Consider the following 68,274-nt stretch of genomic DNA (forward strand, 5'->3'; position numbering starts at 1 on the left):
CAGAATCTGAAGCAGGCTCCAGGCTCTGAGCTACCTGTCAGCACGGAGCCAGACACAGAGCTCAAACCTGCGAGCAGTGAGTTCATGACCGGAGCTGAAGTCAGACTCACTACTGACTGAGCCACCCATGCGCCCCCTAGCTTTTTTTTTTTTTTTTTTGAGAGAGAGAAGGAGAGTGTGCATGAGCAGAGGAGGGCCAGAGAGAAAGGGAGAGAGAGAATCCCAAGCAGGTTCTGTGCTGTCAGGACAGAGCCCGACGTAGGGCCTCCTCTCGCACACCATGAGATCATGACCTGAGCCGAAATCGAGTCAGACGCTTAACCTACTAAGCCACCTGGGCGCCCCTCCCTCCCAGCCTTAAGCAACCACTCTGCTTTCTGTCTCTATAGATTTCCCTATTTGGGTATTTCATACAAATAGAATCTTTTTGTTTTAGCGTTTGTTTGTTTTTGAGAGGGTACAGGCAGGGGAGAAGCAGAGAGAGGACAGAGGATGGGCACTAATAGCAGTGTGCCTGACCCCACGAACATCAGGACCTGAGCCGAAGTCGGACACTTACCCAACTGCACCACCCAGGCGCCCCTCATATGAATAGAATCTTATAATCTGTGTAGACAACTCTTTTGACATGGCTAGATGTTTACAAAATACTGAGCTAGAAAAGTAAACTATAGGCAATTGTGCTCTTTTTGTTAAAACTTTATGCCTATAATACAAATTGACAAAAATCTGAAAGTTTACCTATCAAAAAGCTAACGTTAGTTATCCTTGGGTGGGAAGAATGTTATGTATTTACTCACTTATTACTTATTTTCTGATTTTTCTCTAATGAGCATGTATTTTTTATATCCATGTTATTTACATAGATGGGTGTCACATACATGAGTTTTAGAAGTTTCCAAGTATGGTGCTTTCCAAAAATGGGAATGGTCCAGCCTTGGGGTGAGCAGCCTCATGGGGTAGACTGTTCTGCATCCCTGTACAAAATCTGCCGACCGGCTTCAGTAATAGTTGGTGGAAGGGCTTCGAGCATCTTCCAGGGAGGCGCCTTCTCTGCCTCTCTGAATGGGAGGGATCTTTGAGTGGGTGATCACTTTTCTTCCCCGCCTCCTGCAGCGCTAAGGGCTATGACCTGGAGCTGAGCCTGGCGCTGGGGACCTACTACCCACCCCCTCGCCTCCGGCAGCTGCTCCCCATCCTTCTTCAGGGGACAAGTATCTTCACTGCCCCAAAGGAGATTGCTGAGATCAAGTAAGAGCCACTTTTCTGCCCCCTCCCCCCCATGCTGCTTTCTGTGTCTCTTCCCTTTGCCTCTTCTCCCCCTCTGCCTTCTATGCCCCTTTCCTTCATTCCTGTTCAAGGTGAATCCTTCACGTGAGGGCCTCGCTCATTGCAGTGGGGGGAAATGAGCACTTATCTTATAATTTCACGTAGTGATGAGTGCTAGGGAGATTCAACGAAAGCTAAACTTTCGGGTAAGGGGGTGGGGTGTGCTGCCTTGCAGAGGGCAGTTAGTGCTGGCCTCTTTGAGGTGGCATTTGAGTGGACAGTGACCTATGAATGAGGTGAGGGTGTAAGTCATAGGAGTTCTGTTGGGGGGGAGAATGTTCCAGACCCTAGGATCCATGGTACAAATGCCACATCAGATCTGAGGTGGGGGCAGGGGCATCAGAAGAAGCGAGTCCGAGCAGGGATTCCACTCTCCGAGGTCTCTGACCCCCACCCACTTCTCTGCCCTTCGGGTCTTCCCTGGTTCCTGGTGCTTTCATAGTCCCAGGGCTGCGAACGGGAGAGGGTGGGTGCTCCTGGGTGCAGAGTTGCCTGACTCGTGCTGCTCCTTCCTTCCCCCGCCCACCCACCCACCCCTCACTGCCAAGGGCCCAGCTGGAGACAGCCCTGCAGTGGAGAAATTACGAGGTGAAGCTCCGGCTGCTGCTGCACCTGGAGGAGCTGCAGATGGAGCATGACATCCGGCACTACGACCTGGAGTCGGTGCCCATGACCTGGGACCCCGTAGACCAGAACCCCAGGCTGCTCACCCTGGAGGTCAGGGCTCAGATCTGGCGCGGGGAGGGGGGGATGGGCTCTAGTCAGCCAGCCCATAGGCCATTCCTGTCCCCAGAGGGCTCAGCAAGGAGCAGAGTGGGCCTCCTGTGCCCAAAATAGGTGTCAGCAGGTGATGGGCAGGACCTGGTTTTTAGTCTAGACATTGCTACCACTGGCTGTGTGACCTTAGGCAAGTCCCTTGCTCTCTCTGGGCCTTTGCTGCCTTATCTGAAAAGCACCGAGCTGGGCTAGATCCCTTTCCAGATGTCAGACACTGAGTGTTGTACACACAAGCCCCGAGTTCCTGCACACGGGTGCTGAGGAGGGCAGCTGGTGAGAGAGGCGGTGGGCGGGATGATCAGGGAACGATTCCTACAAGGACTGAGTTTTGAACAAAGGATTCAAGGACAGAGCGGGAACCGAGCTGGCCAAGAGGGTACACGGATGGGCTGGGATCGTGCCCCAGCAGGACTGCTGAGCTCAGCATCTCCCTGTAGCTTAGCCAGATTGTCTCCTTGCTCCTCCCCTGACTTCTGCCCTGTCCAGTGGGAGAGGAAGGAAGCAAAGCTCCCTGGGTCTTGGGGTAGAAGGACAACGCCTCAGTCCTTGTCCGTCAGAGGAGGTCTGGATACCTAGGGGTCCTCCAGTAGCCATCCCTGGACTGGAAGCTTGCTTATGTCCACACCCCATAGGTTCCTGGAGTGACCGAGAGCCGCCCCTCAGTGCTACGGGGTGACCACCTATTTGCACTTTTGTCCTCTGAGACACATCAGGAGGACCCTGTCACCTACAAGGGCTTTGTACACAAGGTGGAATTGGACCGGGTCAAGCTGAGCTTTTCCATGAGGTGGGTGTTGGGGGAACCGTGAACTGCTAGAAGGCTCTACAGATGTTTATTGGGTCAGAGGAAGCAGTGTGTTTCTCCCTGAGATCAGGGGGACCCTGAGATGCCTCAGTAACTTCTGGAGGGATTGCATGGCTATCCTGAAAAGAGGGAGTGGAGTCAGGGTAGATGCAGAGAGGCCTGGCTCCCTAACTGGAACTCTCCCCCCTTCCTCCCTTCCTAAAGCCTCCTGAGCCGCTTTGTGGATGGGCTGACCTTCAAAGTGAACTTCACTTTCAACCGCCAGCCTCTGCGGGTGCAACACCGTGCCCTGGAGCTGACGGGGCGCTGGCTGCTGTGGCCCATGCTCTTTCCTGTGGCCTCCCGTGGGGTCCCACTGCTGCCCTCAGACGTAAAGCTCAAGTGAGCCCAAGCAGGGGTGCTCGGGGGGCCGCTCGGAGTGTGGGGCATGGAGGCTGGAGTCAGGGAGGCCTCCAGGACACCAGGCGACGCCCTGTTTCTGGTCCCTCTGCCAGGCTGTATGACCGCAGTCTGGAGTCGAACCCTGAGCAGCTGCAGGCCATGAGGAACATCGTTATGGGCACTACCCGTCCAGCCCCCTACATCATCTTTGGGCCTCCAGGCACTGGCAAGACTGTCACCCTGGTGGAAGCCATTAAGCAGGTGGGGCCTGAGCATAGACCCGGGGCCTATGCTGACTCCCGCAGGGACCAGTGGCTCCCAAATTCTGGGTGCCTGCAGCTCCCTGATCGCTCCTGGGCTGGCGTCAATGGTCTGTGTAGCATTTGAATATCCTGGTGGAGTGTGGGGTCCTGCATGACTCTTGGAGTCGTCAACTGTGTTTCAGCCAGCGTAGACTCCGAATGTTTACTATACCAGGTTTCCAGCAGTCAAGTGCTTCCTCAGACTAGCAGAGGGAGGGTTGGGGTCAAAACTCGTCTTTTGTGTCCCTGCTTCCCTCAGGTCCAGGAGACCAATGCCACCCTGTGCCAACCTGAGTCACAATTGAGTCTCTCCCCCGTCCCTTCCCCCTGGAGCCAGAGAAGCTGCTCCCCACACTGTGCTTGTCCCCACCCCAGGTGGTGAAGCACCTGCCCAAGGCCCACATCCTGGCCTGCGCTCCGTCCAACTCGGGAGCTGACCTTCTCTGCCAGCGGCTCCGGGTCCACCTGCCCAGCTCCATCTACCGCCTCCTGGCCCCCAGCAGGGACATTCGCATGGTGCCCGAGGACATCAAGGTACCCGGAGAAGTGTGGAGGGCCAAGGGAGGGCAGGTGCGGGGCCGTTCCTGGCCAGGACACTAGACCTGGATTCTGATACTCGCTGCGGGAGCTTGGGTGGGTCAGAACCCGTTTGGCCGCCTGTTTCCCTGTGTGGGAAGTGAGAGAGGGAAAGAAAATTGCCTGGCGGACCCAGAGTGAGGGTGAGGATGGGCGGAGCCAGCTGATTTCCTCCTGTACCTTCACACCCCACAGCCCTGCTGTAACTGGGATGCAAAGAAGGGGGATTATGTGTTTCCCGCCAAGAAGAAGCTGCAGGAATATCGTGTCTTAATTACCACCCTTATCACGGCCAGCAGGTGGGAAGTGTGTGCCTCTTAATCATGTGTGTAAGGAGGTAGCAGACTAGGGAGATGGGGAAGAGTGGTTCCTGGCAGTGGGGTGAGGGGCCGGCTCGGGTGGGCATTCCGGGTTTGCTACTCTGGTGCCCGGATACAACCCCTGCTTGGCCTGACGCCTCCCAGGTTGGTCTCCGCTCAGTTTCCCATTGATCACTTCACACACATCTTCATCGATGAGGCCGGCCACTCCATGGAGCCCGAGAGTCTGGTGGCCATAGCAGGTGAGGGGGTGAGGGCGGGCCACGTGCGTGCCGCCCCGCATGGGGGGTGGGGAGGTCCCACTGCTCACCTTTCTCCCCACGGCACCCTGCCTCTCAGGGCTGATGGAAGTCAAGGAAACAGACAATCCAGGAGGGCAGCTGGTGCTGGCAGGAGACCCTAGGCAGCTGGGGCCTGTGCTGCGCTCCCCGCTGACCCAGAAGCATGGCCTGGGGTACTCCCTGCTCGAGCGGCTGCTGACCTACAACGCCCTGTACAAGAAGGGCTCCAATGGCTATAACCCCCAGTTCATAACCAAGCTGCTGCGCAACTACAGGTACTCCCGCACCCTCACCTCGCCTGCAGTGTGTGCCTTCACCCACTCTGTGCAGCCCCCGCTGGAGGCTCCGTCCTGAGTCCTGTTGCTCAGAGGCTGTGTGATCTGGAAGGTCGGTGATCTCCATTCCAGCCCGGTCACTGCTACTCATTGTGCAAGTGGCTTCACTCTAGAGCAGTTTTGCTTCTCTGTGTGTCGGGGGATTGTCTGTGGTTCCCAGACACTGGGATGTGTCTGGTGTGGGTCCCAGAATGAAGGGTCCAGGGAGTCCAGGGGGAAATGAGAAAAATAGGGACCATGTAGTTTTTCATGAACCTAATGTCAAGTCAAATCAAAAAGTATACTTGCTTCACTCAATCAATTTATTTGCCTAAAAGGCTTAGATGAATTCCTAAGCTCTCAGTAGTTCCTTAGGTAAGCCTACTGAGAGTTCAGTCAATCTACTGTGTTAGACTTAACACGTTATCTCATCAAGTAATAGCAGGAGTAGATGATGATTGTTTTTGTACTGTCCTTCCTTGGCAAAACTGAAACCTGAGAATGGTTTCCCCATTTCTTGTTTTTTTTTTTCTTTTTCTTTTAAATCTGCCTGGCCTGCGGGCCAGATCTGCTCAGGAAGCACACTGGGTTCTGCGCACGTCTGGTGCGGTGAACAGTGCCTAGCAGCACGCTGTAGATGAGTGAGTCCGCCGTCCACTGGGCGGTTGGCAAGAGCATATGTGGACCCAGAGCAGGTGGAGCTGGGGACCCCGGGGGCGGGGCAGAAGTAACCTGGCCCCTGGTCCTGCTCTTCCTTCCTCCTCCTGCCTCCCAGGTCTCACCCCACCATACTGGACATTCCCAACCGACTCTATTACGACGGGGAACTGCAGGCCTGTGCCGACGTTGTGGACCGAGAGCGCTTCTGCCGCTGGGAGGGTCTCCCGCGACAGGTGAGGCTGAACCCGGCGGGGTCAGGCTGCCACCCCTGTACCCCAGCTGCCCTCCTACCAAAGGTGCAAGGCAGGAGGAGGCTCTGTGAAGAAGCCACAGGCTTTGTCACCATGGCCTGGGATCCCACACCCCCTGGGCGGGGCTGGGGCGGGAGGGAAGGGAGGCCTGGCTGAAGGTTTCCCCTGACCCCATATCCAGGGCTTCCCCATCATCTTTCACGGCGTAATGGGCAAGGACGAGCGTGAGGGTAATAGCCCATCCTTCTTCAACCCCGAAGAGGCTGCCACAGTGACCTCCTACCTGAAGCTGCTCCTGGCCCCCTCCTCGAAGAAGGGCAAAGCCCGTCTGAGCCCCCGAAGCGTGGGCGTCATCTCTCCCTACCGGAAGCAGGTCAGGCCCTCAGTTCCCCCTGAGGGTGGGACCCCCCCCAGAAGGTACCCCCTTCATAGCCAGGACCTCAGGTCTCTGCTAGCCCCATGACACAAGCTCAGAGGTCAGCTGTCCCTCCCTCTCTGCCCCCCAGCTCCCCAGCCTTCTGCCTGGCTCCCTCTTGCACTGGGGGAATGGCATGAGAGAAGGGCACCCGTCCCCATCTTGCAGGTGGAAAAAATCCGTTACTGCATCACCAAACTGGACAAGGAGCTCCGGGGACTGGATGACATCAAAGACCTGAAGGTGACCCCACTGTCTCACATTTGCTCCCTGCCTTCGATTCCCTCCTCCTCCGCACTTCCCCCACTTCCAGGGATCTCCTCCGGCGCTGCCCCGCCCTGCCTTCACCCAGCGGGGCTGTCCCCAGGCCTCACTTCTCCCAACGGGGCTGTCCCCAGGCCTCACTTCTCCCTGCAGATCATGACTTGTCGGGCTGGGGCTGGGGTGGGACCAGGAAACGCCACACCGGATTCTTGATGCTTGTGATCTCAGGCTAGTTGGAGGCTGGTTGGAGGCCGGTGCCCTAAGGATAAAGTCCAAACTCCCTGCCTGACCTGTCATGTGATAGTGTCACCGCTCACCATTCCCACCCTCTGAGTCAGTCAGTGCTTTGACCTGGGTGCTGGTTCTCCACACTGGCTGCAGATAAGAATCACCTGGAAAGCTTTTAGCACCACCCAGCCAGTGAGCACTGCTGTCTGGGGGCAGAGCCAGGCCATCAGTGTTTTTTATGGCTCCTCAGGTGATCTGATGTGCAGCCAGGGTTGAAAACCAGCGCTCTAAGATTTAAAGGCTTCTCCCTTGGAAATTCTAATCTGGGAAGTCTGGGCTGCATATCTCTAACAGGTATTTAGACTGTCTTTAGGGAAGTTTGAGAACCACTGTTCGGAGTTACTGCATCCTTGCAGCCGCGTTTTCTGTGCTTAGAAGAACACTCTCTAGTTCGCACCCCCTTAACTGGATCCACCCTTCAGGTTTCAGCTTCCCTGGGCAACCTCCTCCCGTTCTCTTTCCTGCCTGTCAGGACGCTCACTCCCTCCACTGTGACAAATGCCCGGTGACCTCCCTGCACCACCTTGCAGCTCTGGGCAGGGCGTGTGCCTCTGCTTCCCCTGAGCGTCCCCGCTGCAGGCCCTGTCTCTCGCCCTCTAGGTGGGCTCCGTGGAAGAGTTCCAAGGCCAAGAACGCAGCGTCATCCTCATCTCCACCGTGCGGAGCAGCCAGAGCTTTGTACAGCTGGATCTGGACTTTAACCTGGGTTTCCTTAAGAACCCCAAGGTCTGAGAACTGGTGGGTGGAAGGAATTCTTCCTTCCTTAAGGCCCTTCCCTCCCATAACTGCCACTCCTTCCTTCCAGAGGTTCAACGTGGCTGTGACCCGGGCCAAGGCTTTGCTCATCGTGGTGGGCAACCCGCTCCTCCTGGGCCATGACCCTGACTGGAAAGTGTGAGCATTCCCACCCCGTAATCCCTCTTGGTGGCCACAGCCCCCCCAGCCTGGGGCAGGTGTAGCTCTGTTACGCACCTCCTTGTGGCTCAGTGAATTCACAGGTCTGTTCTTCCTCACAAGTCCCCACTTAAGTTACCCAGCAGAGGATAAGCAGCTCGCCCAAAGGCACAGGCCGATGTGGTAGGACCAAGGCTTAGCCTCCGGCCTCTGCTGGCGCCACAGGCCTGTGCGGCTCGATGTGTGTGAATGTCCCTGTACCCTACAGATTCCTGGAGTTCTGTAAAGAAAACGGGGGGTATACCGGGTGCCCCTTCCCTGCCAAACTGGATCTGCAGCAGGGACAGAACTTACTCCAAGGTCTGAGCAAGCTCAGGCCCTCCACCTCAGGTATGGCTGGGCCAGGCAGGGGACAGCGCCAGGGTGCGAGGTAAAGAGGACCGGCTCACCCCTTTTCTTTCCAGGGACCCAGAGTCACGACTATCCCCCCCAGGAGCGGGAGGGAGAAGACGGCCTGTCCCTGCAAGTAGAGCCAGAGTGGAGGAATGAGCTCTGAAGACACAGCAGACAGCCTTCACACACCAGCCAAGCCTTAACCGCCCACCTGACCCTGAACCCAGCTTGAACCAGATCCCGGCCGGTCTGCCCCTCCAAAGGACAGGAAGGCTGGGGGAGAGAGTTTACAACCCAAGCCATTCCACCCCCTCCCCTGCTGGGGAGAATGACACATCAAGCTGCTAACAATTGGGGGAAGGGGGAGGAAGAAAAACTGAAAACAAAATCTTGTTCTATGCAAAAGCCTCCTTGTCTCCTCAGCCTGGCCCCCTCTGGCCTTGTGGCCTTCCTGAGCTCTCCCAAGCAGACCCCAGAGGGGAGGGTGGGACCGTGGGACCGTCACACCCTACCCAGGGCCACACTCCTCCCAGCCAGAGAGGAACCCAGCCCCCAGGTCTAGGGGAGGAAACCCAGTGGGAGGTGGCAAGGAAGCCACCCACAGGCTTCTAAGTTTAGCCCCTGCTCCAGACCACTCCCCTCACCCGCCTTGAGGCCCAGAGCCAAGGCATGACCTCATCCCTTGCTCTGAGACTCCGCCCTGCCTGCCCGGGAGTCCTGCCTTTGCAGACAGGGGCCCAGCCTGGCAAGCAACTTAGGAGAGATGGGACTCTAGGCTCACAGCCAAGGCAGGGACCAGGAGAGGAAGACAGGAAGCTGCCACACGCACGTTGGAGCCTGTGGCCTTTATTCGCGTCCCCCACCAAGTAGAGCCCAGGCCCCAGTCCAAAGCAAAACCGCCAGGGGCCTGGGGCTCGGGGTTACACCCTCCAAGTCCCCTACCCCAGACACTCCTGTGAGCCAGAAGTGCATAAAGTGCTGGTGTGTGATGATCTTCTGGGGAAGGCTGAAGGGGTCAGGAGCCCTGCCCCTGGGCCAAGGCAGTGGGAGGAGGGACTCCCACTCTGGAAGGGCAGGGAGTTGCCCTAAGTTCTCAGAGTACAGGGAGGGAGAGTGGGCCCACCACCACCACCTGGGGGGCTGGGGGAGGGCTGGCAAAATTCGGAAATTCAGATGCAGTCCTGGGCTGGAGGGAATGGAAAAGGGAGCCTTCTGGAGGAGGGGGCCAGGAGGTGGGCAGCTTTCTGCAACCCTCTGAAGGGAGTGGGGGAGCGGCGGAGGCCTTGCTGGTCTCAGAGAATGGGACAACCCCTCCGGCGCTTATTCTTGCGCACCTGGAGGCCAGCCCGAGTGGCCATCTCAAATACCTCCCTCACCCCCTCCTTGGTCTTGGCCGAGCACTCGAGGTACCCAAAGGCGCTGATGCGGTTTGCCATGTCCCGGCCCTCCTCAGATCGCACGGGCTCCTGGGAAGACAGAAGGCAAGAGGTCAAAGGAAGCTGGTGGCTAAGTGTACCCCTCCCCACTTCAGCCATAAGTGTGGGGAGTAGAACAAATAGATCTTCCAGCCCTGGCCACCCGGGGCAGTTTCTGGGCCAGGACCCAAGACTCTTAGTGTTTACATCAAATGTCTCCATCGACCCTGTATTCCACGGTGCACCCTTCTCTTGCCTGAACATCTAGCACTGCCAAACCAACCTCCCGCCTCTTCTCACTTTTCCAGAATATGCTCTGTGGCTGCCAAACAGTTTTTCTAACACAGAGATGGGACCGCATCTGTCCCCCAGTTTAAAACTTTGCCATAACTATCCCTGCAGGACAGTCTATATTCTTCACCCTGGCAACTTTCTTTCACAAACTGTAGTCCTCTGGCTAGAGAGCCACCTAGCAGGGAAGCCCACTCCCTCACTCTCTGAGCCATCCGGCCATCCGTGCCCTCCCACGTCGGAGTCAGCCCACACCTCCCTGGGTGTGCTCTGAGGGTACCACCCCATGCTCCAAGCAAAAGATCTATTATAAGAAACTGCTTCTGGGGACAGGGATGATATTTTTAATAGCCCCAACCCCAACAGAATGGAAGCAAGTAAGTTAAAATGCCAAGTGACCCTGGACAAGTCACTTCATTCTCTTGACAATTTCATCAGGTGTAGCGTAGAGGAAGGGCCCTTCTGGTTCTTCCTCACCAGGGAGTGGGAGGCGGGCCTCACACCACCTTGCTGGGAAGTCAGCTGGAGAGGACCCTGAGAGGGTCATCTTCCCCAGGGGGCTTGGGCCTGGCAGCCCCACCCACCTGCTTCATCTTGGCCAGCTCTCTTCTGGTGTGCTCATCTTGCCTCAGGTCCTTCTTATTCCCCACTAGGATGATGGGCACGTTGGGGCAGAAGTGCTTCACCTCTGGGGTCCACTTCTCAGGAATGTTCTCTGCATAAACAGGTCCCAACAGGTGTTGGTGCCTCCACTTAGGCTAGAAAGCTCCCCCCAGAGTCCCCTTCTCTCCCCACAGCAGTGTTAGAAGCCCTTCAGCACGACAGTCCCTTTCACAGCTCAGAGCCCCTCTGCCCCCACAGTACACCCTTGGAGCCCTCCCTGGGGCCAGAGTCACCACAGTGCGGGAGGCTGACGGGGCCCTGCCCCACACCCCCAGCCTCAGTCTCTGAAGGTGGCTGACACGAGCCAAAGGGAGAGCAACCTCTGGTTGGTTGATCCCAAGGGGTTCTCAGTGCCTTTCCTCCACAGCCCTCACCCCCACCTCACCCAGGCTGTCGGGGCTGTCGATGGAGAAGCACATGAGGATGACGTCAGTGTCCGGGTAGGAGAGAGGCCGCAGGCGATCGTAGTCTTCCTGCCCAGCTGTGTCCCACAGAGCCAGCTCCACCTGATGCATGGGGCCAATGAGTGGCTGGCCTGAGGGCCCCGGTTACATCCCTCCCCTGCCACCCAGAGATCCTCTCCTGAAACCATGGGTCCTTTCGGTTCACCCAACATTTAGTGAGCACTTGCTATATGCCAGGGTCAGTGCTACTCCCTGTCAGTGTAAACAAGGTGAGTTCTTAGAAGTCCTGGGACATGGGTGCTTGATCTCTCTGTAGTTCATGAGCTCCACTGTGAGCACCACTATTTGATTTAACCTTTGAAGAAGGGGGCCTTACCATTATCCCCATTATCTTGCTGTCAGAGGAGCTTAAGCTCAGAGGCAAAAGGCCTGGGCCCAGGTTATAGAGGCAGGTGTAGACAAGAAGGACATGTATCTAGATTTCCTAAAATTACGGTTTCACTTCCAACTTGAACTGTCTCCTGCAGGGAGCATGGAGCAGGGACACCGGTAGTGAGGAAGGACATTCAAGGTTCTAAGTGAGAGACTGGGGTGCCAGGGGGAGGGAGGGAAGATGGGGAAGGTTCCCGGCCTTCACCTGCTTGCCGTCCACCTCTATGTCTGCAATGTAGTTCTCAAAGACGGTGGGGACGTAGACTTCCGGGAACTGGTCCTTGCTGAAGACGATGAGGAGGCAGGTCTTCCCACAGGCCCCATCCCCCACAATCACCAGCTTCTTTCTGATTGCAGCCATGGCTGGGGCTGGCAGGGAGGAGACAGTGAGGATGTGGGGAAAAGGCAGTATGTCCAAAACCACTTTGCTGGGCCCCCCAAGACCTCCTGGAAACCAAGGCTTCCAGCAAAGAGAGGGAAGTGGGTAGGGGTAGGGGCTTGCTCAGGCACGTTCTTGGCAAGAACCAATCATTCGGTCAACTGAGCTTGAAATTCCTAATCTGAGGGTCAGGAACAGGTGTCCCTAGATGGATCAGAATACAGGGGTGGGAGGTAGAAGAACCATCCACCTGCGAGCCAGAAAACAGGAGTTCTGATCTAATTCGCCAACAGTAGGGCCCTAGACACTGAAGAGGGGGGAACGGGGATGTGTGGAAGAGCCAGTTTTATCTGCTATACATATTAGAGCTTCAAGTCAGACTTTATTTGTTACCAAAATTCTGATACTTCTAAAGTTGAATAATCGCTAGGGTCCAATCAAGAACACATTGTGCCTCACTCAGGACAAGTCATGCGTGCCCAGTCACAAATGAGGAGTCCTTCTACAAGCCCACAGGCTAGCAGAACCAGCTACTACCAGGTAGCAGGAGGTAAGGGAAACTATGCTGAACATTTCCACAAAAATCGTCTCCCCTCAGTCACCAGAAGCCTGCAAGGTAGATGGTGCACTTCCCATTTTGCCAAACTAGGACACTGAGGTTCAGCGAGGTTATAACACGTTCAGAGGTGGGGCAGGGATGGCACTCAGAGCAGGGCTGTGTGACTCTAGACTCTGCTAAAGCCTTTTCTACATATCACTCCAGAGATGGAGAAGAGAGCAGAGGGAGGGAAACCCAGAGGGCAGTAGCAACGGCAGCGGCCCTCCGGCTTCCCCGGCCCACCCTATCCCAGTCCCTGAAGCCAGCCCCGAGTCACACAAAGAAGGCTCAGTCCCGGCAGTGCCCACAGCCCACATTCGGGCAGCCTGCCTTCTTCCTCCCCTCCTCCTGCGCCTGGCAGCAACACTGGGTCACTCAGCCCCAGGCAGGGGACAATGACCACACTGTAGGGAGCCACACATCCACCACATCGGAGTGACTGAGAATAATCCACTAGGGAATCACCTCCACCCACCCCCTGGAACAGCCAGCCCCTTCCTCCCCTCTCTCCAGCTCACCCCAAGGTCCTGCCCACCCCTCCCTGTGACTCAGGGCAAGGAGTCAGCTTCCCGAGGTTTCCATACATCCCCGGCCCCGAACACACATGAGCCAGCATCTGCACAGTTCATCACACCTACCCAGCCTCCCTGCCCCTGAGCTGAGCCTCACTTCCTCCCTCCCTGGGGAGAGGAGCTGACCTCCAAGCCCAGCTGAGGTTCCCAGGCCTCCAGCCTCGGAGGAAGAGAGGGCGGGCTCTGAGAGCTGAGATGCAGTCGAGGCTGTTGGGAAGGGGGAGGGAGCTAGAGCCCGAGCTGGGAGGAGCTCCCCCCCCCAAAATAAAAACCAAAAAAAAGAGCTGAACAAGGACCAGTCCCAGCACCAACCAGGCAAGGAGTAGTTAAGAGAGAAGGGGATGGTAACCTGATCTCTGCCCCAAACCTGGCTTTTTCCCTCAGTCCCACATCCTGTCAAACTGGGCTGAACTCTTGTACTCCCCACATTCCAGCACCACCTCACAGCCCAGCCTCGGTCTGCCTTTTAGGAAAGCGAATACTCCAAGCCCCAAGCTAGTTCTCCTTCAACAGTGGGATCCTGGGTGGCCTCCCGCTCTTACACACACACACACACACACACACACACACACACACAAAACCGGGATGAGAGGAAGTGGATATGAGTCAGAGAGAATTTATAGGAGTTGAGAGGATACGGCCACACTCTCCCCACCAAAGAAGGGGCTCTCTCCGATACCCCAAGACAGGCAAGAAGGCAGGCACCCTGCCAGCAGATCTCCCCCAAAAATGGAAACCACCTTCAAAAAGGGGGTTCCCCGGAAATTCTGCCCAGGTGATCAACTCCCCCCACCCACTCCCACTAGTTCCATTGGTCCAGCTGTGTGAAAAAAACACAGGCTGGGGTAGCCCCGCCTGGGATGGGCAATGTTGATGAAGGACAGTCACCACCCGGGGGAGTACCAGTTGTTTAGGTGTACCCGCCTGCAGTAGGACAGTTTGGGTGGCGCCCCATGGTGGGAGGCGGAGGCCAGAACTCGGGGTCAAGGGCATGCATTAAGTGCCCCGGAGCCCCCAGCTCAATTAGAAGACTTTTCCTTCAGGCTCTCAGTTGGGCAAGAAGGGCAGAGCTGGCCTGGGCCAAGCCAGGACACTAGGCCCAAGGCCAACACGGCAAGGACAGCAGCTTCCTATTAGAGGCAGCCCCAGAACTGCCCCACTGACCCTAAGATGGGCAACCAAATACCACACAGAGGCTGGAATGGAGCCTGAAGCTCCGGGAGCCTTCCCTGAGACCAGACATCCTACCCTCTCCTCAATCATTCTCTAGACTTCCAGATGACCCAGAGGTGGGCTGTACCCAGCAGATCGGCCCTGAGGTCTATGGAAGGAATCAGATACCACCTCGACTTTAAAACCAGAAGTGAGAACAGGACTCAGCGTGGGATCCTCCCAGCCCAAAGCCCCAGGATAATCCTTAGCCAGGCTGGGGAGTGTAAGGGACGGGTCTGGAAGGGAGGAGATTCTTACTTACACAAAAAGGAGCTGGATCCTTCCCAATCTCCCCTACCTCCCGCCCCAGGCCCACTCCAGGAACCTTCCGGGGAAGTGTCCACACCTCTCCGAGCAGTGGCAGCCCCCACTGATCACACCACGCCCCTATTCCCGCCGTTCCACCGGCCCGGCCTGGGGGAATTCCCACCTCCACCCGGATTTGCGCCGGGACCCACAACCCACCCCAGGTCCACATCGGGCCGCCCAGCTTGGGAGCTACAGCGTTGGGCTTGGGCTCCCTCGCGGAGACCCAAGTTGCCTTCTGGCTTCTCGCCCGGCGGGGCAGGTTCCAGGAAGCCGGGAGGGAAAGGCAGGGACCCAGCCTCGGACACAGGAGCCGAGAGGCCCTGCGGGGCAGTTCCCAGAGTAGGGGGGTGGGGAGGAGACCTCGCTGCAGCCCAGGGAGGGGCCGAGAGGCCCCGACCCCCGCACAGCCCAGACGCTGAGTCCCAAGGGAAGGAGGGCGGCCCGCGCTCTGGCCGAAGCCCCCTCTCCGGCCGGCGCCCCGAGCTCCGGCCAAGAGGAGGGGAGCGAAAGTGCCCTCCTGGGGACGAGTTCCCGGGACGCCCCGCCACCCCAGCCCCCGGCCCGGGTACCTTCCGCTCCGCTGCCTCCAGCTGCGCGGCCAGAGCCGGAGGCTGACTGACCCGGGGGGCCCCGCCCCGCCCTCCTTCAGCGCAGCGGCAGGGAGGGGCGGGCCCGGCTGGGGGAGGGACCGGCCGGGGGCGGCCCTTGGCTCCGCCCGCCCACCGCCCAGCCCGGGGCCATCGGTGCTGGCCCCAGCCGCTGGACGGGGGTCCGGGGCGGGGGATGCCGGGAGGGTGGGGGAGGGGGCGGCAAGCGGGCCCCCTCGAGGACTCTGTCTCTGCTCCGCCTTCCCTCCCCCAGGGGTGGACCGGCGTCGGGAAAGTTGCGAGGCGCTCGGGGTGGGGTCGGGAAAGGGCCGCTGCTGCCCTCCCGTGGCCAAGCGGCCACCCGCGCCTACACACCCCCAGCCCACCCCACCCCCCGGGACCTCGCAGGAGGGGGGCTGCGGAAGATGCCCGCCCTCCGTTCGTAAAATCCCGAGGAGTAAGTACCTCTCAACATCGCGCCCCAACCTTGAGGACCTTTCACATCCTTTGAGACCCAGGCCACCTTCCCACTTAACAATTCCCGTCCTTCCCCCAGCCTGAGTCCAATTACTGCGTACCCCTCAAAGGGCGCTCCTAGAAACCTTTCCTAACCCCCAGCTGGGAACTCAGCTTCCATCCCCAATGCGTTATTTCGGTGCCGCTAGAGACACTTGGCCCGGTCTCATATGTCGCTCTCGGTATTTACCTGGACGGGTATCTCTTTTTCCTGTTGAGGTGGCTGAGAAGGTTGGAGGATGAGGAAGCCTACCAATATTTTATTAGCTTGTGACCTGTACGCTACATACTCATGGATCTCTGAGTTAAGTATAACCATCTCCTTTTGCCTAAGGATACTGAGGCTCAGAGAAGTTAAATGCATTGCCCAAATTTTTGCTATTATTATGTACGGGAGAATTCAGATAGGCCTGGCTGGCTTCAGGGTGGGTGCTCTCTCCCTGCTGTCCGTTATGCTCCTCCCACCCACCCCCCCTTCCCCACTGCTTAGCACACTGCCTGGCACATAACAGGTTTTCAGGAAATTACCGCTGAATGAATGAATGTCGGCAGTCATTAGATTTTAAAGATCTGAAGTGCAGCCCACACATTTGATAAATGAGTAAACTGAGGTTCAGAGAAATTGGGTCCCCAGACCTCTTAACTGACCCAATGAACATGGTGCATGTAAATGGAGAGCTACGTGCTCAGTTCAGATTGAATTCTGCCTTCCAAGAATTTACAGTTCAAATTTGAAGTACAACTTAAAGAGAGTAAGTTTTTGAACCCTTATTACATGCACCTGGCTCTACATACATACCCAGACTACTTTAGTCCTTAAAGCAATTCTAGGAGGTAGCACTGCTATCTTCATTTTGCTGAGAAGCAAACTGAGGCTCAGACACGTTGCAGAGCTTGTGGTAGGTCTGGCCACAGAACCCACACAGCAGGACTCTAGAGCCTCCACCCTTAACTGCTACTCCATACCCACTCCTTTATTTTTTAAATGTATACTTATTCATTTTGAGAGATAGAAAGAGTGGGAGGGGGGGAGAGAGAGAGAATCCCAAGCAGGCACCCCACTGTCAGCACAGAGCCCCACATGGGACTCGATCTCATGAACAGTGAGATCATGACCTGAGCCAAAATCAAGAGTCGGTCGCTTAACCAACTGAGGCACCCAGGCGCCCCCATTACCCACTCCTAATGTAGACAGTTACATTACAGCAGGCAGTGGCTGTAGTGGGGACACGCATGCACTGCAGGACACCCAGCCCTGAAGGACAGGTTAAGTGTTCCAGATAAGGTGATGTGCAGACATTAAATGAGTTGATGCCACAATAGGGCTCAAAGAATTATGGAACCCCTAGGGGTGGGGGTGGAGCTGAAAGATGGGGCTGGGGAAGGAAGGAGTGGCCCGATGATGAATGTCCTTGTATGCCATACTCAAGAGCTGAGTGTTGATTATGGTCTAGGTGCAATAGGGAGCCACTGAAATGGCCTCTCAAGAGAATAACCAATCAGATTCACACTGTGGAAAGGTCACATTGGGGCATACAGGGACATGACCTGGAGTTAGGAGGCTAACGTAGTAGCCACAGTAGGGGTGGGGACAAATACGAAATGTATTTTATGTATATGTATATATATATATACATAATATATATATATAATATATATAATCAGCAGTACTTAGTGATTGATTCACTTGTTGAGTAAAGACATGCCAAAGGTGACCAACTCTGAGATTTCTAATTTGAGCTGATGAGCTGGTGGTGCCCGCTGACATAGTGAACCAGGAGAAGGCACGCATCTGTAGGGAAATGGTGGGTTCTGACATACGCTGAGCTGAAGTGCCTGCGGGATGTCTAGCACATGTTCGGGGAGACAAGTAGGCTAAGTGGACCTCAAGTTCAGGAAAGGCCTGGGCTGGAAATACTGACTTGGAAAACGCCAGCAGGTGGATGAAGCCATGGACGTGGATGAGAGCACGTGGAGAAGGAAGAGCAGAGGGTGGAAGGAGGAGCCTGGGAGCACTACATTTTTAGGACTGCTTTGGGGTGTTCTTTCCACCACCCTAAAGGGCCTTTTAGTTTCCAATCACAGTAAATAAAGACACACGTTTGTATCCATGTGGTTTATTTGCCAGTAGCTATAATTCTGGATCTAACTGACACCCCTTCTTCAGTTAGGTTGGCACTAAAGAAGGTCAGGGAGACAACTTCTGAATTTGGGTTGGCAGAGGGTAAGCATGGAGAGGCTGGGATGGTGGTGGCAGGGGCGGGGCTGAGCCCCTCAGGAGTAACTGCCTGGCCCTCCCAGGGGGATGACGAAGACCGAGATGTCATCCCCGGAACCCAGCTTGTTGTTGGGGAGACGCCAGCCACGGTCCCGGGGGGTGCCCCGGGCCCCCAGAACCAGAGCTTGGGCCAGAGCTGTGTACCTGCCAGGAGCACATGTGCACATTCATGTACCAACATGTAAACGGGAAGATCGATACACAGGCCCTCAGGTGGGTTTGCCCCTACCTTCCCCACTGTCATCCCCCACTGCCATACAACTCCTACCTGCTGGGGTCATTGGGCTCATAGGCTGACAGCACCCTGTCCACAGTGGCAGCTACCTCACAGTCACTGGTGACATCCCACAGCCCATCTGTTCCCAGGACTAGCACATCATCCGGGCAGTGTTCATACTGTGTCAGGTCATACACTCGTACCTGGTGGGGAGAAGAGAGTGAAGAAGGAGCTTGGTGACAACAGGACCCCGGTAGGAAGCCAGCCCGAGGCCCCCCAGAGGCGGGAAGGAATGGCTGAGGAAGCCCCCACACGGCTCACCTCGGGGAAGCAGGAGAGGAAGGGCTTGATGGGCAGAGTGGAGCTGCAGACCTTAAGGTTGTGGTCTCCCAAGCCCCGGGTCACCCCGATGGTGGCCATCACTCGAGCCTAAAGGGAATGAGTGTGGGTGCCGCCACAGCCCTCTCCCAGGCTCCAACTGTGGGCCCTCCCACCCCTACCCTCAGGTAGAACCTCCGCCTCCCTAGACAAGTTGTGGTGGGTCCTCCTGCCCTCTCCCACCTCTACCATGGCGTTTACCTTTTTGCCCTCCCCACAGACCAGAGGAAACCTGAGATCCTCCAGCTCGATCTTTTTGTAGGCCCTGGGGAGGGGGGAGTACAGGAGGCATCACCCAGGCATCAAAGCCTCCCTCCCCTAGGAGCCGTGCCCCTCACACAAACCCCTACAAAGGACCACATCCCACCCCCTCCTCCCAGCCTGGCCCAGCCTCCAGCTTCCACCTTGCTCCCCGTGAGGGATGGCTGTGTTGCCGTGGGAACGGGCCCCAGCTCTAAGGGAAGTGTTACCAGCCAGTCATGTTCTGGTCCCGGTACAGCATCCTCTGCCCCAGCTCCTTGGGCTGAATTCTGCGGGGAAACTCTAAGTGGGTGAATTCACCACCTAGCAGCTCTGGTTTCAGGAAGCCCTGGGATTGGGAGCAGGCAGACAAGAGCAGAGGCCAGGGGGCATTAGGCTTGCAGCGCACCCCGGTGTGTCCCCGGTGTGTAGACACTATTAATCCCAGCAGAACCTTGAATGGAGTGTGCCATGCCATGTGCCATTAGTATCTTCGTAATACTAATATATAGGACCTCATTTAACCCTCACAACAATCCTGAAGCCAGGAACTAGTGTTACAAGGGAACCGTCTGAAGATCAAGTAGCAAAGTACTCGAACTAGGATTCAAACCCAGGCAGTCCAGCTCCAGAGAGTACTTTAAAGCATGAAGCGCTGCCTCTCAAGGGCCTTTGCTATTTCCTTTCCCCACCTCTGACTCCACTTCCTTCCTCAGCTGGGGTCACAGTGGGAGCACTGGAGTAGCCCACGCTCCTTCCCGCGACATGTTCCACCAGCCATGGTCTGCCGAGCAGCCTTCCCAGGGAGCAGGAGAGGAGCTGTCAGTGCGGTAGAGCTGGGACACAGGCTACAGAGAGCCAAAAGAGTCCACAATGAACGGGGGTAGAGAGTTTAGCTCCTACTTACAAGCAGCTGAAGACGCTGGCGCTCAGTCTCCGGGGTGAACTCCCGGGACATTGGAATGATTTCACCATTCCGGACAATGATGGCTCTGCCCAGAGAAAGAAAAGGTTTGGGCTTGGCTCTCCTCAGCCCCCTTGTGGAGAATTCCAGAAAGACCAGGCTTTCCCCATAATAACCCTTAGGGTTCCACACCCAGACCCCCATCTTTCCTCCCCTTGTGGCTACTTCCAGCCCTTCCTTATGTCCGTGACTGCTCCTGACCCCATCCCTCCCTCGTTTTTTATTTTTAACACCCACCACCTCCCTCTTTTCTATTCCCACATCCCAGAGAGTGTGACCCCTTGTAGGCATTTTCAAACCCCTGCCACACACACCATACCTGCTGTCACCTGCATTGGCCACATACACCTTGCCTAGCAAGTAGACCACAACCAGGGCACAGCAGCCCCCCTCCACTTGGTGGCCGCGCCGCTCCCGGGCCATCTGCTCATCCTGCCAAGTGAGGGAGGGTCAAAGGGGGTGAATGAAGAAGAGGTTCCAGGCACACAACCACTGCCCCTATCTGCAGAAATCAACTGGCCCAGCCAAGCTACACTGGAGGAGAGGAGGGAAGACATGGGTATAACTACCCCTTCCCTCCCTTCTGAACCAAGCTCTCGGCCCTCGACGATGTTGTGGGTTCTCAGGGTTACCCGCTTAGGCCACCTGATTCCCATCCACAGTTGACCAGAGTGACTGCCTAGCAGGCTCTTGCCAGGACCACCCACTCACCATAAACTGGAAGGCATTCTCAATGGCCCCCACTACCAGGCTCTCATGGGTCACTTCCTTCTGCGAAGACCAGCAGGACTGAGGACCAACCAAGTGAGAAGGATCAGAGGAACCTGGGGCCCCTGGGGTAGAAGGGAGGCAGAGGGGAGGTGGCGAGGGGTCCTGGAGTATCTCCACCAGGTCCTTTAGCTGCTCCCGGATGTGGCGATGAAGGAGCCTGGAGGCCATTTCGGCAGCTCCGCCCCCTGCATGCCCATCAAACAGGCCCCAGTAGTAGAAGCAGAGTCCCTGGTGAAGGAAAATTTGGAGGTGAGTGAGGGAGTGTGTGGTGTGTGTGTGTGTATGATGCAAAGAGAAGAGCAAGCCTCTGGGGCATCCATATAAACATCAGAGAGGAGGTCAGAGTTTGGCCTTAAAGGCACATTGGATTTGTTCACTCATTTACCAAGGGCCTATTATGTGTCAGAAGTAAAGCATCAAAACAGCCAAACTCCAAGGATAAAATATGCAAAAATATGTATTGGTAATTAATTACATCATCCATAAATACAGTAGTACCTATATTCTAAGTGGAAAACTGAACATTTACACTGACATTCTAACTGTCCAAACACCCCCATAAAGGTTCTGTGCCAGAGGTAGAAAGCTAGTGAGTTAGGAGTCAGGTCTTCCACATGTCTCAGATGTAAAACCAGATGCCTAGCATCCCCTGGAAGAGGTGTTGCCAGGCTTCTGGAGGCCAGGGTGGGGGTGGGGGCTTACCTGGCCTTGGCTAGGCTCCCTAGGCACCCCTGAAACACTCCTCCGACCTTCCACATACACCACTTCACAGCAAGCCTGGTCCTCATTGTGCCGGCTTTTGCCAGCATTGATGACCCTGCCAGGCCAGAGTGACCACATCAGGTTGGACAGCAGACCAGGTCCTGGAATAACCCCCACCTTAGACACACACACCCTCTCTAGCCTGCTGGCCAAACTGAGAAAGGTCACAGCCACCTGGGATCCAGGCCAGAAAGAGGAGGGGAAGGGAGGCAGCGCAAGGCACAAGGAGTCCTGTCTGGGTGTCAGGCCCCACCACCCACAGAAAAGCCAGCAGCAGCACCTGCCTGCCTCAGTTCCCCCATCCCCAGCATAGGGGGCACCCCTGTGGGCTGCTGGGGAAAGGGCTGGACAGGGGCGGCAGGAGGTCTTACGACCCTGCTTGCCAAGACCCTACCTCCCGCCCTGAAGCCTAGTCAACTTTTCTAGTGCCTTGTCCACAGCACCCCACCCTCATGGGCACACCCACTTTATCTTAAAAACATCCAGGGAAAGTTTCTGCTGCTTTGGCAGTGAGGAAGTGCTCCAGCCCAGATAGGGAAAGAGGAATTGAAATAGGGTAGGGGTGGAAGCCCACCTGGACTGTGCAGAAGCCACATAAACCACCGACTCTCCCCAAACAGAAAGCTAAAGGAGCTGGCGGTGGGGCCACGGGTCTACCAGCCACCACCCTCAGCGACCTCAGCGCCCCAGTCTCCCTCAACGCTCTGATTTCCCAGTAGATGTATTAAAAATACACCCGGCCAAGGAGCAAGCCGGCTGCTCCCGCCACTCTGACCCGGGGTCTGCGTCTTTGCCTGGCCAGCGCAATGCTCCCTGCCAAGGGGAGTTCGAAGGAGACCCTCCTGCTTCCCCAGGCGGCCCCCTCCCCCGCTCCTGCGGACGCCGGACGCCGGCTGGTGTCGCGGGCTATTTCTGGGTGTGGAGGGGGAGGGGAACGGTAAGAGGGACAGGGAACTGGGGCGCCGGGGTCGGGAAGCCCAGGAGCGAATCTTCCCAGCCGCCACCTCCCCTATGAAAAGCGCCCCCCGCCTCCTTGAAGCCCCGCCTCCCTTAGCCATTAAACTGCCCGGCCCCGACAGAGAACAGGCCAACTCATCCTTCCCGGGGCCCTCCGTCCTCCGGGCTCTGGAAGGGAACAAGGTCCTGAGGCGGCGCGGGTGAGGGAAGTCAACGAGCTGGAAGATCCTGAGGAAGACTGCACCGACTTGAGAAAGGGCTGGGAGGGGGTGCAGCCCGAAGCCCAGAGGATAGCAAAGGTCCTGGGAGAAGGGAGTTCCCGGCGCCGAGCGCCGCCGGGGGCACGCATCCCGGCGCCCGGGACGCCCAGCTGGGGAAGGGGCTACGGGGCTGGGGGCCCCATGCTGGCTAGGGTGCTCCCGGGGGCGCTCACTCGGCGTAGCCCGTGCTCCAGGGCAGGCGACGGCCGGTGTCCGGGGGGCTTTGCACAGCCCGGCCAGTGTGGTCGTCCGCGCGTCGCAGCCCCCCTGGGCTCAGTTGCAGAAAGGTCGGTCGGGAGAAGCTCGCTCGAGCCTCTACGGTCTTCGCGGGCGCCGTGCTCCCGCTCCCAGACCTCGCCGGAGGGCTCCTGGACGATTCCGGAGGGGCGGCAGGCTGCGCGGAGGGCGCGTTGGACAGATCTGGGGACTTGGGGCGCGGAGGCGGGGCGCCCCCAGAGCTCACCAGGTGCGCCACGGCCGAGCGCACCCGGTTTAGCATGCTGCCTCCCTGCCCCGCCCTCGGCCGTGGCCCCGCCCCGAGTCAGGCCCCGCCCCCTAGGGCGCGCGGTGGGCGGTGCTCGCTTCTGCCGGCTCTCCGCAGACATTGGCTCCGCGAGGGCAGGGCGGGTCCCAGCAAAACTGCCTCCGACTCTGGACCGCCCTCGGCACCGCCCCGCCGGCTCGCGGCCTCTCCCCTCTTGGTTCCAGCTCCGCTCTGCCTCAGTTTCTATGGGGAAGAAGAGTCTGCTGTTGTGGGAAGGGGACGGAGGGAAGGACACCCTCCATATTAGACATCAGCTAGAACATCCCCCATTGTGACGGGGTGGGTGGTGTCTCCTCGCCTTCCGTTCCCTAGCAGCAAGCCCGCCCGGAGGATGATGGAGCTGATGACCTCAGAGCGAAACCAGCAGCTTCCGCGACTGCTGGGTGTGAAGCACCTGGTGTGACAACACCTCTGGCTGGGGCTGCTGGAGTGAGAGTGAGGGCCAGCCAGCTGGTGCTGGGTGTGCTGTGGGGGTGTGAACGACGCGGGCTGGAGTCGACCATCCTGAATTAGGAAGCTGGGGGTAAGTTCCTGGGCTCCTGAGACGGCGCTGCTCCCCATGACAATTACCTTTAGATCTGGAAGAGTAGTTACCACTCCGACACTTTCTCAGGACCTAATTCCCTGCCCCCTCCCGCCCCCACCGCTTCATTTAGACCTCCCCTGACCACAGCAGGACTAGAGGAATAGTTAGTAAGGTAACTACAATAACTGCTATTTATGGCGGACTTTCTAAATAGTAGGCCCGCTGCAAAGCACTTTCTGTATATTAGACCATCTATCCCGCACGACAGCACTTCAAGGTAAATTTTATTATGCTGCTTTTTTTTTTTTTTTTTTTTTTTTACCGATGACGCACCTGTCATTTTATAGGACTTGCCTCAAGAGGTCACACAGTCAATGAGAGACTCACACCCGTGCCAGTCCTCCGACGCCCTAACTCGATTCTGTCTGATGAACCAAGCTAATTTGTCGGGATGGTGGAGGAAGGGTTAAGGAGGAGGTGAATGGCAAAAAGTGGAGATTCCTCCTTCCTCCAACTCAGTTCTGTAGGTACCGCCAGAGGGAGACAGAGGCAAGGCTAAGCACCTATCTGAAAGGAAAAGGTGGCACCAACTTGGTGCCCTGTTCCCAAACCTGGTTGCAGGGAAGTGATCAGTAGATCTCCAGAGAACCTCCTACGCTGTCCAAATGGCCCTTGTGGCCTTAATGCAAGTGAGGGGTAGCCCTCAGGAATCACTGGCACCAAGTCCGTGATTGGGATGCCATCTCTGGGCTCTGTGGGCCGAATGCTTCCTGAACATAACCCTCTCTCTTCCTGAGCTAAAGTATACCCCCAGAAGGAGTGGCTTTCCTGGCAGCTTCCGAATAGAAATCGCATAATGGTCTTTCAGGTCTTTAGATTTACTGTAATTATACCTACACTCTGGGCAGAGAAAGGCAGAAAAATAGAAGTCACAAGAAAAGAAAAATCAGACCCAAAGGCACATAGAGTGGCAAAGGCAAAGGAGGGTGAAGAACTCGGTGCTGCTGTGGGTATTTCCCTCCTAGTTGAGAAAAACAGGAACCAACTGTCTGATAAATGGTATAAACCACAGCAGCAAGCAAAGACTGATGGAAAAATATAACATCCTGGCTATTTTTATTATTCAGTGTTTCTGGGACAGTTTGCTTACCACTTCTGTGTGTCACCCTGCTCCCTAATCCCTACTCTTCACAGCACCCACCATGGTGTGGCTGCAAACAGGCCACAGAGCCAGGACAGAGAGACCCCTAGCTCCAACACCAGATGGTCAGCAGGGAGGTCAACAGCTCTCTTGGGGTCAAGAACAGCACCCCCTCCCACCCCCACCACCTAAGCCCTAAGGCTCTCCCCTCTCAGACCATCTTACCTCTGATTCCTGGCATCATCACACCTCCTCCATCCTCAGAGTGCCCCAGAACCTGGTAAGAAGGTCATCACTTCTACTCATCCCTGAGGCAGCAGAAAGTGAGAGCGAAAAGGGGTGGGGTAGGAGGGCAGACTTGAGAGATATTTTTCTTGGCTGAGAGCTGAGACTGCTCAGTGCCTGGCCCTGCCAGGAGTGCATGTGGCCTTAGCCCGTGAGGGTGGCTGGGAATCCTCAAGACAGGCCCCTTTATCCTAGCCATAAGCAGGAGCTCAGAGCTCAAAACTAGGCTTCGTTTTAAACTCCTCCCTTACCTCTCCCCACCCCACTACTCCAATCCCAAAGTCCTCTTAAACTAAGAGGAGTGTCCCTCCTGCTAAGAGACAAATTCACAGACCCCTTTCTTCTTCCATTTGTCTAAGGCTTTCACAGCCAAAATCTTACCCTGTAAGGAATTATAAAATTGCAATTATATTGTAGTTTATATAATGAACATACTGGCTCAAGTTTGGTTCTCAGGTTGGGGTTCACAGCCATCCCCCGCCCCCACTGCTCCACTGCTGGCCGCCTCTACCCACCTGGTTCTGGCTCTGTTTTGCCTCAGTTTCTTTGGGGGAAGAAGGGTCTGCTGTTGTGGGAAGGAGGAAGGACACCCTCTAGACTGGACATCAGCCAGAACCTGGATTTTAACATTTTCATGGTGGAGGGCTCACATATCAATCTAGAAGTGCATTGTCTCATAGAATTTTGTGCCATGCTGGGAATGTTCTGAATGTTCTGTATCTTTTCAGTACACTAGTCCCTACCTTCATGTAGCTATTGAACACTTGAAATATGGTGAGTGCAAATAGTGTTTAGGGGCACCTGGGTAGCTCTGTCTAAGCCTCTGACTCTTGATTTCCACTCAGGTCAAGAGCTCATGGTTTGTGAGTTCTAGCCAGCATAGAGCTCTGTGCTGACAGTGCAGGGTCTGCCTGGGATTCTCTCCTCCTCTGTCTCTGACCCTCCCCCGCTCATGCACACATGCCCATTCGGACCTGCACTCTCTCCCTCTCTCAGAATAAATAAACTTAAAAAAAAAGAATCAATATTTAGATTTAATTTATATGTAAATTTAAATTAAATTTTTTTTGTTTATTTTTGAGAGAGACAGAATGCGAGCAGGGGAGGGGCAGAGAGAGGGGGAGACACAGAATCTGAGGGATCCTCAACTCCATTCTGGTATTCAGGCTGCTAACTCAGCCTCACCATAGCCTGCATCTTGGGTTTGGGGAAGACAGCCTGGCAAACTGAGGTAGGAGAGTGGAAGCCCAGGAAAATCTCAGCTGCAGGCTGGGAGCTATCAGCACTAGCTGGTTGTGGGCTGGAACTCACAAGCAGTAAGATCATGACCTGAGCCGAAGTCTCATGCTTAACCAACTGAGCCACCCAGGTGCCCCAACTTATATGTAAATTTATTGCTCTTTAATTTTTTAAAGTGTATTTATTTTGAGAGAGTGAGAGAGAAAGAGCACGAGCAGGGAAGGGGCAGACAGAATGGGAGAGGGAGAATCCCAAGCAGGCTTCACGCTGTCAGTGCAGAGCCAGATGCAGGGCTGAACTCAACTGTGAGATCATGACCTGAGTCAAAATCAAGAGCTGGAGGCTTAACCGACTGAGCCACCCAGGCGCCCCTATATGTAAATTTAAATAACCACTTGTGGTTAGTGGCCATCAGTCTGGATAGTGGATTTCTAGAATCTTCAAGACTCAAAACCCCTGGATATCTTGGCAATCTCTACTCATACTCAGCCCCCTCCCACCCTGGAAGCCACAAGACGGAGAATTTTGCGGGACCTCTTTAGGTTACCGGTCCTGCACCTGAGAGATAGATGCTCACCAGGACTGCTAGGCGGGGGGCCGGCCTCGCTCTTCTTCTTTCGGCCGCCAGGGGCCGCTGCGCCCGCCTAGCCGAGCGCTCGGCGCCGCGCGGGTCGCTGTCCGAGAGGAGGCGGCTGCGCCCACCGGCGGCTGGCGGAGCAGGGGTGGCCCCCGGCGACCGGGAGGCGGCGGCGGCGGCTGTGCGCGCCCTGGGCTGCCGGCGGGAGCGTCGGAAGGACCCCGCCTGAGCCTTGCGGGGCGGCGCCGGGCACCCCCGTGATGCCAGTTTGGCCGGAAACCCCGACGCCTGCGGGATGCCGCAACTCGGTGAGGGACACCCGACTCCAGACTCAGAAACACCCAAGCTGGCCACTCCAGCCCGAAGTCCGCCTTTCAGAATCTTGGTGCCGGACTCAGAGGCAAGTGAGCACCGCTGTGGGGCAGACAGATCCGGGGGGGCGGGGTGGAGGGGAGGGAGGAGGCTCAGAATTTGGAGGAGGGGGCGGGCGCTGGAGGGGGCCGGGAGAAGGCAGGTCAAGCTTAAAGGCTCTTGGGGTCCACATGCTTGACTCCATGCTGGTATGCCGGCTGCTAACTCAGCCTCACCATAGCCTGCATTTGGGTTTGGGGAAAACAGCCTGACAAACTAAGGCAGGAGAGTGGAAGCCCAAGAAAATCTTCGAAGCTTCCCTCCCCTGCCCTCTCCGCCTTCTCCCTGCGGGAGGGAATAGAATGCCAGAGAACTCAGCCCAAATGCATGCTGCCCATCTTTGGGTTTGGGGATTGATGGGAGAGTTGGTTTGGAGGGTGTGGCAGCTCAGAGAGAAAAGGGGTGAGGACTGCCTGAGAGAAGACAAAGCTGGATCTGTAATGATGGAATGAAGTTTCCCAAGGGGGACAGGGAGAGGAGACACCTACTTCTGGGAAGCTCTTGCCTGTGGAGCACACCTATCTCTGGGGTATTGGCATCACTTCCTCCATCCATCCCCATAGTCCTCTCTGGGCCCCACCTTCCCACCTGCCTCATCTCCACCTCCCTTTGGAGGCTGAAGGATGAGAGAGCTAGGGAGAAATGGAGAAGCTGTTGAGCTGCGGCCCCTGAGGCCAGAGACTGGTAGGAACCCCATTCTAGCCTCTGGAGTGGAAATGGGCGTGAGGGTGGCAGAGTTGAGCCAGCTCTGCATGAGTCCAGGACACAGGTGAGGGTCGGAGGTGGAGGCAAAAGGCTCAAGACCTTTGGGTCTTTTCCAGGTGCGTCTTGGAGCAGAATTCTGTCAGAGCTGCTCAGGAACCCTTCAGCTGACCTTCAGCTAGCTCCTAGCTCCTCCCTCCACCCCCCACCGCCACCCAAGGCCAGAGAGGTGGTAGCATTGATTCCTGCACCCCTCCCTACCATCCACCCTGCTTCACCCGCAGGGACAGTAACCCATAGGCTACTCAGGCTAGCTGCCCGACCTGTTGCCACAGTCTGCAAGGATCCCTGTGAATTCCTAAGGCAGAGGAGAGACTCTGTGCCCTGCCCTGCACTTTGGGGAACAGCTTCAGAATTGGACTCTACTTCAGTGCCACCCCTTGTCCTCATCCGGAGGACAGGGCCATGGGCTCCTTCCGACCCTTGCAAGCCCCAAAGAGTCTTTCTTCCTTGTCTAGGTGGTGTGAGTCTGAGACCAGCAGATGAACAGACAGAAGCTGAAAGATCCCCAAAAAAGGTGAGTGAGGAGACAGTTGAAGTGGGGGACAGTTGAAGAGGGGATGGGGGTGGGAGCCGTACAGAAATCAAGCACCCTGTCCAAGGTTCTGGCATTTGGCTTGGCCTCTGGTGTTCCCAGGACTGTGCTGACACAGTCAGCAGTCCTGAGGGACCCCAACAATGTCCCAAGGGGCCAGCAGTGCAGCAGAGGGGATGGTCCAGACTCCTTCTATGCCTGGGCAGCTCCCTGCTGCTCTATGCCTCTGCTTCCTTGGGATCCGCTCCATTTCTAGTTCATCCTCTGGGGAAAATGGGAGGCGGGACCCATCAAGGATGGGAGAAGAGGAGAGGAAAAGCAAAATGGTACAGTAGGAATAAGGTGGGCTTCTGGGCCCTGGGCTCTCCCACCCAACATGCTGCCTGGCCTTGGACAGTCATTTGACTTCTATTAGCCCTAGTTTCATTTCTTCTTTTTTAAATTTAAATCTATTTAAATCAAATTGCTATTACATTCCCACAGTTCAAAACCCAAAACATAAAAAAGCAGTAGGTAAGGCCTCCCTTCTTCCTCTATCTCTCAGTTCCCCTTTTTGGTGCCAATCAGTGTTACTAGGTTTCTTTGGTACATTTTCCAGAGCTAGCTAATGAATATTTACACAACATATATAATCCTTCCCTTGCATGCATTTTATACACACCGTCCTGCACTTTGCTTTTTTTCCCCTTCGTTGTGAATTATCGTTAGAAATCACTGCATGGCTCAGCACCTACAGCATTTCCTCAGTCTGTTTTATAGCTGCCTGGATGAAACTGCATTTGCATAGGTGCTCCACAATGTATTTAGCCCGTACTTTATTGATGGCTGTTTAGGTTGTGTCCAGCCTTTTGAGTATCAGTTTACTCATCTGTCAAATAGGTACAAATAATCCTTTGTCGGACAGTTGTGGAGGCTGCAAGAGCACATATGTGAAGTGCTTGGGTCAGGGAGTCAGTAGTCTGGTTCCTCCTGTGTCCTCCAAGGGGCCGCATCTGGTTTATCCTCAAACACCCTCTTAAATGTTACCTCCCCCACAAAGCTGTCCGTGCCTTTCCCGGCGAGACAGCTTCCCCTGCTCCCTTTCCCTACTGTAGTGCTCACCGCTTCGTACAGTAAGTTTGTGCCAGGCGGAGAGCTGCCTGGGGCAAGGTGTGCATCCTGCCCGCCTCTGTTGATCCCAGAGCATGCAGCCTGGAGGTGGGGGGCTGCGCGGCCGGGAGCTCCTGGCCAGAGTTGAGCAGGCTGTGTGCTTTGCTCCACAGGATGCTGGAGAGGACCTCTCAGAACTGGAGCCCAGGCCACTGGCTGCTGGCACTTTACCTGGCCTGGCTGTTGACCCTCCTTGACTCTGCTTCCTTGCAGACGCAAACTCCCACAGGTTTGGGGGAGATGGCAGAGCCTGGGACAGGGTTTCTCGGGATGCCTGGAGAGCTGGGCACCACCCCACGCTATTCCACGCAGGCAGATCCCCAAGGCTGAGAATGCAGATCCTAAGGGCTCTGGCTCCCTCTGTTTTTCATCCAGGAGGATCCACACCCCTCTCTGTGATCCCAGCCCAGGAAAGGCGTGGGCAGACCCCTTGCTCACCTTTCCATCCGGGCCAGAAGGTGTTCTGCAGGGAGAGAGGCCCTGGGGTAGAGGCTTAAGTCTAGCCTCCTGGCCTAATTCTGCGGTTTTCCTTCTGGGATGGCTAAAGCCTGTGTAAGCCGGATGATCTCTCCACGCACTGTAAGCCCCCAGGGCCCTTGCCCTCAAGCGGAGGAAGCCAGAGGAAGTGGGGGCTGGTGGAGAATTCCACTTTTCTTCCGCCCAAGGGCCAGGCTCTGCTAAAGAGGGATGAGTGTGGCCAGACTGGGGAAGAAGGAAAGATAGGAATGCTGAAGCCACAGGAGGATTTCCTGTTTCCTCCCCCACTTCCCACAGTTGGAAATCTCTTGAACACCTCTCCCCGAGGCTGGGAGGCTGGGAGGAGGGCCCGGAGGGTATGCAGTGCAGGTGGGAGAGGAGCAGGGCTGCAGGCCAGGGCTGGGCACCTGATCTTGTCTGGCCACTTCAGTCTTCGCGAAGCAGGGCACCTGCGAGGTGATTGCGGCTCACCGCTGCTGCACCCGGAATCGCATCGAGGAGCGCACCCAGACTGTCAAGTGCTCTTGCTTTCCTGGCCAGGTGGCCGGCACCACACGGGCAGAGCCCTCCTGCGTGGATGGTGAGTGAGAGTCTGGAGCCGGCGGGGGGCGGAGGGGGGGCAGTCACAGAGATAAGGAGGTCTCGGCCACACCATCTGCTCGGGATAGGATTTCCTCCCACCCCAGGGCTCTGGCAATCAGCCTCAAATGCTGGGTAACCTCTGGGGGGAGGGGGGCAGAGGGGACCATCCCCACTTCATCCCTTCCTCCCGTGCACACTGCTGGACACTACCCAGATGCATTCTGCCACACGAATCCTCTCTCGTATCCCGCCAGACTCACACTTAACTTCCCCAGAGCTTGACCTCTTCACCTCCTGCTCCTCCCAGGCCTCTTACACATGCCCCCTCCCATTCTCCTGCAGCCTTGACCCTCCCCTCATGTGGACACACGTGTTTCACTCACCCCCCCCTCCATGGTCGCGCCCATGCCCGTGTGCTCACACTCACATGGCCGTGCGATACACATGCCCACCTATGCTCGCATGCACGCCTGCCTTTGCATCCCTGGTCTGTGGAGCCCTCACACACTTGCTCACATACACCAAGTGGGGATGTTGGGGACTGTGCCTGTCTGTGAATGCCGTGGTGGCTCAACTCAAGGGTCCCTGAGGGAACCGCCCCTTCCTTCACCCTGTGCTGTCTTTGCTGACATGTGGGGGTCAGTGGGATTGAATTTGATACGGTTGTGTGCCCCAGCCCCAGCCTGAGTACTGCCTTTCTGGGCAGCCTGGAGTAGGAGAAAGCCTGGGGAGTGCAGGGCTCAAAGCCAGCGGGGTGCAAACATGCACTTGGTTCTGCGCGAACTCCCCGCCCTTGACTGCACACCGAACCCGAGGACAGCTGAGAGCCGCCCTGCCTTCTGCTCCCACAGCCTCCATCGTCCTGCAGAAGTGGTGGTGCCAGATGGAGCCTTGCCTGCCAGGGGGGGAGTGTAAAGTGCTCCCAGACCTGTCGGGATGGAGCTGCAGCAGCGGACACAGAGTCAAAACCACCAAGGTATCCAGTGATGGTCACTTCCTCCCACCCTACTCTCCCCCTTTCACGCAGGGCTGGCAGGAGCCATGGGCACAGGAGCCTGGGAGTCTGGCTGTCAGTGTCCCCAAAGTGAGATCCATCCATGAACCGTGTGGGCACATCCCTGGACACTCCCCTGGACTGTGCCGGCTCCAGGCACTGGAGTTAGGGCCTCTGGATTTAAACTCTCCTGTGAGGTGGCAAATCCCTGATCTCCATATACCTCGGTTTCCTCTTCTTCCCAGGGTGAGTTTGACTCCCAGAAAATGTCACGTCCTCAAGAACAAAGTAGAGAATTAGGAAATTGTTCAGATAATCCCAAGGGGAATCTCTGACCACCCACCCCTGCTGCAGACCCCACTCTACCCCCAGGATTAACTCCTACACCTCACGCCTGTCTTCCTCTCATCTTACTGCCACAGCGCCCAAAAGGATTATTAATTTCATGGTTTGCTGCCTGCCCCGAAGAACAAGGGGTAATTAAAAGTTTATCAAACTCATTAGCAATTTCATGTGTGTCACAGCTAATCAGTTGCATGGCTCTGTCATCACCATTTGTGCAGATGAGTGACACTTGGGGCCTGCCAGAACTCTGCCTTCTGCCATCCCTTCCCACCACCACACACAGCAGACAAGCAGACACATAAACACAGAAGAGAAGGTGGTCTTCTGGGTTCTGAAGAGAGCAACATATTCATAGAACACAGAACAGAAGGAGCTACGGCAAGAAAAAGTGTGGGTCGATGTAAAGTAGAACATCCTGTCTGCAAGCAGGCAAGGGACACGGCCATCCTGAGTATAATCAAGACCGGAAGACAGTGAGACCCACCAGAGAGCTTGGGACATGTGTTGCTATTTTATAGGTTTGGGTTTATAGCCTGTAGATTGCTGTGTTTGCAGTTTGGGTAGCTACTCTGAAGCAAGAAGTGGTGAGGTGTGTTTGATGGCTTGATTTATGCATCTGTGGGCCACACCAGCCATGCTCTCCCAGTCTGCAGTGCTTTAGGGACAAGGGATCAGCAGCAATGAGCTTTATATGACCTCCTGGTGAATCTTGGGCATTCCCTTCTCCAACCTTCCCCTATCACCTGTTCTCTAGGTCACACGATAGCTCTTGGCGTCACAGTCTAGACAAGACAGTTTGACTGAGCCATGGACTGAAGAATGGTATCAGCCAGCAAAAATGGAGATTCACTTACCTGGACGTATGCCCTGTGCCAAGTGCAAAGCCGTTCTTTCCCAAGGCTTTTCAATTGAGTCGTTCAGCAGATAAGGACGGATCTTCGGCTACATACCTAGTGTTGTGCTGGGTTCTCCTGGGGGACCCAGAAGAAGGTCAAGATACAGTTGCTGCCCTTGAGGGATGCCAAGTCAAGTTGGAGAGTTGTTGAAAAACAATGAGCTAATTTAGGTTAAAACATGTGATGCAGGACTGTGTGTGGCTTCCGGATCAATGCTGTGGGCCTGTTGGGGGTGCGAGGGTGATCTGGTGGCCCTTCAGCCACCCCCTTGCCACAAGGCACCAAGACAAGACGTCATAGTCACCACCCGCCACTTGGCTCCCTCACATGGGTCTGAACACCCAGGAAGCTGCCAACATGCTGAGGGAAAAACCCCTCCCCTTGATGAGAGGCTAGCCATATCTCATTTGCATGGGACTGAGTTGACTTGGGGAAGGAAAGCTTCGATGAAGCCAGACAACTTTCCAGCAAAGCTTCTGCAGGGGTGTGGCCTGGTTTGGGCTATTCACTGGATAGGGGATGGACAGGACCTTAAAATTACCCTCCGTCTAAGCACCTCAGGTTTTTTTTTTTTTTTTTTTTTTTTTTTACAAATAGTTTATTGTCAAATTAGTTTCTACATAACACTCAGTGCTCATCCCCAAAGTGCCCTCCTTCATGCCCATCCCCCCCTGCCCCCCACATCCATCAGTCCTCAGTTTTTGTCAGCATTCAAGAGTCTCTCATGGTTTGCCTCTCTACCTTTCCCCCACCATTTCCACCCTTCTTCTCCCCCTTGGTCCTCCGTCAAGTTCCTCCTAATCCTCCTATACGTGCAAACATATGGTATTTGTCCTTCTCTGCCTGACTTATTTCGCTCAGCATAACACCCTCAAGGTCCATCCATGTTGCTACACATGGCCAGATTTCATTGTTTCTCATTGCCATGTAGTATTCCATGGTATAGATAAACCACATCTTCTTGATCCATTCATCTGTTGATGGACACTTAGGCTCTTTCCATGTTTTAGCTATTGTGGAGAGTGCTGCTATGAACATTGGGGTACATGTGCTCCTATGCCTCAGCATTTCTGTATCCCTTGGGTAAATTCCTAGCAGTGCTATTGCTGGGTCATAAGGGAGTTCTATTGTTAGTTTCCTGAGGAACCTCCACACTGTTTTCCAGAGGGGCTGTACCAGTTTACATTCCCACCAACAGTGCAGGAGGGTGCCCGTTTCTCCACATCCTCGCCAGCATCTAGAGTTCTCTGATTTGCTCATTTTAGCCACTCTGACTGGCGTGAGGTGGTATCTCAGTGTGGTTTTGATTTGTATTTCCCTGATGAGGAGGGATGCTGAGCATCGTTTCATGTGTCTGTTGGCCATCTGGATGTCCTCTTTGGAGAAGTGTCTGTTCATGTCTTCTGCCCATTTCTTCACTGGGTTGTTTGTTTTTCGGGCGTGGAGTTTGGTGAGTTCCTTATAGATTCTGGATATTAACCCTTTATCTGATATGTCATTTGCAACTATCTTTTCCCATTCCGTTGGTTGCCTATTAATTTTCTGGGTTGTTTCCTTGGCTGTGCAGAAGCTTTTAATCTTGATGAGGTCCCAACAGTTTATTTTTGCTCTCGATTCCCTTGCTTTTGGGGATGTGTCAAGTAAGAAGTTGCTGCGGTGGAGGTCAAGGAGGTTGTTTCCTGCTTTCTCCTCTAGGGTGTTGATAGTTTCCTGTCTCACGTTCAGGTCCTTTATCCATTTCGAGTTGATTTTTTAAGCACCTCAGGTTTTTGTTTGCTTATTCTAACAGACGAGGAAACTGGGTCCCAGAGACTAAGACAACTCGTCAAGATCTCCCAGTTTGGGTTCCCAAATCTCTAAGCCCTTTCACTGAGCCTGGATGTGGGACTCCAACCTGGGCCTTCCATGTTCTTATCTCAGAAGAGGAGCCTGCAAAGAACTCAGCAACATTTCTCTTGGGAGACGCCAGAACAGGTCCTTGTTATGTGAAGTAATCCATAATACCTAGGTGCCAGGATGTGAGACCACTGGATCTCCACTCTGCCCTCAGCCTCCAAAATTACTAACAGCCCCCATAACAGCCCAGGGGTCACTCGGCCAGTTACACCTGAGACACTCTGAGCTGGTGGCCCTATTGTCTAGGCTGACGCATCTCTCCCCGAGGGCTTAGGCTCATATGTAACTCCTAGAGGCTCTGGCTCCAGGACAGACTCTGGGTGGAGTTCAGGGATGTTCCCCTAATCCTCTCCCTTCAAAGGTCCTGCTGGGCAGTAAAGGATTCCTTGCAGGGCTGGATGGAGCCTCTGTCCTGGATTGAGGTTTGTCAGAGTGAGAATGACACACAGGCTTCGGGGACTCAGAGATGTGGGCTAGTTGGATATCCCATCAGTAAAAGAATTACAGGCTCAGTGACTGTGAGGATCTGCTGGGATCAGCTGGGATCACCAAGATCACAGAGTGTGTGTGAAAGGGGGTGGGGATCAAGGTGAGGGGTGTCAGCAGAGACCAAGCAGGACAATGCTGAATTCTGACCCCCAGAGGATGGGCTGAGGCTGAATCTCAGCCTCTCCCTGCTTCTTCCCCTTCTTCCCCGAGCAGCCGACCCAAGACTGTTCACCCGACTCGAGGGTGTATCTTCCTGTTTTTGTTTAGCTCTGCTTTTGGTAATGGGGTGGGAAATGATGCCAGCTTCTCACTAGACTGTAAATATGAGAACCCTGCCAGCTTTGAATCTCTGCACCTAGTGGGGTCAGGGTGTGGGGGAAGTCAATGTCAGAGGTGGTCATCACTTCCTTCAAGACCAGGGAATGGATTAAGGGGCTGGCACATCTTCGGGAAAGGGCCGGATAGCAATTATTTTAGGCTTTGCAGGCACTGGCAGCCTCCTGGCCTGCCTTCGGTGCAGTGGGAACCTGAGCATGAGGGCTGGGTTGCGTTTTGTTTTTCTTCTAATGCTCCTTGAGAGGTTGGTGAGTGAATTATTTAGGTGACAAATGAGGCAGCTTAGGCAGAGTCAGACAATAAGAGGCTGCTCTCCTGGAGGCCACGGGGGCTTCTCCACTCCCTCCCCATCCCTTGAGACTGTGTCCAGAAGACAGGGGGAGAGCACCAGCCCCCTGCCCATCTTCTGCATCCACAAACGACGGGGCTATGAGCTGGGGGAGCCTGAGAGAATGGAGGTGATTTTGTGTTAAGTTCCCCACACTGCCCCCACCTCAACTGCCAATCGCCACCAGCTCCCATCTCATCCACGGTCCTGACCCTCCCAGATGTCCCTCATCTCTGCTTACAGAGAAGTCCTCTTTCCTTTGGCATATGCTGGAATTTGCCTCCATTTCCTCATGACCTATTCATCTATTTATTTGGTGGGCTTTGAGGGGTGTCCCTTACATGGCCAGGAGAGCTCCACACAACACAAGAGGGCCTGGTGGAGAAAAGAAAGCCTCCCACCAGGGCGGCTAGGTGGCTCAGTCAGTTAAGCGTTTGATTTTGGCCCAGGTCACGATCTCATGGTCCGTGAGTTCGAGCCGCGTGTTGGTCTCTGTGCTGACAGCTCAGAGCCTGGAGCCTGCTTCAGATTCTGTCTCCCTCCCTCTAACTGCTCCTCCCCTGCTCACACTCTCTATCTCAAAACTAAATAAAGATTTAAAAAAATTAAAAAAGAAAACCTCCCACTTTCAACAGTAGTTCCCTAGGGTCCTGTTTCCAACTAAGTCAATATTAGTGCACATTTTGTAGCAACTTCAAAGGCAGTTTAGGAATGCATTTTTTCCTGGAGCATTGGGGTTTCTGGAGTCATTTGTCAGTGGGCTGGACACTCTGGATTCTCTCACATTAGCTGGTATCCTCACCTCAGCTGTGAAGGCCTTAGGAAGGTCGCCAACTGCCAGAGATCATGTGGCTAATTTCTGTGACCTCCTACCAGTCTCATTAAGGTCTGTGAGTGACGTCATAATTAATGGTCCCAGACAGTTGCCTCAGGTTGAGGCTGCAGCTTCCCAAAATCATAAGCTTTGATCTAGAAGGACTTTTAGAGATCAGTTAGCCAACACTTTGATCTGACAGTTGAGGAAAGGGAGGCTCAGAGAGGTTAGGTGATTGACTCACAGTCACACAGTATGTCCTCCCAGTGATCCAGACAAGTGTTCTTTACTGTACATGCCTCTATACTCCAATACAGAGTACTCCAATACTCTGTACTCCAACTCAAAAGGAAACCAGGGTTGTAGCAAGGATGGTTGTGAAAGAGTCTCATTCTAAATTTTCCAAACCCTGTGGGTGCAAGGGGACAGAATGAAGAACAGAAAGTATTTAGAGAAATATATACAGAGAGAGAAGTAAAGACAAAAAGGAGGGATTGGGATAACTCATTCCGATGAACATCAAAATACAAAGCACAGAACATAATAGAACAAAACTAATGCCAAACCCAAAATAGTTGATTTTTGTCATTTCTGGAGGACGTAGAATGAAGCCCCTCTCAACCTTTGGAATACCTGTGAAGCCAGTCTTGATGGCTTCTGCCTTCTTTAGATTCCAGTGTGGAGGTCTGCAAACTAAAGCCCGTGGACTGAATCTGGCCCGCTGACTCTTTTTGCAAATAAAGTTTTATTGGAACATAACTGTTCTCACTTGTTTGTTTTGTCTATGACTACTTTCCTGCTGGGACAGAACTGAGACATTGCAGAGAGACCATATGTCCCAGAAGGCCTAAAATATTTACTGTCAGACCCTTTGTAGAAGACTTTTGCCAATCCCTGCCCTAGTGTTTCAACTGAATCTTTCTCAGTACGTGCATACAATCTGGAAAAAGACAGCTCTGTGGTGTATTTCTGGGTTTGGGATTTTTTGGAGGCTGTGCTTGTGTCTCCTTTAATCCTTCCCAGTGCCACTTGCGAGACCTAACAACCAAAGAAATGAAGTCATAAAGGCTAAGGGGGCCAACAGAAAGACTTGGAATGCAGAAGAATGCTTCATTAGTACGTTATCACACCCCAAGTCAACTCAGTTCATGTTTTCCAAGTTCATGTAACTTCTGCTTTTAAACTCAAGGAAAGTAACTGCATGTGCCATGTATACACATATGCTGCTGGTGTTTCTGTGCATCTGTGGATTGGGGTATTTCCATGCCCACAAACAAGGCTGATATGCAAAATATATAAAAACTAGATTAGCACAGAGACTGACAAGACAGATTCCAGCCTGTATGTTCCCGCTCCATCTTCGGTGGCTGAGATGTGACTTCAGAACAGGAAGGAGTTCATTTCTCTCTTCCCCCAGTGTGAGCAGCTAAGCTGGTTCCTGACTTCCTTGGGCTTGTGATTTGTCACTGAACGTGGGTTGTGGATCTGGGTTTGTGCAGGGGTACAGAAGCTACTAGACTCAGATGGCTATAAACATTGTAATAGACACATAGACTGAGCATAAGGAGGACCAAGCAACTTCCTTTTAGGCCTTACGTGAGGCTACAAACTCCTCTTCAGTGTGGTTTAGGGGGAGAGGATTCCAACCATTTAGAAGGCTGGATCGATCCACATGTTTGGCAATCTGCCATCACCTCTATTAGTGAATGTCTACCATGTGTCAAGCACCATGCGAGGCTCTTTATATAGGTAACAGGATGTTAAATGGGACTTTCCTCATCTCAAAATTTGGACAGAGGCCCCAAAGTTCAGAAAAGAAAGCTAGGTATCAACTACTCTCAATGACCCCCACATTCTAAATCAAGATGGTAGACTATTTCTACAGATTTGTAAAAGAGGTGATCAATAGTCCATTACTCACCTCCAGACTATATAAGAGAGGGTAAGAGTTCAAATAGAAAGGGAGGTGGTAGTGAAGATCTGTCTGGAGAGGGTTGCCACTTCCTCCTTCCCCCAGCCAAGGGGAAGGTTTAGGTGTTGATTCTTACTACACCCTACTTAGGGGGATTGCAGAAAAGAACTCAAAAGAGCTTGACTTCAGTCAGCTGGACAGCGGGGGACAGAGGGACTCAGGTCTGAAAATGATCTAAAGGCCAGTGGCTATGGTCGGCTTGCTGGCCTGGACAGGAAGCCCAGAGAACTCTCTTGGGGGCAAGCCGCACATCCAGAGCTTAGCAGAACATAGATGTTTGTGTGTTTTCCGAGGGACTATGTGGACTGTCCAAGAGGGCTACCTGGAAAAGCGAGGTAGCCCCAGCTAGGGAGAGGCTGCCACAAATCCTGGGGCTGAGAGGGAGTCATTAAGTGGCCAGTGTGAGGGAGGTATCAAGAGACCTGTAAGCAGCAACAGGGCATATTCCAGAAAACCCAAGACAATGTTCCAGAAGACAATGTCCAAATCCTGAGATGGAAAAGAGACTCAGAGAAACTCACAGACATGAAACAATTTGCTCAATATCAGGCGGCTAACACGGCATATGACAGTTTTGTACTGTGTTGGTTTGGGTCAGCTGAAACTATTTCCCAGAATTCTCTTCCCTGCATAGTTCCAGATTAGAGTTGCCAAAGTTGGAAGGCAGAGAAGTGTGGCAGTAACAATTACTTTCTGAAGGCCGTCATGATTACAGGTGCCAGCAGGTTCTAGGCTGTGGTCATTTCCCCTCAAACCACAACAAGCTTTTCTCAGCAAATCTGAGCCTTTCTGACCAACAGCAACCCCAAGCCAACCCCCAGATGGAGAGGCAACAGTGTCCCATATAAACTTCTCCACCAACTCTTTAGATCCTGCTCTAAACTGGACATGACACCTGGACATGACTGACTTGGGTAGGTTGCTTCTGAGTGTGCTCAAGAACTTGGAGAAAGAAAACTATGAGCAAAGGGCTATAAGTTCTAAACTCAAGACACTTAAGGGAGCAGAATTGTTCTGTGATTGCCTTAAAATAAACCTTTATTTCCTGTAGCTGCGGGGTTGAGATTTCTGAAAACCAAACTCAAAGTAGCCAGGTGGCAGTCTCTACTTCCATTTTAATAAGATCATTTTTGTCTCCCGGGGTGGAGACATTTTTCCCTTGGGATCTAATACCTCTAAATCAGCAGTGCCCTAAGTTCTAGGAATGAGAAGTAGCATTTTGCAGGTGACTCATTAGGGATAGGAATGAGAAGAACCTCTCCCTAGGTTTTCTTTTATTTCCACTCCGTACTGGTTCACTAACACATACAATGAGGCTGTTATGGTGGGAAATGTCAAGCAGAAGCTTCTAGAATGGTCTGTACCTACCAAAATGGTAAGCGATCTCATTCTTGGAGAGATTGCAGAGAGGAGTGTCACCATCAGAACTTGAAGGACGTGGTGGTGGCGATTATCCTCTCCCAGTTTGCCTGTTTCCTCTGTGTAGAATACGAATAAATGGATTTTGGAGAATAAGTGCATGATCATAAACTTAATCAGGTTGGCTTCGGTTTCAGCTTCCGTTACAGACATGGTTTCTCTACTGGAGCAACGACACCCTTTGCGCCTAGTATTCAGGTATTGATCTGGCAAACATCTTTTCTTTGCACCTGTTCCTAAAGATCACCAGAAACAGTTTCCTTTCAACTGGCGAGGCCAGCAATACACTTTCACTCTCTTTCCTCAGGGCTCTTTCAACCACGCGGATGCCATGATGCTGGATGGACCAGATGAGTAGGAAGTAGCAGGTGCCCTAAACGCTTTGGTAAGACACATGTATGCCGGATGGTGTGAAATAAATCCTACAGAAGTTAGGGAGCTTGCCACTCTGGTAAATTTCCAAGGATCCTGGTGATTGGAAGCCTGATAAAATATCCTTGCTCCGGTAAAGGACAGGCTGATACCCCTGGCGTCTCGCACCAGGAAGAAAAAGGCACAGTGCTTAGTGGGCCTCTTTTGGATTTTGAAAATAACCTCTTCTTCATTTGTGTATGCTGCTCTGACTAATTTGTCAGAAAAGCCAAACGTCTGCCAGTTTTGAGTAGGATCCAGAACAAGAGAAGGCTCTGCAAAAAGGTACAGGTTGCTGTGCAAACGTCTCTGCGCCTCGGGCCATACTATCGGTCACATCCAATGGCCCTTAAAGTGTCTAGCCCTCTATGGAGCCACAGACCCTGTAGAGAGCCTTTGGCAGCTTCTGAAGCTGAGTCAGAGTAAACTCTTAGGATAATGGATCAAGCTATGCCATTCTCTTCAGATAATTATTTTCCTTTTGAGAGATAGCTTCCAGCATTTATTGGATCCTACTAGAGGTTAAATATTTGACTATGAATCACCATGTTACCTATGACCTGAGCTGCCCATCATAAACAGGGTGTTCTTGGCCATTAAGCCATAAAGATGGGAATTCACAGCAGTATTCCATTATCAATGGAAGTGGTATGTATACGTGATAGGACTTGAGCAAGTCCTAAAGGCAAGAGGAAGTTGCGTGAATATGTGCCTCAAATTCCCTTGGCTCTGATTCCTACTAAACTGCCTCCCACGGTGCCTATGTCCCTCAGTGGGTTGAGCGTTTGATTTCGGCTCACACTTGTGAGTTCAAGCCCTGCATCAGGCTCACTGCTGACAGCACAGAGCCCACTTTGGATCCTCTGTCCCTCCCTCTCTGCCCCTCCCCTGCTCACACACCCTCTCCCAAATATGAATAAATATTTTACAAAAAGAAACTGCCTCCTCTTTCTCAACCCATACCTATGGTCTCACAAGAAATTCTCTATGACCAGTTGACTAAGAAACAAAAAAAGAGCCTGACCCTCTTCACTGATGGTTCTTGCTTCTGCATGATTGGAATGATTCCAGCTACTACCTGAAAGTGGAAAGCTGCGGCACTACTGCCCCACTCGGAGGAGACACTGAAGTCTTCCCAGTGTGCAGAACTTACAGCAGTACGCATAGAGGCTCATCTTGCCTGAAAGCAGAGATGGCCAGAGGTACAGACAGACACTGAAGAAACGGGATGTGTGTGTGTACTGTGGCTTTGGCTTTTAAGTTCAGAGGATTGGAGGGAATGTATTTGGAAAATTGGTGACAAGGATAATGGGAAAGAGGAGTGTGGTTGAACTATTCTAAACTGATATGAAGTGTGAAAATATCCATATCTTACATGAGTGTTTACCAAAGTGCAACCTCATTAGAGGGGAATCTTAATAGTCAGGACACTAAAATGCCATTTTCTTTCCCCAGCCATCTTCTCCAGTCATCCCTGGCTCTGTCAACGGCTCACAATCAAAGTGTACGTGTGGCAAAGATAGGAGTTATGTGTGGCTCAGCGCTGGGGCTCCTATTCAAGTCTGATATGACTACTGTCACTGCTAAGTACTCAACCTGCCAACAGCAGAGACCAGCACTGAACCCTCAATGTTGGCACAATTTCCTAGGGTGTGGAGCCAGCCACTTGGTGCTAGGTTGATTATATTGGAACACTCCCATAATGGAAGGAGTAGTGCTTCTTCTCACAAGTAGATACTTACCCTGGACATAGATTTTTCTTCCCTGTTCACGTGCTTCTGCCAAAAGCACCATCTACAGACTTATAGAACATTTTATTTATTGTCCTGGTATTCCACTAAGTATAGCCTCTGACCAAGGAGCTCATTTAACAGCAAATTAAGTGTGGTAATGAGCTCATGATCCTAGAATACACAGGTCTTACCATGTGCGCGATCCCCTTGAAGTAAATGGCCTGAAGGAATGCTAGAACAATCTTTTGGACCCTCAGTGTCAACACAAATTCAGTGCCAACACTGGGCAGGGCAATGTCCTCCAGAATGCTATATATGCCCCCAGTCAATGATCAATATAAAGTTCCAGTTTCTCCCTTCAGTAACTGTCTCACTGGTTGGCAGATCAGGACCAGGAAAAAGCGCACGCTAAAGTGGGAATTGATGTGTCGAATTTTTTAATGTAAATTGTCTCGTTTCATCCTCACCAAAATTCCATAAGGTTACATATTCTTATTCTGATTTCACAGACAAGGAATCTAAAACTCAGAGAGGTTAGGTAATTTTCCAAAGATCACACAGGATAAACAGCAGAGTAGGATTTGAACCCAGATCTGCTCAGCTCTAAAGCTCATATTCTTGCAGCACACGTGGACTGTGTTCCCGCCATCTCCTCCAGGACTGAGCAGCCCCGAGCCCAAATGCTTTACAACTGATGTTTAGGAAAGATGAGAGAGGCTGAGGGATGAACTGGGTAATAAGTGTCACGATAGACGTGCGTCCTCTGTGCTATAGTAGAAACTATTTAGAAAAGAAACTAAATCCAGCATGGGGAAGGCAAACTGAGAACCAAGTCTTTAAAGGTAAAGAGAGAGAGACAGAGAGAGAGAGTGTGTGTGTTGGGCAGGGGAGGATGAGAACGTGTGCTGGGTTGGGGGAGGGAGGCTGGTCTCCGCCATGCGCTGTGCCGGGGCCTCTCCCCGAGTAGGGTTGGTGGGGAGGTCTAGTGGGAGCCCATGAGCTTGCAGATTGGGTCTGTGTGCATAAGACCCACCTCAGTGGGCGATGAGTGGGGCGCAGTGGGCCCGAGAGCTCCTGGAGATTCCAAGCGGTGCCGTCTCGTCTGGAGTGAGCCTCGACGCTGATCAGCCGGCCTCGACCAACCCCGGCGGCGGGGTGCTCCCCGCAGGGAGGCTTGTCCTTTCCAGCTCCGCCCTCCTTAGGCTGCTCTCTCCTGCCTGCATCCGGGGGGCCGGGGCCTGCAGTGAACTGCGTCCTCGTGCCCGTCCCGCCCAGTCGGGTTTACCCAGATCTCAGGACGCCACGGTGCGATTCCGAGGCCTTTGGGACGCGAGGACGGGGTCCTCGACCTGGGGACACGCGCTCCGAGTCCCCTGCGCCCATCCTTCCTCCCCGCGGTGGCCAGAGCAGGCGGGCGGAGGCGCGCTTCGCTGAGAGGTGGGGCCTTGCTGGGTTTGCACGCGCGACACCCTCTCGCGGCCGGCTTGGCCCGCACACACCCAGCGAGGAGGCGACAGGAAAGGTCCCCAGCCACCGCCTCCTCCGGCTGGCCTTTGTGACCGAACTTGTGCCGCCTCCGCCTGCTCTGAGGTCCAGGGAGGGGTCCACCAGAGCTGCTGTCGGGTTAACCCTTGGACTTTCTCCAGGGCGGACCCTGTGGCACTCAGAAAAAGTCCCCAGGCAGATGGGGCGCCTGAGTGGCCCAGTCGATGAAGCATTCGACTTTGGCTCAGGTCATGATCTTACCGTTTGTGAGCTGGAGCCCTGCATCTGGCTCAGTCCTGACAGCTCAGAGCCTGGAGCCTGCTTCTGATTCTGTGTTTTCCTCTCTCTCTCTCTCTCTCTCTGTCCGTCTCCCACTCTGCTCTGTCTCTCTCTCAAAAATAAATAAACATTAAAAACTAAATAAAAAAGAAAAAGTCTCCAGGCAGAAAGGTCCAGGGCAAATGGAAGAGTAAAAAAGGTGCAGTCTGTTCAAACTGAAGCCCAATGAATGCTGTGCTTTCTTATTTTTAAAAATCTAAGTTATCACAGTATAGTTTATATGCAATAAAATGCACCCATTTTAAACGGACATTTCAGTGAGGTTTGACACATTTATATACCGCCACCGTGATCAAGATACAGATCAAGATACAAAAGATTTCCTTTTATATAATTTATTGTCAAGTTGGCTAACATACAGTGTACACAGTGTGCTCTTAGCTTCAGGAGTAGATTCCCATGATTCATCGCTTACATACAGCATTCAGTGCTCATCCCAACAAGTGCCCTCGTCAATGCCCATCACCCATTTCGCCCTCTCCCCCCGCCTCCCATCAACCTTCAGTTTGTTCTCTGTATTTAAGAGTCTCTTATGGGTTTGCCTCCCTCCCCCTCTGCAACTATTTATCCCCTTCCCCTCCCCCATGATCTTCTGTTAAGTTTCTCAAGTTCCACGTATGAGTGAAAACATATGCTATCTGTCTTTCTCTAACTAATTTCACTTAGCATAATACCCTCCAGTTCCATTCATGTTGCTGCAAATGGCAGGATTTCATTCCTGCTCATTGCCAAGTAGTATTTCATTGTATGTATGAACCACGTCTTCTTTTTTTTTCTTTTTACAAATAGTTTATTGTCAAGTTGGTTTCCATATAACACCCAGTGCTCATCCCCACAAGTACCCTCCTCCATGCCCATCTCCCCTCTCCCCCCCCACCCATCAGTCCTCGTTTGCTCTCAGCATTCAAGAGACTCTCATGGTTTGCCTCTCTCCCCCTCCCCCACTATTTCCCCCCTTCTTCTCTCCCACGGTTCTCCGTTAAGTTCCTCCTAATCCTCCTAGACGTGCAAACATATGGTAGCTGTCCTTCTCTGCCTGACTTATTTCGCTCAGCATAACACCCTCAAGGTCCATCCATGTTGCTACACATGGCCAGATATCATTCTTACTCATTGCAATGTAGTATTCCATAGTATAGATAAACCACATCTTCTTGATCCATTCGTCCATTGATGGACACTTAGGCTCTTTCCATGTTTTGGCTATTGTGGAGAGTACTGCTATGAACATTGGGGTCCATGTGCCCCTATGCATCAGCACTCCTGTATCCTTTGGGTAAATTCCTAGCAGTGCTATTGCTGGGTCCTAGGGGAGTTCTGTTGTTAGTTTCCTGAGGAAACTCCACACTGTTTTCCAGAGGGGCTGCACCAGTTTGCATTCCCACCAACACTGTAGGAGGGTGCCCGTTTCTCCACATCCTCGCCAGCATCTAGAGTCCTCTGATTTGCTCATTTTAACCACTCTGACCGGCGTGAGGTGGGATCTCAGTGTGGTTTTGATTTGTATTTCGCTGATGAGGAGGGATGTCTAACATCTTTTCATGTATCTGTTGGCCATCTGGATGTCTTCTTTGGAAAAGTGTCTTTTCACGTCTTCTGCCCATTTCTTCACTGGATTATGTGTTTTTCAGGTGTTGAGTCTGGTAAATTCTTCATAGATTTTGGATACTAATCCCTTATCTGATATGTCATTTGCAAATAACTTTTCCCATTCCATCGGTTGCCTTTTAGTTTTGTTGATTGTTTCCTTTTCAGTGCAGAAGCTTTTTATTTTGATGAGGTCCCAGTAGTTCATTTTTGCTTTTAATTCTCTTGCCTTTGGAAATGTGGCAAGCAGGAAATTACTGCCGCTGAGGTCAAAGAGGTTGCTGCCTGTTTCCTCCTCCTGGGCTTTGATGGTTTCCTGTATGACATTTAGGTCTTTCATCTATTTTGAGTTTATTTTTGTGTATGGTATGAAAAAGTGGTCCAGTTTCATTCTTCTGCATATTGCTGTCCAGTTCTCCAAGCACCGTTTGCTAAAGAGACTTTTTTCCATTGGATACTCTTTCCTGCTTTGTCAGTGATTAGCTAGCCATACATTTGTGGGTCCAATTCTGGGTTCTCTATTCTATTCCATTGATCTGTGTGTCTGTTTTTGTGCCAGTACCATACTGTCTTGACATTTACAGCTTGCTTTTTTTTTTTTTTTTTTTTTTTTTTTTTTTTTTTTTTTTTTTTTTTTTTTTTTTTTTTTTTTTTTTTTTTTTTTTTTTTTTTTTTTTTTTTTTTTTTTTTTTTTTTTTTTACAAATAGTTTATTGTCATTTACAGCTTTCTAGTAGAGGCTAAAGTCTGGGATTGTGATGCCTCCCACTTTGGTTTTCTTTTTCAGTACTACTTCAGCTATTTGGGGTCTTCTCTGGTTCCATACAAATTTTAGGTTTATTAGTTCTAGCTCTGAGAAGAATGCCAGCGCAATTTTGATTGGGATTGCACTGAATGTGTAGATTTCTTTGGGTAGTATTAACATTTTAACAGTATTTGTTTTCTGGGGCACCTGGGTGGCTCTCAGTTGGGTGTCCGACTTTGGCTCAGGTCATGATCTCATGGTTCGTGGGTTCAAGCCCCGTGTCGGGCTCTGTGCTGACAGCCAGCTCAGAGCTTGGAGCCTGTTTCAGATTCTGTATCTCCCTCTCTCTATGACCCTCCCCTGCTCATGGTCTCTTTCTCTCTCTCTCTCAGAAATGAATAAAACATTAAAACTTTTTTAAAAAAAACAATATTTGTTTTCCAATCCATGAGCATGGGATGTTTTCCCATTTCTCTGTGTCTTCTTCAATTTCCTTCATAAGTTTTCTGTAGTTTTCAGCATACAGATCTTTTACGTTTTTGGTTAGGTTTATTCCTAGGTATTTTATGGTTTGTTGTGTAATTGTAAATGGGACTAATGTCTTGATTTCTTTTGCTGTTGCTTCATTATTGGTGTATAAAAATGCAACTGATTTCTGTACATTGATTTTTTTTATCCTGCAACTCTGCTGAATTCATGTGTCAGTTCTAGCAGCTTTTTGGTGGAGTCTTTTGGGTTTTCCATGTAGAGTATCATGTCATCTGCGAAAAGTGAAAGTATGACTTCATCTTTGCCAATTATGATGCATTTAAAATCCTTTTGTTGTCTGATAGATGATGCAAGGAATTCCAGAACTATGTTAAACAGCAGTGGTGAGAGTGGACATCCCTGTCGTGTTCCTGATCTCAGGGGGAAAGCTCTCAGTTTTTCCCTGGTATTATTAGCCTTTTAAATTTTAGCTAATCTACTAGGCATCCTGTTGCACCTCATTGTATTTTTAAATTTTATTTCTCTAATAAGTAATGATACTGAGCATCTTTTCATGTGCTCATTCTTAAAATTCATATCTTTTATTTCTTGCAGTATCTGTTCAAATACTTTGATTTGATCATTCCTATAATTTACTTTGCATTACTGAGCTGTAAGGTTTTATATATATGTATATATTTCAGATATGTTTTGCATGTATTTTCTCACAGTCTTTCCATTTTCTTAACTCTGTGTTTCAAAGTGTCAAGTTTTATGGGTTTTTTGCTTGTTTTTTTTTGTTTGTTTGTTTCTTTTTAAGTAACTGCTGCATCCAACGTGAGGTTCGAACTCACAACCCTGAGATCAAGAGTCACAGGGTGGCTCTTCCAACTGAGCCAGCCAGGCGTTCCTAAAATTTTAGTTTTGATGAAGTCCAATGATCACCATTTTTGTATGGTTGATGACTTTTGAGTCCTATCTAAGATATCTTTTGCCTTAAAGGCTACACAAACTTTTCTCTTTTGTTTTCTTATTCAGAATTAAGAGTTTCTGCTCTTATGTTCAGGTCTGTAATTCATTTCCAGTTAAGTTTGTTTGTTTGTTTTTTAATGTTTTATTTATTTCTGAGAGAGAGAGAGAGAGAGAGAGACAGCATGAGCAAGACAGGGTCAGAGAGAGAGGGAGATACAGAATCTGAAGCAGGCTCCAGGGTCTGACCTGTCAGCACAGAGCCTGACTGGAGCTTGAACCCACAAACCATGAGATCATGACCTGAGCCGAAGTCAGACGCTTAACCGACTGAGCCACCCGGGTACCCCATTTCCAGTTAAGCTTGGTATGTGGTGTGAAGTAGGGGTTCAGGTTCACTTTTCTCCTCTATGGATATCCCATTATTCGAGCACCATTTGTTCATTGGACGACTCTTCCCCTATTAAATTATTTTGGTACTTGTAGCCAGCCTTTAAGATGGCATCTAATGAATACCTTCTTTTTTTTTAATTTAATTTTTTTTTAATTTACATCCAAGTTATCCTAATGAATACCTTCTGAATTGCAGCCCATATGTGGTCTTCTCCCACACACAATATGGCTGCTCTGTGCAACTAGTATAATATTTGTCTTCATCTCTTTGGGCTGCTCTCATACCGATACCATAGCAGGGTGGTTTAAACAGCAGAAATGTATTTCTCATCGTTCTGGAGGCCGGAAAACCCAATATAAAGGTGCCAGCTGACTCATTTCCTGGTGAGAGCCCTCTTCCTGGTTTGCATGCAGATACCTCCTTGCTGTATCCTCACACAAGGGGGCAAGAGAAAAAACAGCTCTCTCCTGTCTCGTGTAAAGACACTAATCCCTTTCATAAAGGTTCCACCCTCAGGACCTAGTTACCTCTCAGTGGCCCAATCCAAATACTATCCCTTTGGGGATTAGGGCTTCAACATAGGAATTTTGGGAGGATGTAAGCATTCAGTGTGTAGCAATATTGTTGACATGATAGAAGTTTCTTCATAATTGTTCTTTATCAGATTGAGGACATTCTCTTCTATTACCCAGTTTGCTGAGAAATTTTATCCTGAATGGGTGCTGAATTTTGTCATCTGCTTTGATGAACCTACTGAGATGATTGTATAGTTTTCCCTCTTTTAGTTGACTAATATGGCAGAATTATGATTGATTTTTGAATGTTAAACCCACTTCATGTCCTTCCTGGGTTACACCGTATTTGATCATGATGTGGTTTTCTTTCTATATATTGTTGGATTTTATTTGCTAATATTTTGCTAAGGATTTTTGCATCTGTGTTCATAAGGGATCTCAGTCTGCAGTTTTCTTTTCTTATGTCTTTCTCTAGTTTTGGAACCAGCACCCCCATGTTGGTCAAGCTACTCCCTGAGGAGGGGGAGCACTGTGAGGGGCTCAGAGAGCAGAGAGAAGAGATCAAGAGTCAAAGAGGACCTTAGCAGCCTCTCTTGAGAGCCATGTTGCCTGGAGTCATACCTGTCCCTACTTTGGGCTGCCTTGAGCAGGTCATTTCTGCTCTGGACCAGGAGTTATTGTCTGACAAGTGGCTAGCCAGAGGGAATAGTCCCTGTGGCTCCTCTAGACTGATGTCCCACGGTTAGTGTCTCATGGATGTTGCTGGTTGTGGATCCACGTGCCCCAGATCTCCCCTATTCTTGGAGCTGTCGTCCTGTGTGCCTCAAACGTGAGTCCTGATCTCCCTCAGCCCCTAACGAGGGCTCTGGCACTGACAAGGTCTCAGGTGTCCAGAGAGGGCTGTGCTTGACTCACGTATGGAGCGGAAGTAAACCTGTGGGTCACCCAAGAAGCAGAGTTCACTGGTTTGGGCTGCGGCCTTGGAGCCGGGCCATGGGGCTTTGAACCGGGTCCCATTACTTACTAGCTGAGTGTCTTTAGGTGAGTTACTTAACCTCATTGTGTCTCAGTTTCCTCATTGATAAAGTAGAGCTACTAACAGACTGTTGACAGTGATGTTACAAGGAAGATGTAAATCCATGGAGAGCAACTGACATGAAATAAGCGTTTGCTGTTCTTGTCTCCTGCGATGGCAGAAGGCAGACCTGGGGATGTGGGCTGAAGGGAGGTTGTTGTCCCAACAGAACAAACACCACATTTAGGTTCCTGTTCTGCAGTATCTCCTCCTGTCCCTGGTTCAGGGAAAACCAAATGGCTCTGAAATAAACGCACAGATGAAGGGCCTAAGAATGGGTTTCCTTTGAGGAGAAATTAGTCTCTGACAAATATTTCCTTATGTGTCAATCTGATTCCACCTCAGCGGCCTCCCACCTCCCCCACCCCTCCTGCATTCCTGAGTGGCTCCTCTGAAGCAAACCCCCCTCTTTCTCTTACCCCTCCACCCCCACCTTGAGGCCAACATCCTCAGTTGGTGCTGCACCCCTTCACACTGGTCCAATATCTCCCATGCATGCTCCTGTGTAGCCTCTGGGTCATTCTGTATGTGCTTGGAGGTGGGGACTTGTCCCCTGTCAGACCATAAGGAAGGACAGGAGGAAGAACAGCTTCCTCCCACCACCACCCTCCCCAAGCTCACTTGCACAGATGGGAGGAATCTCCTGGGAGCACTCCAATCATCTCCATTATTCCCCAGCTCGTCACTCCACTCCCTGTCCTGGGCTTCTCAGTGGTAGCTGGTCCTGTGGTTGTGGAATGTGGGGGGTGGGGGAGGAGGGAGGGAGAGAGAGCCATTCTGGCAATCTGACCCAAGCAGAGGAGAGAGGAGGACAGGAAAGGAGAGAAAGTGAGACCCAGTAGGAACACGTAGAAACCATGAAAACTGAAGCAAGTCAACAGGCAGGCTCAGCCTCCAAAATATCACTGTGTCACCATAGGTAACAGAGGCCCCCCAGGGCTCCAGGGGTCCCTGCTTACTCAGGCTGCACCCAGCCCTGGGCTCAGAGGAAGGCACTAAATGCAGGCAACCTCTGGAGCTAATGAGAAGCCCTATCCCAGTCTTTCTGCTCCCCACCCACACGGGCTTCACTAATATGGAATGGGGATGAGAGGCAGGAGTGGGGGGAGGGGAGTAGGTTTGGACTCCACTGATGACCAAAGACTTGAATTCAATGAACAGTGTACTTTGCTGATTAAAATTTTAATCCTTGTCTTAAGGTCAGAAAACATCAGAGGATGTCAAACACTGGAGGCAGAGGGAATTTGACGGAAATTGGGGTGAGGGGAGTGAAGGAAGCCAGCTGCTTCAGTTGAGAGGGGAAAGTATGTCAGGCTGCTGGGTGTGGGGGCAGCAGAAGGTAGCGGTTAGTGGGGAGAGCGCCCTGCCTGGGTGGGGTGGACACTCACTGTTCCCAGGTATGGGGGAGCTAGAAAGAGCTTGGACTTCAGAATGAGGCTGACCCAGGCTAGTCTCTGGTGGTGTGACCTTGGGGAAGAGGAAGCTGCCTAATACAGTATGATTATAATATAGCTAACAGTTCTTTCTACCAAAGTGCAGGGCTGGAATGGATCTAGGCCCTTTTCTAGAAGTCTGACCCAAAGGAAATGAGAGGAAAGGAAGAAGAGAAGGGAAAGGTAGGGAAGGGAAGGGGAGAGGAGGGAAAGGGAAGGGAGAGGAGAGAAGGGAGAAATCTCCATTCCTCCTTTCCATCCCTGTCTTTTATTACCTCCTCCTCCCCCTTTCCATCCCCATCTCCCAGGCCTGATTCCTTATTCAGAAGAAGGGTGAAGACAAGTCAAAGGGGGGGGGGGAGGGCAGGACACAGGGGCAGAGTGGAAAAGAGGAAAGGTGGATTTGGCAGATGGGATGGGAGTGAAGTTAGTGAATGCTATGGCCACAGCCACCTCTCTCTTGTCTCTTATTTTGATCCCTCCCAGCGGATTCCTTGACTCTCAGAAACAAACATTCGTATCCATCATGGCCTGTCAGGAAGAATAGAATAAACCAAATAATAACAACGACAACACTTACAGAGTGACTGGTCAGGCACTGTCCTAAGCACTTAGAGTATTTAATTCACCATCCTAACCCTGAGAGGTATGACTATTACTGCCACTGCCCAGGAGAGGGCGCTGTGGCACAGAGATGTTCAGGAACTTGCCCAAGGACACCTGAGGAGAAGCAGAGATTTGGGACCAGGTTGACTCCAATTTCTTGTCAAAGCAGCCCCCAAAATTTCAGGGAGGGATGTTGTGGTTTGATGGGGATGGGATGGGGGAGAGGGAGTTCACGTGGAAAGGATTCTGGGAGATGACCTCGCTGAAGAGTTGGATGTTCTGGCCAGAAGCAGCAGGGGAGGAAGAGAAAACTGGCCAATCTTTATTGGTCTGAGGGTCTACTCCCTCCGTGTGTGTGTGTGTGTGTGTGTGTGTGTGTGAGAGAGAGAGAGAGAGAGAGAGAGAGAGAGAGAGAGAGAGAACACTGTGAATCCACCCCACGCCATTCTCCCTTCTCTCACGTCAATCTGCTAGAAAAAGTACACAGATACCCTCCTCTGCTTAGGATAGCTCAGAGTTGTTCTCAAGTTATTTGTGAAATTCGTGATTTCTCACCTCAAGTGCAGGCTGTAGCTGTGGCCCCATGCACTTGGCCTCCCCGTGTTGTCTGTGAGAAAGCCAAGATAGCACCTAACTCACTCCTGTTTTGACACCCAGAGACCACAACTAGTAGGAGATAGCAATAAGTCCCAGAATACGCCATGGCTTCTCTGTCTCAATGTTTTTCTCATCAAGACCGCTCACATTCTACCCTCCAGGTGCACTTTATGCCAAGACCACAGTGTCCTGATGGCTGGAACTTTACAGTAAGTATTGAAATCACTAGAAGTTACAAAGAAGAAAGAAGAGCATGAAAATAACTTGATATTTGTAGTGATCTCTATTTTCTTGATGGCTTTGATAATTACTACAGCTCATGAGATGCTTTGTTAGAAATACTTTCACTGTAAGAAACAGACTACTAATGCAAAGATAAGATGTGTTTAAAAAATAAAGATTAATTATTTTTGTATATCACAAAGTGTGGACGTAGGCAGTTGCCACTGTTAATTTAGTGGTTCAGTCAATGCATCGACATCCTCAAAATGCCCTTAGTCTTTGCCTCATGGTTACAAAATGGCTGCTATGGCTCTGAAACTCACAGCCAAGTTCAAATCAGTAAGAAGAGAAAGGAAGACACTAGAATCAACTGTTTCTTTATTAGAAAAGGAAAAGCTTTCCTAGAGGTTCCGGCAGACTTCTGTTTATAATTTATGGGCCAGACCTAGTTCACAAGCCCACCTCTGTGTACCACAGATGGTGCTTTCCCACAATCACGGAAACTGAAACTGGTAGAAGGAAAGTGGGTGCTGTAAATATAAAGGAAAATGAATGCTAGGGAGGCAAGAATGAGAAATGTGCGTTACATTTTGTATCAGTTAACTCCTCTTGTGTAACAAATCACCCCCAAACTTACCAGCTGAAAACAAGCATCTGTGATTCCTCACAGTTCTGCGAGGACTCAGAGGCTTAACTGCCCCCATCCTCCTTCTGGTGCCCGGGTTAGGGATGCCTAGGAACTGGCGTAAGGGGCAACATTTTCCCCACTCCCCTTTGGCAGAAAGGCAGATCTCCAAATAAAGCGTTTCTTCCCATAGCTTTGCAAGTTCAATTAGAGCTTCTTTGAAGTAGGTTGTAGATTCCTAGTAGATTGACTAGGAAGAGGGTAGCTCTGTCATTTAAAAAATCTATACCTGCTTGTAGATTCACAATTGTGCTGGATGATAGACCAGAATAACTACCCAGTAAAATGCAAGATGTGCATGTGTTTGGAGCACATTTTTTCTCAAGGTATAATTGTTGCCATACAGTAAGTTAATGGGCTGGACAAGGAGGCAGCACAGCTGTGCGTTTCTCCTTGGATAGTTCCTCTGCCATTTGGCTGAAACCAATTTCCAGTGACTGATGAAGTGAGTGGTTTACGTTTGTTTTTTTTAAAGACTCCATTCCAGCAAACAGTAAAGGGAGGAAGGAGAAGGAGGAAAACACTGATGAGGCACACATACATACCAAGCTTCCTTTCCATGGAAAAGCACGAGACCTAACAGAGGAAAAGAGTTTCTTCCCTTCAAGACCCATCCAGTTGGGTGTTCTTTGCACTAACTAATGGTGGTAAGAGCCTAGCTTCAGGCCGGGAGGCAGCGAATCTGGTTCTACCATTTACCCGCTCTGTGACTTCAGGAATGTGCCTCCACATTTCTGACCCAGTTCCCTCATCCATGAAAAGGTAGTTAATAACTCCTACTTTTTTTAATATTCTTTTTTTTAATGTTTTATTTATTTCTGAGAGGGACAGCGTGAGCAAGGGAGGGTCAGAGAGAGAGAGAGAGAGAGAGACACACACACACACACAGAATCTGAAACAGGCTCCAGGCTCTGAGCTGGCTGTCAGCACAGAGCCTGAAGCAGGGCTCGAACCCACGAACTGTGAGATCATGCCCTGAGCCGAAGTCGGACGCTTAACCGACTGAGCCACCTAGGCGCCCCTAATAACTCTTACTTTACAGAAGTAGTGTAGTGATTAGAGATCTGTGAAGTCTTCCTGCACCGTAGCCATGCAGTAAAGAGCAACCTCACTGCGTCTGTATGAGCAGGTGGACGGATACATTACATGCACCTGTGCTCATGCATCGTAATGCATCAGGTGTTAACTTACTGTGCTTGTGCTCTCTAAAAAATAAATAGATAAATAAATAAACTTTATAAAATCATTATATAAAGAAGGGAAACTGTTATTGATTTGGTTTGATGGGAAATCCCTACTATTCTTTGAAGCTTCAGGAATTAGAAGAGTTAAAGAGGATCCTAAGATTACAAGGTTTATTTTTTTAATTTTGTTTAATGTTTCTTATTTATTTCTGAGAAAGAGAGAGAGACAATGTGAGCAGGGCAGGGTCAGAGAAAGAGGAAGACACAGAATCTGAAGCAGGCTCCAGGCTCTGAGCTGGCTGTCAGCAAAGAGCCCAAGGGGGAGATTGAACCCACGAACTGTGAGATCATGACCTGAGCCTAAATCAGACGCTTAACCGACTGAGCCACCCAGGGGCCCCAGATTACAAGGTTTAAAAACTGCCAAAGGGGCCTCTGGGTGGCAGTGTTGGTTGAGCGTCTGACTCTTGATTTCGGCTCAGGTCCTGATCCCAGAATGGGCTTTGTGCTGAACGTGGAACCTGCTTAGAATACTCTCTCTCCATCTGCCCCTCTCTTCCACTGTCTCTCTCTAAAATAAATTTTTAAAATGTGTTAATGTTTATTTATTTTTGAGAGACAGAGACAGAGTGGCAGTGGGGGAGGGGCAGAGAGAGGGAGACACAGAATTCGAAGCAGGCTTCAGGCTCCAAGCTGTCAGCACACAGCCTAATGAGGGGCTCAAAGTCAAGAACCACGAGATCATAACCTGAACCGAAGTTGGATGCTCAACCGACTGAGCCACCCAGGCGCCCCTCTAAAATAAATTTTTTAAAAAACACTGCTAAAAAATAAAATTTAAATTTAAATTTAAAAAAAACTGCTAAAATTTACAATAATTTTTTTGTGTGAATGAGGATTCTTGTTCCGTGTAATGAAAATAAAGTTGAAAAATAAACAGGCTACTTGAGGTTTCAACCATTATCCAACATCTCGATTTCAAAGTAACCTCTTAATTAGTACATTGCCTTTAATAAGTTAATATCATAAATCTTACCTTACAAAATACATCTCTTCATAGAAAATGCCATTTAATCTGTTTTACGTATTGGGGCTCTGCTTGAAATTGAATTTTGGAAAGAGTTCCCTCCTCCCCCATTACCTTGCTGGATCTCACAACAGCCCCTGGGTAGTCAAGGTTTTATTATTATTCTCATTCTACAGATAAAGAAGCAGAGGCTCCAGAAGGTTAACTGACTTTCCCAGGGGAAATAAACAAACGAACAGCAACTTTTAGGCAGAGTTGGGACTTGAAACCAGTTCTCCAAACTGCAAGTTCAAACTTTCTTTCATTGTACCCCCCACTGTACCGCGCTTGTACCCCCACTGTACCGTGTTGCTCTCTCCTCGTTCCTAAGCTCCTGGGAATGTGTGTATCGAGGCTGCTGCTCACCAGAGGGCGCTCAAGTCCAGGACAGACTGAAAAAGATCAGTTTTGGGTAGAAGGTGGGAGGAAGCAGCAGCCCGGTGAATTGTCCCCGAGGGTCCAGCCGGCGGTCTAGGGAGCATTAGCAAGTTTTCCCCCTTGAATCCTGCAAACCCCGTGCTCCATCCAGGAGTCAATGGAGGGGTCACAAAGAGGTCTCCACCCGCCCAGAGCTCAGGCAAGCTCTGAGGGAGGGGTAGGAGCCTGATCACCCTAGAGCCATCCTGCAGAGGCTGCTCACTTCCCCCTCCGCTAAGTGTACTTAGGCTGCTGGGGAAGTGCGGAAACGAACTTCTTTTCCAGGCTGAGCCACTAAAACTTCCTTTGGTTTCAGAGGCTTGTGTTGAGGCAGGAAGATATAATTTTTTTTTAATATTTTTTAAAAATTTATTTCTAGGAGAGAGAGAGAGAGAGACAGCGTGAGCAGGGGAGGGTCAGAGAGAGACGGAGTCCCAGACTGAAACAGACTCCAGGCTCTGAGCTGGCAGTCAGCACAGAGCCCGACGCGGGGCTCGAACCCATGAACCGCGAGATCATGACCTAAGCGAAAGTCGGACGCTTAACCGACTAAGCCACCCAGGCGCCCCAGGAAGATATAACCTTGGCCCTGCAAGCTCTTTGAAATTTGCACACCGTTCATCTTCCAGAATGAATCACTGGAAGGAGCAAGGTGAGCCACGCCTATTCACACTGTCCAGCTGTCACCGGCAGCGCCTCCTTTATGGGCATTCGCCACTACCGATGCTTCCTGTTCCAGACCCCTGTGGCGGTTGGAGTGAAAGACATATCAGCAGCCCCTCCCCCACTGTTCCCGCTGGTGGTGTTCCAGGGACACTCGGAGCTTTGGGGCTTTGCCTCACTTTACACTGCATTCAAGTGAGCTTGATGCTGCCTCTTTCCCAGTTGTGAAATGCACCTAAGAAGCCACACCTCCTCTCCAAATGTCTTGTCCGCCCGTGCAGTACTAGCCTTCCTTCTCTTGGGATTACCACGGCTGAACACTGCTTCCCCTCCGCTCCCCAGCCACGTGCTGCCATGTTCTTCTAGAACCACACCCCCAGCTAGATCCGACCGCCGCAGACGCTGGCATTTTCCGCATACCATACGTGGATTTGGCTCTTGGTGGAGTAATAATAGCTAATATTTATTGAACACTGATATTAACTCAGGTCATCTCTACTCTGATCTTACGAACTAGGCACTGTTATTAGTCTAATTTGCAGATGAAGAAAGAGGCAAAATTTAAGCCACTTGTTCAAATTTACTCAGCCAGAAAAAGGATCCGAGTCACGATTCAAACTCAGATCACCTGGCGTCCTCTCCTCTCCCCCTACTTCTCCCCTCCTCTTTCCCTTCTCCTCTCTTATCAAGTTTGAAACAGGCAGGAAAGTAGGCAGAATAGTATAATAAATTCCCAGACACCCAGCATCTGGATTTAACAGCTTAACATTTTACCATATTTGCTCTATTTTTTTTTTTTAAATCTCTGATAAGGACTTAAAAAAGTAACATTGCCACTCAACTAAATAAACAGTTCTTCATATTCTCTAATATTCGGTCCATATTCACTTTTTTTCTGTCTCAAAAATGTCTTTTTACAGGTTTTTTTTATATAAATGAAAATCCAAATTTACACATAGTATTTTTCACATTCTGGATTTGGCCGATTGGATTCTCCAGGTACTGCTGAAAGTGTTACTCTACTATAATACATTTTTAAAAAATATTTATTTTTGAGGGACTGAGAGTGACAGAGCGTGAGTGGGGGAGGGGCAAAGAGAGAGGGAGACACAGAATCCAAAGCAGGCTCCAGGCTCCAAGCTGTCAGCACAGAGCCCCACGGGGGATTTGCCAAGCCCAGGTGGGAGGCTTAACCGGCTGAGCCACCCAGGTGCCCTTGTACCTTTCCTATTGATTACACCACATCTCAGGGAACATGATGTTCGCTTGTCCCACTTTTACTGAAGTGAAGACTGATCAGTGGGTTCAAGTAATGTCAGCCTCATCCATTTATGATAAATTTCCCGAGAAGCCTGATGGTTGGCTGGATTCATTATTTTATCATGAGTTACAATGATGGTGGTTTTCTATTTCAGTAATTCCTCCTGACATTATTAGCTGTGATTCTTCTATTAAAAATAATGTCTTCTGCTTGCTTAACCTAAATACAGTTTTTACAAGAAAGGCAGGATCAATGCTTAATTTTTTCTTTTTATTTATCAATTTTCAGGAAAATGAGTTAGTGTCCCAGAAACCTTTAAATGTGACAAATGATGAGTTTTTATTTTAAAATACAATTATAAACTCTTAAATTTTCTATTTGACACATTATAATCTATCACAGTCATTATTCTTCTTGAGGCTCACATGTTCCCAACTCTAGCTAGTGAAAACCCAATCAAGTTAACTGCTGTGTCCTTTTGACATAACTCCAGAAACGTTCAAGGGCTTCAGGGATTTCAGGCAAAGCAAGGCAACGCAGGCGTACCTTGTACATTTCCAGCTTCAGCTGGAATGAACCGTTTCTCCAGATATCCCTAGTTCTTTTTAGTGGGAAATGGTATTTGGAAACACAAAATGAACAGTAATGATGGGGTTTTGGAGTGGTGGGGACTCAGAGCTGATGGCCAAGAAAGAATTCTTGAGATGTCTTTGGTGCAAAAAAGGTGGTTTTATTAAAACAGGGGAGGGTGGTGGCAGGGGACAGGACCCGTGGGCAGACAGAGCTGTGCCGGTGCTGTGAAGTGATTGGTTTTATACTATGGAGTTGGGGGAGGTAAAGGCACAAAGGAGGCCTCCAGAAGGACTTTCATATGCTAAAGAGGACTCCGATGATTCCTGAGGCCTTGCTATTGTCAAGCTTAGGTTGTTTTCCCTCTAGTCAGGCATTAACCTTAGACAGCAGGGGGCTCCTGGAGAGATGTTCTACTCTGTATTTGCTTCAAGTATTTGTCAATGGGCTGCAGGCTATAAGGAAATTTAATTTTACCTGACATTTCCTTCTTGCCTTTGTTCCCCACATCACCATGGAGGGGAGGGTGACCTTAGGGGCTCCAGGAAGCTGAATCCATAGGTTTCTGGAGATTAAGCTATTGATAAGATTGGCTTTTTCTTCTAATTTACAAAGACATTTGTAAATTGATGGAGACCCATGTCCTGCAGGACTGTGGTCAGTTAACCATTGGTTTTTCCCTTTCCTTGTTCTTGGGCAGCCAGAACTGCCTGAGGAATATCACACACATCCCAACTGAGGGTGGGGGCGGGGCTGGGGGTGGGAGTGGAGGAGGGGTGTTGTTAGCTTGTGCTTGGACCTCAGCCTGCCTTATTCTTTCTCATCTCTAGCAGTGCCCATTGCTACCAATTTGTCACTGTTTCTAGGTCTTTCTGGTGAACAGCTGAGAAATACATGTTTCTTAGAAAAAGAAAAACCTAAAAAAAAAGAAAAAGAAAAATCTAATTTTCCTTAGAAATTACATTTAAAAATATTTAAATCTATATTTTTCTTTTTATATATAGTAAAATTATGTCCTTTTATATATAATAAAAATAAGAAATACATCTTTCTAAGAAAAAGAAATATATAATTTTCCTTAACAATTACATTTAAAAATACTTAAATATATTTTTTCTTTTTATATATGTAATAAAAATATATCCTGTATTTTAGTATCCTTTATATATATCCTTTACGTATATACTATATGATATATCTAATGTGTATTATATACTAAATATATTACATATTATATACTAAATAATATATACTATTATTTCCAATTCAAAATATATATGACAGAATTTGCACTTCTTGGTTTTTTTGTTTTTAGTCTCATTTGATTTGTATCTCTTGGTTCTCTTCTGAAAAATTTTTTATCTTAAATGCATGAATATAATGACTCATTTGCTTTATCGCACTCCACACACACACACTTGCCTGGTAGATTGATTGCATTATTAATGGCTCAAATCTGCACCCATTCTCTTTGCCTTGTGTCTTTTTCTGTCTCTCTCTAAAGAAGTGAAGTCTGTTTTTCCACTCCCTCCCACCCGTGAATCTGGGCTGACCTCATGTCTCTCTTTGGCCAATAGAATGAAGTGGAAGTGACCTGTTGCCAGTTCCAAGCCTCGGCATTAAGGGTCCTTGGCTATTCTGTTTACTCATTGTGCCTTTACAAAGGCCCAGAACAGGCCTAGACAAGCCTGCCAGCGACCTGTGGTACAGAGCTGAGCCCCCACCGCAGTCGTTTCAGCCAGGTTGACTTAAATCAGCCAACAGCTAGTCAATCTTTCATTATTTAGTTTTGAAAATGTAAGCAATTATGTAAGTATATATGTATTCACATTCCCCTCTGTATTATTTTCCTAAGCTCGCTGTAACAAACGGTATCACCAACTGGTGGCTTGAAACAACAGAAATGTATTCTTTCACAATTCCGGAGACCAGAAATCTGAAATCTAGGGCCACGCCCCCTCTGAGCACTCTAGGGAAGAATCCTTGATTTGTAAGGCCACAAGTCTAAACGTCTAAACCAAACTGACTCCATGACAGGCTTTAAGTTTCCCCTCTGAACTAGAAGGCCTGAGTTTCAGCTTTCCCGAAACTATCAGGCAGTTACACATTGCCCAAGGCAGGAGAAACCACCCTTGCAACACCCAATCAGGAAAGGCCAGCGACCACCCTCCACATTACTAAGGGAAAGGCCTGGAGATAGAAACTATAGATAGGACCCTGTTACCTAATGTTAAAGTTAACCTGTTAGTGGCTGAACAAAACCCTAGGCTGGCTCTGTGATTGGTTGAATTTAAAGGTACTCTAAATGTTGTAATTGGATCCTGCCAAAAGTAACGAATACTCTAGACAATGTGTATGGTCAAACCTGCTGTCAATGATGTTGAATTATTACGATTGGATCACTGTTCCCATGTCACAACTTCTGTAACTCCCCCGTCTCAAACCCCATAAAAACCCTACTCTGCCCTTGTTCGAAGCTCTCAGCACAGATCCATATGCTGGTGAAGTCTGGGAGTCCGAGCTTAAGCCCGTAATAAGCCCTTTGCCTTTGCATGCGTGACTCGGTCTCCCTGGTGGTCTCTGGTCGGTGAGGATACTGCGATCTGGGTATAACAGATTCTTTTTCACTTCAAGATTCTGGCGCCCTTCCCAGACTCGCATTCTCTCTCTCTCTCTTTCTCAAAAATAAACATTTAAAAAATTTTAGGAGTAAATTGCAGTAGCTTATGTAAGAGATACAGACTGTCTGACGTAAGAGAGTCCAACATTCACGGAGACAACTTCGCCAACACTTTAAAACTCTCAGTCATCCTCAGCTACCCAGTTGGTACAGTGAGCATTCACAGGGCTCTCATCTTAGCTAAGGAATGAACGCTATCGCTCTGTTTGAAACAAAGCTCATTGTTATGCCAAGAGACACAGAGACCAACCAAGACCACTGAAGCCGAATTAAGGGAGTCTTTATTACCGGCTGGGACTGCACAGAGTTAACACAGAACTCTCAATGTGCGGCCCCGAGTCCTAGGACTTAGCGCTTTTTATAATGAGCAAGCAGGCAAGCGGGCAGTACAGAACCAGAATTGAGCGGTTATTGTAAAAAGGCTACAATGTGATAAAGAGAGCAGCCCTTATCCTGGTGTGTAGGACATTTGTCATCCTGAAGGCAAGGTTTAGGGTCGTAGGGGGGGGTCTCAAAGGAATAGTTATTACCTCAAGGACAGAGAATGCCAGCTGTGTCATAAATAACCATTAACAGAGACCATTAACCCTTATCTTTTTACTTGTTTTTTTTTTCTTGCACCTAAGGATAGTTATGTAGCCCTCCAAGTGTAGACTCAAAAGGTAAACTCTGGGTCAAGATGGAATGACTGAGGCTAAATTCATGTGCAACACTCATGACCTCCCCCTCTCAGCAGGGCTAACTTCCTCCCATGTCCTCCAGCTTGGTGAATGGTACCACCATCTGTCAGTCAGCCAAGGCAGAAGCCTGATGTTGCCATCGATGTTCATGCATCCAGTAAGTGTTGTAGACATTGATGTTATTAGTGTTGGAATACCCCTCCTCCCTCTTTGCCTCGCAAACCTCCCTCACCTTTCAAGACTCATACTCCCACCATAAAATCTTTTCAGATGTCCCCAAGAAGAATTGGCCATTGCCTCTGTGTGTCCCCACTGTGCAGAGATTTATAACATTCTATTCACTCCTTAGCTAACCTGTGTCCCCTCCTAAACTAGAAGTCCTTTGATTACCAAGACTGTGTCTCATTGACCTCGTTCCCTAGCACTGAATACAGTGCCAGCTTCCAGGTCAGTGTGAGGTAAATATTTGGCCAATGGATGAATGAATGCATAGGCTATTGAAGCTTTTCTAGCCAAGGGCTTTGGCTTTCTGTCCCCTTCCTGATCCTGATCCTGGCCTGAGATCTTCCCCCTGCACCTGGGAACTTGCGGCTCTCACTCCTGGAAGAGAGGTGGCTGATCTCCTGTCATCCCTGCTCCCCTGCACACCCCCCTCCACTACCCCAACATCTGGCTCTGCCTGATGATATGCGGATTATCAATGACTCCGCATGTCATCAGGCAGAGATTCAGCACGTTCAATTCAAAGCCACATCATACAGCTGTTTGTATTTTATTGGAGGCTCTGACAACCTTTCTCCACAGAAAGGTTCCCCCCCCTCCCCGCCATGTGTGGAGGGGAGATGTCAATATGGGACATTCAGATCAGCATCAATCTATCTGCAGGCTTGTTTTTATCCCTTTCTGTCTCTTATTTGCAGCATGGAGGACGCAGATGGGAGCCATGGAGGAAGTGAGGATGACAAAGGGAGTCTAAGGAGGCATTCTTTCCTCCAGAACAGTTTAGTGTGAGGAAGCATGAGTCAAGCTTTACTGGAGGGGATTTAATGTGAGTGGAATGGAGTCAATGTTGGAAACAGAGTCCCTCCTGGATTTAGGACTGGAGACATCCAAGGTCACTTATCTATTCATGCCACCTCTGTAGCACCTCCAGGGACCACCCCTCTCATCCACCTCACTCCTTCTCAGATCAAGTGGGTGTCCTTTAGTCCCTAATTCTGGTCAACCCCTGGATCGGCAGAACATTTGTCTGTGGAAAGGGGATGACTTGGAATCGGGGAGCGACCTCAGTGTGGCTGTTGGCACCAGCGTGATCTGGTTGTGACTTTGGGCCCAACATCGTTTGCTTCTGGGCCCCTCTCCTAATTTATAAATCAGGAAGTGGAAACGCAACTGTTGTAGGGGTGAGGTTCCACTGTGGAAACTGTCTGGTTCCTTGTATGAGCCTCCCCCTCCGGGCTCCACAGGGTGAAAGCATGTCTCTCCTGTTCCTCATTGTGTTCCCAGCCCCTAGAAGGGGCCCTGGCCTGGGAGCTCAATTTAAAAAAAAAAAAGCAGACTAAATCATTGTAAAAGTGTCTCCTGAGCTGTTGAAAGCCATTACACAGGATTATGTTTACTGCCCCTCAGTCTGAGTCATGCTCCTCCCAGCATGCTGCCTACTTCAGACAAGAGGTGAGGAGGGAAATATGGCCCTGTATATCCCCTCTCCCACTACCATCTCCTTTCCCAGCAATGGGGGTGAGGGCGGGGGAGGGTAGGTGCTGCCAGGCTCACTCTTCCATCTTTCAGATTTCTAAAGAACATTATACTTTTACATTCATTATTGTATGTAACCTTATACCAAGTATTGAAGAAAGCAGGGCAAGTGGGCAAGCCAAGACCCAACCTGATGAAGTGACCTGTTCAGGAATGTACCAGGTAAGAGCAGCTTCAGGCCACTGTGTCCTTCTAGCTTCTCAGCCCTCCATATCTGTCACATACTGATCCCCACCCTTCCTCCCCCATTGTGGATGCTGTCTCTTCATTAAGTACTACCTGAAGACTCAACTCAGGTGACACCCTCCAGGGACCCTTCCCTGGATTCCTAAGCCTGGGCAAGAAGCGTCTCCATGCACTCCTCACACATCTTGAGTTTACTTCTCCCAGAGCACATGTCCAGGGAGGGTCTGTCCATCTAGACTGGGGGCTCCAGAGGGCAGTCACATCTCTACATCTGTGACCTCTAGAAATGTCTGCTGAATGAATGGATGCATGAACAAGGCACAGAGAGGTTAAGCGATTTGCCTGAGGTCACTTAGCCAGGGATATAAACTGAAAATGCAAATGTTTTTATTTTTAACAAATTTTTTTCAAGTTTATTTATTTATTTTAAGAGAGACAGAGCACATAAGTGCATGAGTGTGGGGGAGGGGTGGAGAGAAAAGGAGAAAGAGAGAAGCCAAGTGGGCTGCACGCTGACAGTGTGGAGCTCAAACTCATGAGCCATGAGATCAGGACCGGAGCAGAAATCAAGAGTCCAAAGCTTTACCGACTGAGTCACTCAGGTGCCTGGAAAATGCAAACGTTTTTAAAAAGTTGAATAAATGCACAATGAACTCAGGTTTTTGCTGAGTATCTTCCAGTGTCTCAGCCAAGTTACCCTGACTTCCAGTGACATACTCTCTCCATCACCCACTCCTAGGTGCCCATCACCCGTCTTGTGCTGTCCAGTAGTAGGATTTGCACCTCCTGGTGAGAGCAGGCCACTCTACCAGAACCCACCTTACAGACCCACCTGCACCCCACTGCGGGGGGCGAGGGGGGGGGTCCAGAGAAGCCCATCAGCCACGTTGTTAATGGTTGTTAATGCTGTCACTGCAGAGCCAGGAGTTAGGGCGCCATAAATTGAAGTTTGGGTTCTTCTGAAGCGAGACCTGCGGACATGGAGGTGAGTGCAAAAAGTCTTTTGGGAGGTGATCCCATTAAACACTCGTAAGGGTGGTAAGTGCTAGAGGCCGGCTCCAGCAGGTCCAGGGGTCCCTGAAGGATGGACAGTGTCGGCGAGAGAGAGAGTGAAAGAGACCAGAGATTCTTTCTGATCACCAGGCAGGCGTCTCTGTCCTGTCGGTTTTGGTGTCTTTATTTATAGGTCAAATGTTAACATGGCATCAGAAAAAGGAATTTTTACAATGGATACTCTTTGTGATAAAATGCTTTGGAAAGTGTACAGAAGCAGGTTTTACAGAAATATTCTTGCAGAACTACCCCAATTATAGTGAGGTTGAGTAAATCTTATAAGTAAGGAATTAACAGGTAACATATGGACAGGATAGTAAAAAACAGGATAACATACATACTTGTTCTAAGTTCATAATGCTAAGGTTAGGTCACAGGTTAAGTGTATAGCCAGGCTAGGAGTCATTCTGTCTGGCTCACAAGAGGACGAATGTTTTTGAGCTGGTTAATAAGTTGTTTGTGGAAACTTTTTGACCTGATGCTGAATGTGTAAACACCATGAAGGCCCTAAATGTGTCGGCTTTTGTTTTGGGTTATGTTTTAGTTACTCTTATCTATCCTCATCCCAGCCACCAGTGTAAGGGAGGGTGTTTGTGGAAAGTAGGCCTTGGGGAAGGGACTGCCATACATCACCAGTTAGAAAAGGTATAAGTATTAACTTAAGTTCTGTCCTTGTCTGTTCCTTAACTCTAAATTAGGCTCTTTGTCTCTGGGCCAGGCTCAATTGTCTTTGATCTGCAAGCCCCATAGGAAGAGCCTTTTGACAATCATCCACAGTGCTTTCGTCTAAGATCTCTTTTGAAAAGGCAGAAATATGCTTTTCCTTATGAGGAATCTGTGTGGGGAATATCGGTCTGATCTGGAATATGGTGAGGCCTGGTCAAGACCACCAGGCTCATTTCCAACATGAGCCAGTAGTAGCAGAAGGAGATACCAGTTTTCGTTTCTCATGGCAGAAGCTGTGCAAACACTGCCATTTCCTTGCTGTGACTGTCATCCAGCGAGGCCGGCCGGTGTGGCTCCCAGCAGTGAAGCAAGATAGGGAAAGGAAGAATGCCAATAAAGGGATGTTATTAAAGCCAGTTTCTGCTGCGGGCCGCTGGAGCCCCATCCTGCTGGGGGATTTTAGGGGGTGGGGCGGGATGTGCTGTAGAGTCATCTCAACTGAGGCCGAGGACGCCAGGTGCTCGTGGCCTAACCTGTTACTTGCTGAGGCCTGCCCCTGGGCCCCTCAAATGTCTGGTGGTTCTGGTTTGCCAGGGACACAGATGTTCTAAGCGATACCCTTGGATGTGTGGAGGTGAATGTCAAGGGCATGCGGGTGTGCACAGGCAGAGGCCTGCTGAGGTCTCCTCTGGATGGGGTTCCCACCTGATCTGGTATCGTTTGAGCTCATGCTCATCTTCTATACGAGAAGGGAACAACCCACCTCTGCAGCTGGGCTGGGGTGAGGTTAGAGGAGATGAAATTAGGTGACACCCCTTGGTAAGGTGGAGGGGATGATGATTGACAGTCATAGCTAATGACGAGTCCCGCTCCCCTGGCACATTAAAGAAAGATTTAGACATCAAGTGCCAAGGAGAGAGCTGGGAATCCAAGGGAGACTGGCTTTAGATTTAGATCTTGGTTACATTTCTGAGTCGTGTAACAATGGAACAAGACTTCCCCAGGCGCACCCAGTCATTTGTCCATTCACACCCAACCCAAGCCTAGAGCTCTGGGATGAGAATCACTTTCATCTCAGCTCCAACCTTTGGTTGGATTATTCCTCTCCAGCAGGCAGGAACTGCCAGCGAAGAGACAGGAAACTACTGAAATAATAAAGGGCTGTTTACCATCTGGCAGGAGGGAGGGACGGGGCATGATGTGGTTGGAGACAGATGAAAATTCTGCCCCAGTGTATGCAGATCATGAATGAATGGCATGTGTGATTTATAAGCTCTCAGCCCTGAAGATCCAGAAGTTTCAGAGGTAGGGTGGGGAAAGAATGAAGGAATAGACTAAAAAAGAGAGAGGTCTCTTTTTTCTGCTTTTTCCCCAATCCTGGCCAAGGCTGCTGGCAGTAAATTCAGCAAATTTATCTGATGCTAATTTGTTGGAAGAATTTACTGTAATTTGGTTCACTTGGGGGATAATCAGATTTGTGCAAACTTTCACAATAGTCTGCAACAGCTTCATATATCTTGACAGATATGGTTTTTAAAATGTCTGTACCAGATCTGATCTTAGGAAATGAAAGGCAAGACCACAGGCTAATGGAGACCTTGACTTCAGGGCGCAGGGAGGTGCATAGGCATGCTCTCCTCCCTGGACTCCACTTTCAGGACTCCATCCCCTCCATGTGGCCTGGCTCCAATGCTGATGGGGTCCCACTGGTGGATGGGACTGATAGTGGCCTGGGTTGGGAGGGAGGTAGGGATATCTTAAGGATGACAGGGTGGTTACATCCCACTTCCCAAATCTAATTGTCCAATAATTCCTGATTTCAATCAGCCAAAGGCATTGCCTTTTAAATTCTTTGTTTTGCAATCCCGGTAGCAGCAAACTCGATTCTTACCAGTATTTTTCATAATTTTCAGCTACTAATAGGATTATCTCTATTTAGAGTTTAAAGTCATGGTAACATTTATCATAGGCATTTTTTTTGTGCCTAGAAAACTCGCCATGAATTATAACTATTGTAGTAAGCCTAATATACATATGTTAATGTTCTCAGAAACAGTGGGTATTTTTGTTCATTTGTTTGTTTATAACAGTGGGAACTGGATTCTTGGAGCAAATGGTGAGAGACTGACAGCTACCATCTGGGAGGCACCTTGTGTTCCTCAGAACATGAGACGTTCTGGAGGGTATAAATTCATATCGATTTGTGATGGCATGAAACTACAAGTCTCCTTTCCTCAACAAAACACAGACCCCAACTCCATTTCAGCCCAAGCTTAAACAAACCTGTTATTTATCATAAAATGCAATTCCCTGTGGCCCATCATCAGGCTCTATGACTTCAAGTGAGGTTAAGGATCCAAAAAGCCAAGGGGAGAAGTAGCCTCAGGGGATGGTCCTGAGACTGGAAGCTGTATTGGTCATCAGCCCAGGTGGGGAGAGAGCTGAGGCCAAAACAGTTTCAGAGAAGTGGGAAGACGGAGATCTAAGAGTTGCCTCAGAGAGGAAAAGCAATCAAACTTGGCATCAGATTATATATGGGGTGTGGTGGGCAGGGGTAGGGGTGGTTGGGGAGTGGTGTCTACAACAGGAGAGTAAGGTTGTGCGCCTGGGGACCAGAAAATGGAGGTATATGAGGAGAAATGGAGCCGTTGGGAA

At 50.7% G+C, this 68,274-nt stretch overlaps 4 protein-coding genes and 1 long non-coding RNA gene across 9 annotated transcripts in view; 2 read left to right on the top strand and 3 right to left on the bottom strand.

Annotated features, from left to right (window-relative positions):
* MOV10 (Mov10 RISC complex RNA helicase) overlaps positions 1-8,650 on the top strand; it is a 23,689-nt gene extending 15,039 nt beyond the window's left edge. For all 3 annotated transcript variants that reach the window (XM_039254921.1, XM_039254920.1, XM_039254922.1), the window contains exons 6-21: positions 1,117-1,251; positions 1,878-2,046; positions 2,739-2,893; positions 3,116-3,292; positions 3,406-3,553; positions 3,970-4,128; positions 4,366-4,469; positions 4,635-4,732; positions 4,830-5,046; positions 5,861-5,978; positions 6,178-6,369; positions 6,580-6,654; positions 7,564-7,689; positions 7,769-7,857; positions 8,126-8,247; positions 8,322-8,650. In XM_039254921.1, the coding sequence (XP_039110852.1) occupies positions 1,117-1,251; positions 1,878-2,046; positions 2,739-2,893; positions 3,116-3,292; positions 3,406-3,553; positions 3,970-4,128; positions 4,366-4,469; positions 4,635-4,732; positions 4,830-5,046; positions 5,861-5,978; positions 6,178-6,369; positions 6,580-6,654; positions 7,564-7,689; positions 7,769-7,857; positions 8,126-8,247; positions 8,322-8,413 (2,176 nt within the window). In that variant the 3' untranslated portion in view covers positions 8,414-8,650. The remainder of the gene's footprint in view (positions 1-1,116; positions 1,252-1,877; positions 2,047-2,738; positions 2,894-3,115; positions 3,293-3,405; positions 3,554-3,969; positions 4,129-4,365; positions 4,470-4,634; positions 4,733-4,829; positions 5,047-5,860; positions 5,979-6,177; positions 6,370-6,579; positions 6,655-7,563; positions 7,690-7,768; positions 7,858-8,125; positions 8,248-8,321) is intronic.
* Positions 8,651-9,076: 426 nt separating this feature from the next.
* On the bottom strand, positions 9,077-15,199 carry RHOC (ras homolog family member C). Its single transcript, XM_039254923.1, has 5 exons — positions 15,095-15,199; positions 11,661-11,824; positions 11,005-11,125; positions 10,541-10,671; positions 9,077-9,716 (listed from the first exon to the last, which is right to left on the bottom strand). Exons 2-5 carry the CDS (start codon positions 11,814-11,816, stop codon positions 9,543-9,545), a joined length of 582 nt encoding a protein of 193 aa, XP_039110854.1. The 5' UTR covers positions 11,817-11,824; positions 15,095-15,199; the 3' UTR covers positions 9,077-9,542.
* Positions 15,200-17,729: 2,530 nt separating this feature from the next.
* Positions 17,730-22,968, bottom strand: PPM1J (protein phosphatase, Mg2+/Mn2+ dependent 1J). Its single transcript, XM_039254909.1, has 10 exons — positions 22,629-22,968; positions 21,179-21,293; positions 20,417-20,704; positions 20,025-20,137; positions 19,649-19,733; positions 18,972-19,090; positions 18,703-18,766; positions 18,445-18,552; positions 18,175-18,326; positions 17,730-18,050 (listed from the first exon to the last, which is right to left on the bottom strand). Exons 1-10 carry the CDS (start codon positions 22,952-22,954, stop codon positions 17,903-17,905), a joined length of 1,518 nt encoding a protein of 505 aa, XP_039110840.1. The 5' UTR covers positions 22,955-22,968; the 3' UTR covers positions 17,730-17,902.
* A 47-nt stretch (positions 22,969-23,015) lies between these two features.
* Positions 23,016-35,217, top strand: TAFA3 (TAFA chemokine like family member 3). Of its 3 annotated transcripts, none has more exons than XM_039254937.1 (7): positions 23,016-23,522; positions 28,399-28,457; positions 29,738-29,853; positions 30,532-30,681; positions 31,535-31,659; positions 32,777-33,479; positions 34,684-35,217. In XM_039254937.1, the coding sequence occupies exons 2-6, from the start codon at positions 28,423-28,425 to the stop codon at positions 32,786-32,788; spliced, it is 438 nt and encodes a 145-aa protein (XP_039110868.1). In that variant the 5' UTR covers positions 23,016-23,522; positions 28,399-28,422; the 3' UTR covers positions 32,789-33,479; positions 34,684-35,217. The 3 variants fall into 3 exon arrangements, with proteins under 3 accessions (XP_039110868.1, XP_039110869.1, XP_039110867.1); XM_039254938.1 differs by lacking the exon at positions 23,016-23,522 and adding an exon at positions 26,981-27,171; XM_039254936.1 differs by lacking the exon at positions 23,016-23,522 and adding an exon at positions 26,981-27,167.
* Positions 35,218-37,131: 1,914 nt separating this feature from the next.
* Positions 37,132-43,803, bottom strand: LOC120247142. Its single transcript, XR_005532231.1, has 3 exons — positions 43,350-43,803; positions 40,122-40,231; positions 37,132-37,190 (listed from the first exon to the last, which is right to left on the bottom strand). It is a non-coding gene; the product is annotated as an uncharacterized LOC120247142 (long non-coding RNA).
* Between the last annotated feature and the right edge of the window lie 24,471 nt (positions 43,804-68,274).

The sequence above is a fragment of the Hyaena hyaena genome, unplaced genomic scaffold, assembly GCF_003009895.1.
Source record: "Hyaena hyaena isolate Hyena2069 unplaced genomic scaffold, ASM300989v1 scaffold_505, whole genome shotgun sequence".
NCBI lineage: Eukaryota > Metazoa > Chordata > Mammalia > Carnivora > Hyaenidae > Hyaena > Hyaena hyaena.

Coding starts and splice junctions, on each gene's coding strand:
- RHOC (XM_039254923.1), bottom strand. CDS start 11,816: ATGGCTGCAATCAGAAAGAAGCTGGTGATTGTGGGGGATGGGGCCTGT. Junction 10,672..11,004: donor CGACAGCCCCGACAGCCTGG/GTGAGGTGGGGG, acceptor CTGTTTATGCAG/AGAACATTCCTGAGAAGTGG. Junction 9,717..10,540: donor AGCTGGCCAAGATGAAGCAG/GTGGGTGGGGCT, acceptor CTGTCTTCCCAG/GAGCCCGTGCGATCTGAGGA.
- PPM1J (XM_039254909.1), bottom strand. CDS start 22,954: ATGCTAAACCGGGTGCGCTCGGCCGTGGCGCACCTGGTGAGCTCTGGG. Junction 20,138..20,416: donor AGAATGCCTTCCAGTTTATG/GTGAGTGGGTGG, acceptor CTCACTTGGCAG/GATGAGCAGATGGCCCGGGA. Junction 19,734..20,024: donor GCCAATGCAGGTGACAGCAG/GTATGGTGTGTG, acceptor TTCTCTGGGCAG/AGCCATCATTGTCCGGAATG.
- TAFA3 (XM_039254937.1), top strand. CDS start 28,423: ATGAACAGACAGAAGCTGAAAGATCCCCAAAAAAG. Junction 29,854..30,531: donor GCAGACGCAAACTCCCACAG/GTTTGGGGGAGA, acceptor TGGCCACTTCAG/TCTTCGCGAAGCAGGGCACC. Junction 30,682..31,534: donor AGAGCCCTCCTGCGTGGATG/GTGAGTGAGAGT, acceptor CTGCTCCCACAG/CCTCCATCGTCCTGCAGAAG.